The sequence below is a fragment of the Rhyacophila brunnea genome, unplaced genomic scaffold (genome assembly GCF_057557595.1).
Source record: "Rhyacophila brunnea isolate RB1 unplaced genomic scaffold, BYU_Rbru_1.0 scaffold_17, whole genome shotgun sequence".
In the NCBI taxonomy this organism is placed as follows: Eukaryota; Metazoa; Arthropoda; class Insecta; order Trichoptera; family Rhyacophilidae; genus Rhyacophila; species Rhyacophila brunnea.
The window spans coordinates 16800858-16859750 of record NW_028232827.1 but is presented as its reverse complement, the minus strand read 5'-3'; the positions used below and the strand labels follow the sequence as shown (position 1 = coordinate 16859750).

The 58893-nt window shown below is 32.9% G+C and overlaps 1 protein-coding gene across 1 annotated transcript; it reads left to right on the top strand.

Annotated features, from left to right (window-relative positions):
• Positions 1 to 8562: 8562 nt before the first annotated feature.
• hry (bHLH transcriptional repressor hairy) lies at positions 8563 to 52814 on the top strand. Its single transcript, XM_085944234.1, has 3 exons — positions 8563 to 9120; positions 36391 to 36486; positions 47696 to 52814. Exons 1-3 carry the CDS (start codon positions 9046 to 9048, stop codon positions 48245 to 48247), a joined length of 723 nt encoding a protein of 240 aa, XP_085800360.1. The 5' UTR covers positions 8563 to 9045; the 3' UTR covers positions 48248 to 52814.
• Positions 52815 to 58893: the final 6079 nt, after the last annotated feature.

Genomic DNA, 58893 nt, shown 5'->3' with positions numbered 1-58893 from the left:
CCTACCTATCTATTGATAGATAGGTACTTGGGTTAAGGAATACCGGTAATTTAATAAGAAATACCGCAATATCGGTATTGATATTTTCATTCGGTATTGCAATCCCTACTTAAATGGTAATATTAATTTTTCTTACTATTATTTCTTGGAAAGACATGACAGTTGAAAGAAACTAACAAAAACTAAACCGGGGTCCTTGGAATTGGTTTTGTATAAAGTGTTGGAAAAGTTACTGCAATTAAAAATGTTTAACTATGTACCTACCTACCTATATACGTAAGTTTGATAAATGTAAGGTGCATTTATTAGCTAATTTTAATATTGTTAAACGGTAAGATTGTAAAAATAATATTGTATTGTCAAATAGGAATTGAAAAACACTTTTTTTTCATCACAGCATTCCAAAATCGTATGTAAGTAGGTGCCCATGTTGAAAATAGTGTTTAGTAAGTATATTGTATCAACCTTCATTCATTTTGGAAATAAACAATATGTTTTACGTTTATTTCTGATACACCTGTAGTTTATATTTTCCCCCTCCCAATTCTGTTACTTATATTAATTGCATATCTAATAATATATTAGTTTCGATGAGATGTCGGTAAATTGAAATATATTTTCTAATCATTTTTAGAATATAGTTGCAACGTCTCATTCAATTTTGTTTGGAGTTAAGACAATATGATATACCTTTTTCAACAAGATATGACGGCAGTGGCGAAGGGTGGAGATATACTGTTAAGATCCGACATAAATAGTGCACACTAATCTTTGTCAGTCAAGCGTATTAGTTTTCATTGAAATAAGACTACTATGTACAGATGGTGTTGGTTAGTTTAAAAATTCAATTAAACCCTGCGAAACCAAGCCATAATAGATAATAGTAAAAAAATTCTCGTCTATCCAAAATTATGCAATTAAATTATAACTTTCGATATTTTATAGGTAGAATAATATTTTTTTATCTATTATAGTTTGGTTTAGGTAGTGCTTAATGAATTAAATAAAAATGAATCATCAATATGTGTAATATGGAGGGTGAAGGGTGGAGATAGGCTGTTAAGATCCGACATAAATAGTGCACACTAAACTTTGTGAGTCAAACGTATTTATTTTCATTGAACTAGGATTACAATGTGTAGGTAGTGTTTGTTGGTTATTTATATTTAGTTAAACTCTTCCTAATCCAAGCCATTGTATACAATGGTCAAATTCGTTTATCTATAAAATATCTAAAATTATGCCATTAAACCATAAAACCATTAAACATAATATTAGATAATAGAAGACTATTTTCAATCGATTATGGTTTGATTATGCAGGGCTTATTGAGGTAAAATAAACTAACTAACACCTTCTGTTATAATACGTATTTTTATGATGTATGTCTGAAAAGTGTGCACTATTTATGCCGAATCTTAACAGCCTATCCCCACCCCTCGCCACTGGATGACACTGTACAATATTAATTGTATCATATGCTTGAAATATAATTATCAAATGACAACTTTTATAATAATATTATGAATGTTTGATCGAACCAACATAATATACCTACTTAAACATAGACACCTAGAGGCATGTGGAATTAAACACAAAATTAAGGTGAAGTCTTTACTGAGCCTTTTTTAAAGAGGCACCTAGCGGAAAAATACGAAGCTTGCAATTTGAGACATTTTTTTGATAATTTACAATTTCAACTGTATCAAATTTTATTTATGTATGGTGCCAATGTTGAAGCTTGATTTGATATAAATAAAAAGGATTTCAAGTTATACACATTTATATTTTTTATAAAAATCGATGTTTTTTAAAATAGATATAAAAAATATTAAAACTATGAATTAGTCAAAAATCTTTTAGGTGATGCTTAGAAAACTTAATAAACTAAATTTTAATAATAAATATATGTGATAATAGGGTGCGGTCCGATTCAACAAATTCACATTTTATTACATTTTTTACAGTTGTAAGTTTATCTTTGACTTAAAATAAAAAATATTTTTCTTTTTAATGTTTTCAGATACTTACATATTTATTAAATTAATACAGTTGAAATTGTAAATTATCAAAGAAAATCTCAAATTGCAAGCTTCGTATTTTTCTGCTAGATGCCTTTTTAAAACTGGCTCAGTAAAGGCTTCACCTTAAGGGAGGGCTGAAGAGGTCGACATTCAAATATAATTTAGTATAAAAAGGACCTCGGCGTCGTAAGTACGTTAATTTAAATCGATCTTTTCGCAAAAATCACTAATCATCGGAGATTTTATTTCAAGAAACATTATTATTATTATTGATATTGTCTGCCGCTGAACATTATTATTATTTTATAAACACCTGAAAGATGTATGCCGATCAGAAAACCGGGTTGTCTAAATAATATTATGAATTCATATTTCTAAAATGTTAATTTCATCATAGTTTTTAATCAAACCTGTGCAAGTACGTACTGATAACTTGGGTCGATTTTGTAGCAAACATACTATTGATATATATACGGGTATATTATTACTATAACCCAATTCAAATTGAACATAGGTTGATACTCAAATACTATTATACGAGGGTGGGTCAATAATTCCTTAGAAAAAAGCATTAAAACAGTTTTTATTTTTGTATTTTTTTTTTATTTCTCAACATAATCTCCTTGGAGCTCAATACACTTGGTTAGACGTTTCTCAATTTTTTTTAAACCGTCAGAAAAATAAGTTTTCGGAAGGTCCTCAAAATAAGCATTTGTCCGATCGATGACTTCTTCATTTGAAAAAAAACGTTGTCCACTTAGCCATTTTTTTAAGTTTGGGAAAAGGAAAAAGTCACTGGGGGCTAAATCTGGCGAATACGGTGGGTGGTCGACCAATTCGAACTTCAATTCTTCAATTTTAGCCATTGATCGTAAACATGTGTGAACACGGGCATTGTCCTGATGAAAGAGGATTTTTTTCCTGTTTAAATGAGGCCGTTTTTCTTCAATTTTGTTTTTTAGCTGGTCCAATAAACATGCATAATAATCCCCTGTTATTGTTTTTCCTTTTTCCAAATAGTCAACGAAAATAATTCCACGTGCATCCCAAAATACAGTAGCCATAACCTTACCAGCTGATTTTACGGTTTTCGCCTTCTTTGGACATGGTTCGCCTTTCGCAATCCACTGCTTTGACTGTTCTTTCGTCTCGGGAGTATAGTGGTGTATCCATGTTTCATTTACAGTCACAAAGCGACGAAAAAATTCATCCGGATTGCGTTGCATGAGCGACAACAGGGCTTTAGAGGCCACCACCCTATTGCGTTTATTGTTGACTGTGAGCAAACGCGGCACCCATCTTGCAGAAATTTTTTTCATGCCCAATTTGTCATGTAAAATAGAAATGACGCTACCTTTTGAGATCCCTGTAACCTCAATTATCTCACTCAACTTTAATCTTCGATCACTTAACACCATATCGTGGATTTTATTGATCATTTCTGGTGTAGTCACCTCTACAGGACGTCCTGAGCGTGGTTCATCCTTTGTTGATGTACGACCACGTTTAAATTCATTTAACCAGTTATAAATAGTTGCAAGTGAAGGAGCAGATATGCCGTGAACTAAATCCAACTCATTTTTTATTTCCTTTGCTGTTAACCCTTTTATATTAAAATGTTTAATAACAGCTCTAAACTCAATTTTCTCCATTTTTGTAAACAAGCAAATTTTTTTTTTAAATGTACGAGAAACACACAACAACCCGACCAATCTGATTGAAACTTCGCAGCATACTGAATCGGTAGTGCCGCTGCATGAAAACAAACCGCTTACAGTACTAGTCGCGCCACCTGTCGGCTTTTCTAAGGACTTATTGACCCACCCTCGTAGTATGTTTATGATTTTGAGAAAATAATACGATGGTATAATTAATCCATACCTATCAATTATTTGAAAACATTACATTCGCACTTTGCAAGATAACATCAAAATGTGTATATACTTATCTAAATGACGAATGACATTCACGAGTGAGCACGGCTGAAAGCTTGGAAATGTGTTTTTTTTCTATTTCAAAATCTTTTAATTGTGTATTATTTTATTACAGATTCAAGGCCAACTTCATATAACTAATAAAAAATACTGTTTGTTTCTACGAATAAAAAAAGACAGGAAGGAAGATGTGTACAAATCACGGAAATCAGAAAGACCAGCAAATATGGCCGACAATGCGTGATACACAAACATAAAATACACAAAATTACAAACACATTCAAATTTTGCCGCACACGTACAGACCACGTGATATTTGTTTACGCAAAATCGTCGCTTTTCAAAATGGCGAATTTGATTGCCAGATTTTACTGCGATGAATCAGTATGTTCCTTCTTGTCTTTTTTATTCGTAGGTTTGTTTACTATGTACACCCAGAAATTTCCATTTATAAAATCGGAAACGATTTTTACAGAAGAGTTTTGGAATATAATGCAACCAAAACTGGAAAAAATTCTATCATGGGTGTTGACTTCCTGAATTAGTTAACCCCAGGTCCATGCCACTACGTGAACCACAGTGGATATTAAGCCATTTCCACACTGGCAACAAGTTGCTGGCAACCTCATTAAATTTTACGATACTTACCATGATTGCTTAAGAAATTTTACGATTATCATCATAATTATCGTAAAATCTAACGAGGTTGCCAGCAACTTAACTTGTTGCCAGTGTGGACCCGGCATTAGATGCACAAAACTTAAATAATATACCTATATTATAAATAACAATTTAAAATTATAAATATTTATGATTTATGTCTTCGACAGCCCTGATGAAATATGAGTCGGATCGAGTCATAGAGCAAATTTATTGACACAAACGACTTTGACACGACCTTTTTATATTAACTAGTAGACCAGATATTATGGACCACATGTTAAAAAATCATATTTTCAATTCTCTAGGCCAATTCTGTAATGGCTTACCCTATGTACTAGATGTGGTATATGGTATAATACTACGGATTTCGAGTGTATTTAAAGACGTGTTACAGAATAATAGTTTATTTTCAATAGTTAAGTTTGTATAATAATAATACCTAATTTGCATTACCTACTTATAGTTTTTCACGTAAATGTAACGAACATTCAATATTTGAGAGCAGTCGGTGCGCCGTATTTTACTTGGGTTTTATAGCCTGATCGTCATAAAGTACCCTTCTTCAAAACCTTGGTACATGGCGAGTGCGTTTATCTAATCATCATGACATGTCTATCTTATTAATCTGTCCTGTGGCACAGTGAGAAAAGTTGCCAACTTACTAAAATGTGGCACATTTATATAAGCAGTGACGTCCCTAGACAAAATGCCGCCCCATTTTTTTATCATCCTTTCATTACTCCAATATCTAAGAAATGTGTTGTATGAAGCATGGCCCCCTCATACTGAAGCGGGCCCCATGTTAGGATCTTTGGCGCCCCCCCTACCTATCGCTAAGGATAAAAGCAATATGACGCTCTACAGTAATGTTTTCCAAATGGTGTACGCGTTAAAATTGATGTGTATATTTAGTGTTTTTTTTGTATATTTTAATACATACACTTGAATTATGGAGTTTTTGAGTATCGCTACACAATTATAAATTGTATTGTGTAACCACATAATTTTAAATAATATCATTATTGAAGGAAAATAGCGCCGCAGGCAAATTTTTTGCTATTAGAGCAAATTTGTGATATGTGTTTATCTCACTTATTGAGCCCGGGCCCCAGGCTAGAGCCCTGTCAGGCCTCTCCCTTGTGGGGGGCATGGTATGGATACATTACTAATAAAATATACACCTACCACTAAGCTGAGACATACAAAATTAAATTTAGATATCAATAAATAAATAAGCGAATAAATATAATATTAGTTAGACACTTACCCAAATCACCAGAGTCTGAGATGCCATTTGGTTGATATGTCTGACACATTTGGTTTGTATCATTTAGTAATACCTACGCAGATGTATTATTTTCACACCATTTTTTCTATGATATTATTGTACCCTACACATGTAAACAAAATAATTTTCCTCATTATTTTTTTAATATAAACCTAAATTTAATCATAAATACACTATTAATTAATAGTCTCAGCATTCAACCGTTGATGATTGAAATAAACTACAAATCCAGACTATTATCAGCAAAAAATATGTTTACAAAAAAAAGACTTAAAAGAAGGTATTGCACAGTATTGTATTCACAGCAAGATAAATATGATATAATCTAGGTAGATACCTACTAGTGTACATTTGTATTACAATTAGCTGGTACTTAACGTAAATACCTATTATATGCACAAATACTAATTGATTATGTCAAATGTCAATAAGGATTAATAATCATTATGAATAGGTATCTATTTGCAATAGGTACATCCGGCAACTTTTAAATCTCGCGAGTGATTGGCAAAAATATTTGAATAAATTAAAAAAATACGGTATGTACCTACCTACCTATAAATCTCTACCATACATTCTCCTTGTTTCGTTACCAACGTTGATATAATATTATTATTTTATTTTAATAACTATGGCGCGACATAATTATTGGCTTTTGCGCAGTATACCTACCACTGTTATGAAAGGAACTTTTTAATCTGAGTAAATGACATTTATATTATTATGACTGATTTATTAAACGTTTGTGGTGTTTTACATTTATAAAAATATTCATAATGTGTGTAGGCGCCAAGTTTATTAGCATTTGTATACGAAACCGAGCAGTCAAAAATAAAATTTAAAAATCAATAGCGGAGCGTGGTGACATCATACTAAAATCACTGCGAGTACCTACTGGGTAATAATAAAAAAACAGCATCCGGAACAAAACATCCCAACGCTCTGGTTATAATATAACTAAGTTTAGGTAGCTATTTCTATATAATACCAAATGATTCTCCTCGATTTGCCGCCCTTCGAGTATCTGCCGCCCCCAAGCGACGCTCAATCTGCCTACCCCCATGGGACGTCACTGTATATAAGTTCATAAATAATTGTATAATGTTTTGATTTACGAATAACGTATAGCTGACAGCGTAAATAATGACATCAGTTTTATATTATTATATAGTTTTTAACCTATATAGCTAAATGGTGGAATATAAGAAATATCTGTGGATTATTGAAAATTTTGAGTAGGTGTATAATTAATTATCAGATGAATAACAGCTAAACAAATAGATACTATCCTGCTATCCAGCTATTCCCAAAACGGATGAATCGGCCACTTGGATTGACGAATTGGTTAAATTTAAATTTGCGTGTCGGCAGGGAGCCAAGGACATGACTGAAACATGCTGGAAGATACTTTCAGCAATGTATATCGAGTTGCCACTAGTTGCGGCCTTAGGTAAATTACCGCCTAAGCAACCTGAAAAGCCGCCGCCCACTATAATTTTTCAGTCTCAAATTGTATTACAATTAAATAACTGTCATAATATTTACACAAAAATAGTCTGAAAACATTGTAAGTACCTAATATTCATATCGGCCAAATACTAAATACATGTTGTATCCAAAGGATGTAAGCTGCAAACGCCATAACTAAAACGTTTTTATGCTTCCTGTAAAATTTTATTAGTGTTGATTAGGTACGTCCTTTTTGCAGACTATCTTGCCGCAATCTAGATTCTAGAATATCCCGCTCGTAAGCAGCACATGAACTGCCTATTCCCACGGGACGCTACTGATGATTATGATAAAAAGTGCCTCTGTATGAGTCTTAAAATTCAATATTGGCCAATTTTATTAATCACGAGCGAGTACCCGGTATGCGTTGCAATGCCACCCAAAGAAAGAAAGTGTTTGTGTTTTAATTCTGTTTATTGAAGTGCTCATGGATACACAATATTTTTTGTTTTTCCATCTGGTGCGCACACGAACAAATCAGAAGATTTTCCAACGCGTGAGTAGGCCACATACAGCTGTCCATGTGAGAAACATGGATTTTCTAAATTTGGTATAGGAACGCATACGAGTAGAAAAATATAGAATAAAATAAGAAGAATATGGTTGTACTAATTCAGAAACCTTCGCACGTGTGCGCACAGCAACTGACGAAAGTTTCATCGCAATCGGATGAATGGTATAGGAACCATACGAATAAAAGAAGATAGAATGAAGAAGAAGGAGATGGTTTTTCAAATTCAGAAACCTTCGCGGGTGTGCACACAATTAACTCACCAAAGTTTCATCGCAATCGGATGGTATAGGAACGCACACGGGACAGACAAACATTATTTTTTATATATATACATTAGCCGAGAGAAATACATCTGAGTTTATAATGTTAAAAATATTTTTTATAAATTTTAATTTTTAATATAAATTTAATAAAATATTTATACCAAATGCGCATCTCATCAGGCCACGCGCTCTAGCGGATGCTTCTCGTCATTAAGCGATAAAAAGAGAGGGAGATATACCGGAAGCAACTCGTTGGAGCGAGACACCATGACCACGAGCGTGCAATATCTCACGAGTAGCCGACACGCGCTCAAAGCAGGGATGCTCGTGCGATTTTGATTTTCTAGCCAGACGCTTGGCACACGTTGAGCGTGTAGGGCGTGTTTTGTCGTGGGGTAGCCGCATATAATCAAAGATTTATTTATACATTGTTTAATAAATTGGATGCGTGAAATTGACGTGAAAACAATAATATTTTTTATACCTAATTTAAAAAAAAATATTGGACTATAATTAAATTGTAAAAGTGGTGTATTATTCAATAAACATAATTAACACTGGAAAGAAAATTTTCCAACTCAGACAATAAATAAAAGTTTTCCGGATTATTGTGAATTTCAGAAATATCAATAAGAATAAAATAAGTTTATCGCTTACAACTATATTAATTGATAACACTTAGTAATACGATTATTTTTAATGTGCTTTAAAAAATAACTGTGTTTTTTAGTGAAAATATTTTATTCCGATTTTCATGAAAAGTGGACACGATACAACGACGTCAGATTTTGACCGAAACTGTTTCGGAGTGTATTTTTTGGACTTGTGAGTTATTTTTTAAACCGTCAATATGGTGACCGGAGTTGGAGCCACAGGTGGACAGGCTCTGGATGCCCAGAGAGCCGCTGCCAATGATGCAAGACGAGTGAGTATTCATTTTACCATCAATATTCTTTGAAAAGATTTACAGAACCGAACCTACACATCCATTAAGATTAAGTATTTGTTTCATATACATATTGTGTTATAAACTTTATAAAATAATATTTGGTGTTATCTTCCGTAGTTTTATGAAAAATAAGCAAGTAAGTTAGTATATGTATATAATATTTTTAAGTACCTACCTATCTTTTACCTAGTTATTTTATTATAGGTATATTGTGTATATTTTGCCAACATAAATTTATGTATCTTGATCTGCAGGAATGATTATTACTATTAGTGTAAACGAAAATATGACTTAAATATGTACCTACCTACATGATTTAATAATACATAATAGGTACATAAATAATTTTCTGATTTACAACTGTTTTAATTAAATGATTCACAAAGTATCTAAATCAATTAAAAAATAAATTGTCAATTTAAATTAAACTATTGTTAAAATGTGCGTTCGTTGAAGAATTATTATTAATTTATGTTTGTTGCATAATATTGTAGTTTCAGAAATTCTCTTGAATGCACCCCTTCAAAAGTGTAAAGTGCTTTAAAAGTAAATAAAACGATTATTCTTGAAAATAGAAATGAACTTAAAATTCTTTATATTTATATCGAATCGGACTTCGGTGTCGTCACACCAGTCTGATAAGGATGACAATTAATAGTAGTAGGCCCCTGTTTATTCATAATTATCAGAATGATATGTAGGTATCTAAGTATTTTTTTATAATTACGTTTTTCATCCTACATAGGTACATTACATCTTAAAGAGTGCCTAGCTAGATACCTAGTAGATAATAAATATTCGAACGCCATTATTATCTATATTATGCCTGGTGACTTCCCGTGGGGGTAGGCAAATCTTGCATTGCATAGGGGCGGCGATCTTTTAAGAGCAGTAATGTTTTTTTGCATAAAACCATAAGTCTCATCTCAGCTTAAAAAATAATCGAAACAAAAAGTCCTGACAGCATAATTATTGTGGTGTGTAATAGGTAAATATTATTGTAATGGCGGATTATTGTACAGATTTTTTTCCCTCAAGGGTGCCTCCAAACTTGTCAGCGCCACAGTCCTCCACGTACATAAAACTACTACATTAGGTTTCGGGAAAAAGCTCTTATTATTAATAAATTATCTGTATGATAATTTAAAGTATAAACTATTTAAAGGTTTATTGGTGTATTTGTCTGTTTAAGATAGCCGAAAATAAATAATAAGTAAGTACCTACATAATTTAATTTAAAGCTAAAAATGAAAGGGGATGACATTCTAATTTTGCCTAGGGACATAATTATTAGTCTCTCGATTCATAAATAATTTTCATCTAAAATCTACTTAATTAAACAATATCGACATAGGTATAATATAGTAAAAGCCGCTTCGTCTGATAATAATTTTATTGCAAGGATGTGATTGGGTTGGGTATAATGAATATGTAAGCTCAGATTAAATTGAATATAAATGCGAGTAGGTACATAGAAATATAATATTATAATAATAATTCTTACCTACGTTCACAATAAAATCGCCAATCATCTCAATAAAAAAAAGTCGATTGCCTACGTCGCGGCATTCATTGCCTTTCCGAGATTACTGAGTTCTTCTTTATGATATTATTTTCTTACCTGCAAGCAATTTACCTGTTGTCATCCTTTCGCCGGAGACAGGTCGCTAAGTGGATACTTCCAAATTGGCGTTTAATGAAATGTTGCTCGAATTCATTAACGTAAGATCCAGATTGAGCGACTTTCATTCTTATAGACTGTGCACATAGTGTAGCTAAATACATAGGTACAGAGAAATAAAATCAATATTATATAATTATGTACCTAGCCCAATCATTCCAAACCAGGGTTCAGCGACATTTCGTAAAGCTTGCAACTTGTAGGTACAAGTTGAAACCTTTTAGTTGGTAATAGTAATAATACAGTATCAGTAGGTAATTAAAGCACAGAATTCTGGTAAAACTCATCCATACCTACTATCCCTCGCGGGTAGATAGGTCATGCGTTAGTTTTGCTTAGGGGCGGTACTTTTGAAAGCAGATATTCGATTGCGGCGCTATAAATCTATTTCAGAATTGCATTTGCATGCCTCCGCATAAGGTTTTGAACCGTGTGAAATACTGAACTTATCATTTTTGTTCATAGAAATGTGTGTTTTCATGCAGGTAGGTACTTGGATCATAAGTTTAGTTTAGTAGGTATTATAGCACACGTTACAAAACCACACAGGGTTTTCATTTATGGGTGGCATCTAAGATAACCACCATATTATAACAGTTGATTTTTTTTTTTTGAACGGGCATTTTGGAGGCTTTGTCAGATAGCTTTTTATTATTTTATCATGATAGGTTTGTATAGAGGTGGTGGAACAGTCTTGTAAGTCTGGTAGGAAGGATGTTTCCTTAATGTAGAGTGTTGGTGGTTGCTAAAATATATTATACAATGTATGTATATACATTATGCTATACATATATTTTGCTATGTATTATACAAAAATAATAATAATTAATTTTATATAAACTAGAAAATAAGTAGATAATACAAACATATATAGATATATATATACATATCATATATATACCCATAGGTTATAATATACATATCATATAAATATACCCATAGGTTATATTATATATTCATTAGATATAGTCAATTAACTGTCATTTACTTTTGTTTGTAAGAAATAAAAAGGCTTTTTATATTTATAACAGTTGATTGATAAGACGAAAATGTAAAAACCAGCCGTCATGGACCAAGATTTTGAAGCCAGCTTCGGTTTATTACATTATGATTGTCAGGTCGTAAAACTCAAGCAACACGCCGAGAGACCCCATATTTTACCAATACCTATTGAATGCGTGTTTCGTTTAAGTGACAAACTTTAATACATAGGTATTATGATACAGAATATGTTTATCTCATCTTTTTTCCTCACTCAATAATATTGTAACTTCAGAAGTTAGCCAATTCCTTTATTTTTGTGTTTCTTTGTTTTTTACTATTGCGTTGTATGAAATTCGAATATCGTTGCCGTATGAGTTCTACAAGATCCTGTAACCGATCCTATTTCTTTTACGTTTTTAAGACTACTTGTTTCATGTTTATATTATCCTACATCCTTTGTGAGTCATCAGATTTGCTTTTCTTTAAAGAGAAACTTACATTATATAATATTATGTTAAATTATGAACATTACAATAAATCAATTTCCATTGAATTCCACTGGGCGATTATTCCCCATTGTTTTGTCAACTAAGCAAAAAATAAGCTACCTGTGATATGACTGATATGAATCACACGCGCCTCTTGATTGCAATATAATATACACAATTTCTTACACGTGGAATTACCTTTTCATAAAAAAATAACTGCGGCACTCAAGCAAGGTAATAAATAATAATATTATAATTAAAATCGAAGGTATCTGAGAAATCACTTGATTTTCCAGGTAAGTAACGTGATTTTATCAAGATTATTAAAAGTAGATATTTACGTTTCTTATCGTTATACTTACCTATATTTCTTTATCAAGGTGTGGAGTAGGTGCACGAAATGATTTGAAAATGATTAACTGATAAAAGTCTGAAATGCGTATGTTATAATATTGTTGTGATGTATGTGTGCAGATGATTGTGTATCGAAGCTAATTTTATTTATTTATTTAGAAAAAGAGTATTATGGCATTACGGCGATTGGCCAATGCGCCATAATACATAATAAATACAAAATTATAAAAATATCCTAATTACAAATAACAACTAATAGGTATAACAAGAAAGTAGAAAAGACAGCATGTGTTTATGTATTAAAGAAACATGATAACCTATATACAATTATAAATTTAACCTATTTAACAGGTCCTCAAACATTATTATAGTTAATAAAAAAAATAATGTATTGTTTAAGTTTAAATAAACTTATTTCGCGCGAATTCAACAAAACAAAACCATTATACCATCAGTTATTAATGGAGTGATTTTAGCATTTATGTAAAAGGAAACGAATATTATATTATTATTCTGCTTCGAAAAAATAACCAAATAATAAGCTGTAGCGATTTTCATTGACGCAGATGGCGCAATTGATTCGTAAAATAAAATAAAAAGGGGCCTCGAAACAGTTCAAACTAATTACATATAAAATTATAACAAAATATTAAAATATGCATACCGAAAGCATAACAAAATACCTGCAAATATCTACAGAGGCCCATAACCAACCACCTAACGAAATACTTAAATACTAAAATTATAATATGATTATGTGTCATCATTGTTATATTAAATAATAATTGTCTTTAGTTAAAGGCTGTAATTAATTGTATGAAAGAGATATCTACATTGATAATTATACTGGATTTTTTATAGTTTACCAATAACTTAAAAATTAAGATGACGATTATCATTAAATGGTTCAAATAAGTTTAGTATTAATTCCATCAAGTATGTACATACCTAATGATAATTCAATACATTATTTTCGTCGTGATTTTGCAGTCAGTGCTCGATATTGAAAACTTTCCGAATCGGAGCGTTGGTTAATAATTTTCCAAAGTATAATGTATACCTATTTATTTTATGCGGAAAAATGTATTGTTTTCTTTCAACTACTGACATGCATATCTATCAGCTTAGGGCAGGTCTAGATTGCCGGCACCGCAGATGAAAATACCCCTCTTCCACACAATCTACAATCACAAGTTTTATTTTCCACCCCTTACGCCGTTCAAAATCAATGTTCAACTTACTAAACTAAGACATCACTAGTGTCATATTTCATTTCATTTACCATGTTTACTTGGTATTTTTGTTTACAAATAGTTTTGAAAAATGTAGTAAAGTAGACCCAAAATTAATTAGTTTCACAGTACATGAACAAGAAAGCCATTTAAAAAAAAAACACGAGCCGGAGCGGTGTTCTATAGATTGTCACGAATCGGCGTGTTGCTCCGGTCCACTTCGAGGGCTGTTTATAGCTGAAAATAAATATTTTACCTACCTACATACAGATAAATACTGTGATACTAGATTTGTGCGAAAGACAACTTTGTTTATTAATTTATCTTTTAGATTGATTCGGACAATTCAGTGTCTACGACCAACGTTACAAATAACATTTTAATTTGAATTTTACATGTGAACTGGAATAATATGAAGTTTTTTGGTATTCCGTAATGGATAATACCTAGTTATCGCTTTAAGTAGGTGTCCAATTAAGAAATGGAAAACTACTAGGTAATAAATACTTAATATCTATGGAAAATTCAGAGAGTTTAATAATGACAGCCAACCACAAACAAGTTGACAATTTTGTTAGACGCCAATAAAATATTGATTTAAAAATATTATCAGCTGCTGGAAAAATACGAGAGTCTAACAATACATATACCTAACAATACTAAATGACAGTTAGTAGTACGGAATTGATGATAATGAATGATTAATGAATACCTACACGAATATGACGTTCATGATTTTAATTGATACACTTGTTTATAGTGTTAAAATGAGAGATAATATATGTGGTAATGAAAAAATGATCTGACTTCACAATTACCAACCAATTCACAACCATACCCGCCCCGCATTGCAAATTATTACAAAACGCCACCCAGCAAAAAAATACATGACAATTTTTGATTCATCATTGTAATGGTTGGTACATAGTTGAATTAATATTCCTAGTGACGTCCCGTGGGGGTAGGCAGATTGAGCGTCGCTTGGGGGCGGCAGTTACTCGAAGGGCGGCAAATCGAGGAAAATCATCTGGAATATAGGTATATAAATAGCTACCTAAACTTAGTAATAACGAAAATATCTTTCGATTGTAAGATTGAACTCACTGGTTTTGTCGGGTTCGCGATATCTAGTTTACTTTCATTGCCCTTCGACGTCCTTGGTGACCAGAAACGACACGTGCAGATTTACGAATAATTAGTCTGATATTTTGTTAGTAATGTAACAATACAACACATTTATTAGATATTGGACTCATGAAAGGATGATAAAAATAATGTATAAAAAAAATGAGGCGGCATTTTGGCGTGGCCTAGGGGCGGAATTTTATCTGGGGACGTCACTGAATATTACTATCCAAATCTTATTTTACAACGTTTTTCTTAGCTCGTATTCTTATTTGTCCGATAAAAATCTTGCAATCGATTTTAACTAACTTCCCGACTAGCTAGACATTTGAAACTTTTAGAATATATCAGAACACGATGCCAATGCATTTTTTAAATCCTTTTTTAAATACATCATTAATTAGAATTGATTTCATTTTCAGTTAATCCTGTTTTGTATGAAGAGTTATTTCGGAAGAAATCCGTAAAAAGTAAAACTATTATTGGTTGCTATGTGGGTCCTAGCAACTAAATTATTAATAATATATAATAATAATATCGACATTTCAGTATTATTATCTTGTAATTATTTATTTATAACTTCCTACATAAATTATCAGCTACACAATTTAATGCCTTCATCCAGTGTATTCTATTCTATAATCTAAGATTCTATTATATTTTTATTAAAAGTAATGTCGTCAAAAATCGTATAAATCAGTTGGTCCATGTAGGTACGTACATATTTATTTGAACTATTATATTAATTGCAATAGACATTTACATAATATTATAGCTTTAACTTTCCCTTTACAATGCTAATGAATTCCGTACGTTCCGGTGAAATTATTTTGCTATTGCTTATACCTACTATGTTTGCTAAATATTTGATGAATCTGGGAGTCATAATATTGCACGCATTGATATAATCCGTCCCCGATAATCATTGCATCTGTCAACCGCCATAAAGCATGTATTATATTATTATTTATCAATGTAGATAAATAATAATTGTTTTGACATTGTCGAAATAAAGATGCCCACTTGTGTAGTAAAGAAATCTAAATAATAAAAAAAAAATACAATTTGTTCTTAAACCTGGCAAGAGTACCACTTGTGAGTGATTTGTGAAAGAAAAATCGTACGTAACTCTGTCGTAGCCGTTTTTCCAAATGCAGCTACTCAGCTGTCTGCGCGGCGCGTGCCACGGCCCCATCCTCCGCTCCCCTCGATCGCTTTGCCGCCCACGAACGGCACCCACGGGCGTCGCGGCGCTCGCCAAGGCGGCAGACGGATGTTCTCAATAGTGATGCAACTACGTTTATTAATCAATCGGTTCGCGAACATGAAATTAATTGAAATATAAATACTATATTATGTAACAATATCAGAATTTAATGTCCTAATCATAGCTATAGTCTAATCTGAATCCATTCTACCTATATCTAATATTTTATTAGCAATATATTTTAGTCTTTATTACACAAAATATAATTTGTCTAATTTAAATAGCGTAAATAAAACAAGAAGTTAGCATCTGATAGAGTGGAATGTCGAAAAAGAATCAATAGCGTAAAGTCATCGCCCCCCACACCTTGAAGCGGGCCCCCAGGCTAGAATCTTCGGCGGGCCCCCCTATCTACCGCTAAGGTTAAAATCAGTGTGACGATATACAGTTGTGTAATACACATAGTGTAATTTAGGGTATTTTATAGCGATTTTTTGTATTTTAATGCACCTACTTAAATTGTGGAGTAGTCGAATATCGATAAACGATAATCAATGTTAGTATACTCGTGAAATAGCGCCGAAGGCGACATTTTTTATTATTAGTGCATTTTTGTGATGTGTGGTCGGTCCGCCACGCCGGGCCCCCAGGCTAGAGCCCTGTCAGCCCCCCCTTTGTGGGGGCCATGCGTAAAGTAACCGATTAAGTATACTATATTTTTATACTATGTACATATAACTTTTCAATATTGTTATTTATTATCTTATAAAGGAACGGTTCTCGGTTTTGGGTATCCTCCAGGGAAGACTACAGAAGAAGAGTGTTGGCGCGCTGGAGCGACCAAATGAAGGAGCTTACAAGCGACAGCCTTCAATTTGCTTTGAGAGAAACAGACGAGCAAGAGTGGTGGAGAGTCTAGGTCGCTCAGAAAATGAATAAATTTTAGGGTGGTCACGATCTTCAGCCATGAAGGAACGACCAAGTATTTAACGCTATGGTCGATCCGCCGCTGACTGAAGGCCGCCCCCAGCCGTTTCTACCCTTTTCGGTCTATAATAGTTCTACGCTACTATATACATTATACAATATTGATATCCATCAAATTTCGTCCGTCCATTGGACTTTAGGGCGTCCCTATGGTTGAGTACCCCCTTCGGTAGCACTGTATAACTTTATTTGTTCAGCGTCATATCAGCACTAATTTTTTGCCAAAACCACATCGTACTTACAACTCCGAAGAGTTGTATAATCAATAATGTATAGGTACACCTTTTTCAAGCGGGAAGTAAATTTTAATTAATCACTAGGTCACGTTGATAATGTTTCTACCATCGCTGACAGTAATGAGACCCACTGACCATGACTATTGAGTTTAGTGAAACCTACCGATTACACCCCTGTTTAATATTTCTTACGAGTTTTCCAGAATTTGTACCCGTAATCATTTTGAGGCATTTTAAATATTCCACCGCTCACGGTCGGGTCTAGCGTTTGATACGTACGAACCAGTTGAAGTGAGAAAGTTCCATCACTAGCCCACCGTTCCACTCGTATCCGGAAATTTGTACGTAAACAGTTCAACGTAGAACACTTATTCGTGTGCCGCAGTACGTGAAATATGAGTTCGTGCAACATTTAATCAAATGACGAGTTCTTCGTTGAACATTTCACCGTGGAATACATTTCACCGTGGAATGCGTATTCTACAACATGTGGCGCTGGTTTGCAGTTCCAATTAGATTCAATACGAATTTTATGAGATGTCTTTATTGGTTTTAAATAATTTAATGTTGAAACTACATACATATAATTACAATATGAAACTATTTCTAATTTAGTTACCTACTTATTTTCTTCCGTCTTTTCCATATACTCCGATGGTTTAAGTGTTATAATTTTACATGATTATTATACGTTACCAAAATAGCATTATTTTCTTCAAAATTGTAAGTAAATAATATTATATTTCTTTACCTTCGTAAAAGAAGTGGTTATGTCGATATGTCATTTTTTCCAGTACAAACGATTCTTTAATGCCTTTCAAAGTCATTAATTGATAATATAAATAATAATATGCACGATAGATTTTTATGTTGTTTTTAATACAAGTAAATAATTTGGAAAAGACCAAAAAATAAAGAAATTTTTGAACATTTTTAGGAACTTTTCAACACTTAACTTAGTATTGGCAAATTTTGATATTGGCACTTATTTTACCAAGATCCAGATTTATAATTCCTTGTGTAATATAGATATTATCGTGTAAGTATTAATAATTGATGATTTTTATAAGTACTTAATATTATGAAGTGCACTTAATGGTAACTATAAAAACAGCTATTTATTGGTTGGAATTAGGAAAACATTTTATTAGGTAGTTAATTAAAATAAAACACAAAAATAAGTAGTTAGTGTTTATTCCACAATTCACACATGGATATTATAGGTTAACCTATAATCCTGAGATATTGGTATCATTTCAGTACCGTTTATTATATATTGTACTTATAAGTAATAAGTAAAACTAATAATACACCCATGGTGGCTGAGTTGGTAAAGTGGTCGTCTATCAAGAAGTGGGATCGATCAATCCAGCGTAAAGACCCAATGTGTCGTGCAATGGCGCAACCAGGGGGGGGGGACAAGGGGCCCTGGCACCCCCCAAAAATGAAAATTATCAGAATGATTTTAAACATTTAAATTGAAAGCCAATAAACTATACCTTTGGGCTTAGACAAATAAAGACACAAAAAATGATTTGTAATAATTCTCCAGCACCCTTTTTAGAAAAATTTCGTAGATTTTAATTTTTAACACAAAAATTTCGAAACACTAATGTCAGGTTTTTTTAGAAACACAATCCCTAATGAAAATGTCAAAAATTCTCGATGTCCACCCGAATTCCGGAGTAGTGTCGGTCATGGCTGGGGAGGGCTGACAGAGCTCTAGCCTGGGGGCCCGGGCTGTGGGGGGCCCGGCGTGTCGGGTTGACCAGATAAGTGAGATAAACACACATCATAAATTAGCTTTAATAGTAAAAAAAGTATACTTCATGGTCATGAACATTTTCAATTACTTATATAATTGTGCAATATAGTTTTTGATTATAATGTGTCGATACTCGACAGCTCCATTATTAAAGTAGATGTATTAAAAATCGCCAATAATTCACTGTATAAATACCCTTAATTTGAACTAAAACACAATTTGAAGAACGTTAATGTAGTGTTTCACACTGCCTTTAATCTAATATCATAGCCTGAGGGCCCGTTTCAGGATGTGGGGACCATGGTGTAGGTACACCGAGCGCAATAGACAAAAGACCGATAAACGAGAAATTAGGCTGTGAAGAAGAAATAGATCCTATGGGACCAATTTACATTTTCCTCCTTGCCCCCCCCCAATATTAAATCCTGGGTGCGCCACTGGTGTCGTGTCAAGTGATTATTTCTAGTGTGTCAATCAATATATAGAATGTTACATTCTCAAATCTAGGGTCTTATTGGTTGAAAAAAAATGGTTTATTATAATTTTTATAATACCTATGTATTTATTTAATAATACATTCAGTTTACTGTGGGAAACATGTCCTAAATATAATTAAAAAACCAATAACGAAATGTAGTAAGTGTTTTGAAATGATGCATTACCTAATTACAAATCCGTTTTATTTTGGTGGAATCTAGTAAGTGACACTGACTAAAGTCTAAACTAAACAATACATTCATTCAAGACAAATGTGTCCAGATGGTAGATTTTTTTTGTATTATGGTCAATTTATTGGGTTGGCCCTTTCTCGAGAGTTCCCTTGTTCATTATTGTGTGCACAAAAAAGACCGTTTTAGAAATTAATATTATTAAAAAAAAAACATTATTACGTACGATATGGTTGTAATTATAATATACTTATCTACCTATTTTCTGCTGTGTCCCTTGTATTATAATGGTTTTATTACGTACTTTTAAGTAAGTATTATATTTTTACATGAATATTTAAAATTTCATTATATATTGTAAATAAATAATATTATATTATGTTACTATGTTTATTGGTATTATGTATTGATAATGGGAGCTATTTATAAGTAATAACCATATACATAGTATATTTGTCTATGGTAATACCTACGTAATGCACATTAATGGTATTAACTATCAAGTTTAGTATTGATGAGAAAATATTAAGTATATCATTAATTTAAATACCTATAACACAACAATACTATTTAGGTAAGTACCTAATGTTTATTTCGCAATTTAGACAGGTATATAAATATATATGTACAGATAAGTTAACTGAAATTATCTACAAATATACCTAATGCTAATTTAAATCTATTTCCGTTTTATCTATGAACGTACATTTTATATTATTTTTATAATAACTTAACTTGTGTACTCCATCATAATGCAGGAAATTAAGAAGGCATCAGAAGTGTAGATAGATAAAGATTGTCATGGCTACGGAACCAACGTGTGTTTCAAAACATACATTCTTGAAATTGACTACAATGTTCTTATAGCTATTTACCACGTGATAAAGAATATGTTATTTACATTACGTAAGTATCATAATATGTTTTAATTTGTTAACTGTCAATTCATGGTGGAACTGCATTTTTGTTATATTATTTCTGTCGCTTTGGAATTTGTTTGATGAATATTGTTTTAAAAAAATGTACTCAGTTGAAAATGTCCCTCTGAGGCGGACGAAACAGGTCATAATTAAAAGTGGAATAACTACTACAAAAAATGCGTTTTATTAAATTAAAACAACAATATCATAATATGCATTAAAGTTTCTAACATAAATGAAACGCGCATTCAATATTGGCAATATTCGAAGACACTAAACGGGCTTAGTATTTCTTGATCTTTATAATATATAAAGTAAGTACTTAAGTATCTTAATATATATATATGTATTATACAAAAAATATAAAAATAATAATACTTAATTAATATTATATAAACTAGATAATAAGTAGATAATACAATCATAGATATAATCATAGGTTATACATTAGATATAGTCAATTCACTGTCATTTACTTTTTTTGTTTGTAAGAAATAAAAAGGTTTTTATATTTATACATATATGTATAAAGTACGCGTACCTATCAACATATCCTAAATATTATTAAAAAATCTTGAAATAAATCAATTACAAATCCGTTGTATTTTGCAGTTTATTGTGTAGGTAGGTCCTTTAACTTTCACGTGCTTCTAGTGCACAAAAAACATTTGGCCACTGTAACATACCTAATATCCGGAGTTCTGATCAAATCTAAAAATTAATAAGTAATAATAAAAAGTCAACATTATTACGTACCTACCTTACTATAACAAAAATAACCTATAATGAAACGGAGTGTATTATACGAGTGTAGAATAGGTAATTAATATTTTTTATGCAATCCGGAACATAAATTGGCTCCATAGAATGGAGATTATATTAACAGACTTTTTACGAATAACGGTTGTTACTTGTTAGCCAATCTTGGTCTCTCGTTGGATTAACACACATTTAAAAAACAACATGTATTTTTTATTAAGTCACAGGATTGAACCCACTTTCTATATGGAACCGCTCTGCCAAGTCGGATACCATGGCTGTATTATCAGGATATGCAAAAGTTAAAGTACCTACGTAGTAGTACCTATGTTTAAAGTTGCAAAGATCAATCATATCCAAAATGAATTCAATAAATGCAGTCATCTATATAAGTAGGTATATTTATTTTTAAATTAAAGTATGCAGCTATTAACACGTTCGTATTTTCAATAATATCCATTTACAAAAAGTTTCAAATCAACATTGTCCATAATATTATTTTAAATAATAATAAGAACACACATTTTCTATAATACTATAATAAATTTTCAACATAACTACCATTAAAATAAAACGCAATAAGCCACAATAGACACATTTAAAAAACAACGTGTATTTTTGTATATCCGCGGGATCGAACTAACCCACTCTTCATAAACGACCGCTCCCCCAACTCGGGCACATCTATTTAAAAGTAAAGTAGGTACTACGTACTTATCTATAAAAATCAATAATATCCTAAATGAATTAAACAACAGCATTTACATATACCTATGTACCTATATACATTTATTTTTTAAATTAAAAAAGGTAGGTATTGCCATCTTTTTATTTTCAATAATGCATACTTACAAAAGGTTTCAAATCAACTAGTTCATTGTCCACACCAAAACAACAAAATATTGCTATTTCTGTAAGTTGCAATATTAATGTCTAAATAAAACACTTAAAAATACGTAATAAAACCATCGTAATACAAGAAACACACATTAGAAAATAGGTAGGTAAGTAGATTATAAATACAATCACATCGTATAGGTATATTATTTATGTAGTTTCAACATTAAATTATTTAAAACCAATACTTAAAGACATCTCATAAAATTCGTATTGAATCTAATTGGAAGAGCAAACTAGCGCCACATGTTGTAGAATACGTATTCCACGGTGAAATGTATTCCACGGTGAAATGTTCAACGAAGAACTCGTCATTTGATTAAATGTTGCACGAACTCATGTTTCACGTACTGCGGCACACGAATAAGTGTTCCACGAAGAACTGCATACGTACAAATTTCATGTAACCCGTTCCACTGGCGCTTGCCCAAAGGAACTGTGCCAAGTGGTCAAAGCGACCGCACAAGATATCCGCTATTATTATTGTGACGATTCGACGCCCTCGGAATTTCGAGTCACACGACTAACTTGTAATAAAATAATTTGGCCTGTCACACTATTACTCTATCACAATGTTTACTACATACTACGACTACACTATAAATTCAAATAATGTTAAATTTACTATAAAATGTTAAATCTATGCAAACTACTGTACTCGAGGTAAGTACTTTCATTATATTTGTGTTTTGGAATTTATTAAGTTCAATCAGTAACTATTTAGAAGACAGACCACGTAATTACGTGACTTAGGTATGGCTACGCGCCGTTGCCATGTTTGTAGTGCAAGAATTTTTGGCTAGGTATCTTAAAGACTGTACACACACAAGTTGGCAACACGAATCGCTTATTATTTTGCACTATGTTGGTACATTGTTTAAATATTCATTATGTATATACATATTATTTATTTTATACTATCGCGACTATCGCATTATAATACCATAATGATAGCAACATGAAAAGAAACGAAAGATTAAAATACATTAACATAAATGTACCTACATCGCCTTTTTATAATGGCACCCTGGACGCATTTCAAGTCCCGTTGTCGCTCGTAAACCGATTCGCCACACATTTTGAATTTAAGGCTATACCTCAGTTGAGGCACGGTGTAAAAGATCGTGGCTAGACAATGCGCGGATTGCGGGTCGCGGGTGCAAATGGCGCATGCCAAAAGAAATATAGTTTGTCATATAAATCCAACACGCGTCCATTTAATGTTCTGTTTATTGTTCTATTAGTAACAATAATAATATATTCATTGACATGTTTTCTTTTTCAAGTAAATGGGTAACGTTTTTAGTCATCTATACACGATTTAAGAATTAATACCTCCGTCGCTATCACGAAACAAATTGACGTATTCCCAGCTCGACGTCCTCTCTCCGAATGCCAGCGAGTCCAAAATTTCGTCGCGCCTATAGTTGAAAATTATTTGCTGTTTCACTGATGTATCGTCTTAAGTTAGTGTATCCCCCATATATACAAATACATATAACATTCAGTTCAGTACCGACCTCCTTTCTTAACTTAACTATCACTGACACTGTGTAAATAAGATATTAATCATACATAACAATTCGTCCGAGACCATAAGGGGGTGTTTGTTATACTACCTAATTAAAAAGTATATGTAAATATATATAGATATATAATACTCCTAAGGTTGCAGACACACAGTATACTGTGAGAAATAGAGCTCCCTCATTGGTTAGAAAAGCCTTGATGACAGAACTCACATTATTCATTGAAAAATGTGAGTTATGAATGACATCAACAGTCAAATTTGTCAATGATTTTCACATGGCTTAAACTTTAAAGTGATTTGATAGGCAACTATTTTTCTTTATATAGATTAATGTCTTTATAATCACTTGGTATATTTAAATAAAAAATGTGAGTTATAGACTCTAGGCGACTCATATTATAGATTACTTACTTTATACCTATTTGACGTGGCAAAGCCAACTTAAGAGTCTATTCAATTTTTAAAAAATCCATCGTAGATAATATTAGATATTGTATCTCGCTTGTAGGTATTTTACATCCTTATCAACTAACTAATATGTCAATATTGGTGAAATAACCGATAACACTAGTAAACAGGTAAATGCTTCATCGAAAACAAATCATTAGGTTTATTAGGTGTAGCCACACCACGTAATATGCATAATATATTAAATAAACTATAACATGTATAAATTCAGAATTTCTAGACATTTTCTTGTATTGATACTCTTTGACTTTTCCGATTTTTTTCGGTAAAAATTCCCTCCCGGACAAGTATCATTAAATTTTATCCCGATAATTGCAAGCGATTCTTTTTGTCCGGCACTCCGATACGACACGGTACACAGCTACATTTTAAGTACCTACCTACCAAATATCGATTAGTGGCGCGCGGCCGTAGATTCTGTGGATGCGGAGCATGCCCAGAAATACACGATCGCATAGTACAATGATACTCAACCTTTTTTTTCTTCGGGGCAAATACACATATTTGTAAAGTAACGCGGGCCACAACACTACTGGTGTGAAAAATTATGCGTGTTTATTTTAATTAATCGTGTGCAATAGCAACACTCTTATACCAGATCTGATGTGGACCATAATGACAATCCTCTTCGGGTGTCACTATCTGTGCGTCAAAGTCGAAACGAATCTCAAGATATACGAAATTCCTGTTAATAAATGTGTTTCGGGCCGCAGGTTGAGTAACGTTGGCATAGTAGGTAGGTATGCAAAATTCATACACCAATGTATTACTTACTTAATTAATATTATTTTTTACTGTGTAATCGGATGATATATGTAGGTATTTTTATTTAACTATATTTTTTCTAACGGAATCTTATGCATAAATAAGTGTTATAAAATTATGTACCTAAGTAGGTACCTATATTTTATTATATAATACGATCATTTAAATGATGTAACTGAATATACCTAGTTTTATTCAACAAATGTGACCCACGAAGTTCAAGAGTGCTAATAATATGTTGTAAATTGTGGAATTATAATATGGATTATTCCAATAGCATGGCTCCGAAAAAGTCAAAGAAAAGTTGAAACAATTATTTTACTGTCATCTAAATATATAACAAAAATTATGATATATTTTACCTCTTAAATAATACAGCACCCTTGTGGATGTATTTATGTAGCACAGAGGCATAATTATGTATGAAAGAATATTATAATAATAAATAATAATATAAAGTTTATATTGTAATTGAATAAAATAAAAAATGTTTTTTTCTGACTATCGCCGCCCTCTGAATCATGTCGCCCGGGTGTTTCGTACCCCTAATAGCATGGCGTCTTTCCTGGCGTTATGCGTATTAAAAATCGTCCCTATCTATCTTTCACGTACATTTATTATTACTTAATGTGTGTCCTCCCCCGATACCGTCCTTTACACTGCATGCAGCGCTGTTAGTACCTATGACAACATCGCTAATTAAAATTCGCGGACTTGAGTCACGCCCGCCGCCAGCCCAGACGGTGGATCATCATCATTGAGATCACAATCGCAGCGAGATTATGAAAGAAAGGTCTCGGTTTTGACCGTCTGTCTTTTGGGCGGACGCCAGGCGACACTTCCGCCCACCAAAAACACCGGACACTCGACCGCAAAAATAGTCGACTTTATAATGTTATAAATAAATGAAAAGGCCGCCCAAATGGTGTTTTTTTTCGCAATGCGGTCACAAGACCACACTGATTTACAGCGACATGGCTTTCTTTACATTGAGCCTATCCTAGAATCGCGTTTCAGCATTTCAGCTATTTACATTTCTGCATACAAACGATATGGTTGCGATTACATAATACAGACTGATCAGGGTTTAATAGTTAATAGTATTTTGTAGAAATTATTTTTCTATAATTGATAGTATAATCATAAAAGGTTTAGGACTTTGACCGCCAAACGAGCTGATGTATATTGAAAAAAAATGTTGCACGTTGAAGCCACGACCCACGATTTCAAACGGTTGTCAGGGTTGGAATTTCTATAAAACTATAAAGTTTTTGATAGGCGCAAGTACACGGATGAAGTATGGGTTTGTGTCAATATGTAGGTAGGTATGTATTCATGGCAAGCTTTGCAGCTTTTTTTGATCTTTTCGCGTAATATAGAATTCCGATATCTCCCCTGTTGTCAGATTTTGATTATCAGTTTGGGATGTGCTAATTCAGCTAATTAGGGTAGCTCTTGATTTCGAAGTGCACTTTTATTGTATCCTACTGAGAAATGATATTTGAAAATTGACTCATAGTTTTAGTGATGGTCGAGTGGCTTATAATTAGGGAGCGGATTTATATGCAACAAAAAACATGATTATATGCATGCACGTATATGCACTAAAAATCAATAAAATATGCACTAAAACCGAAGAAATATGCAGTTAAAATTGTAATTTTTGTGGGAAAAATTGTGAATACCCACTTAACCCAATATTACTGACAAAAAAACGAATAACTAGTTAAAAAAAAATTCAACATAATACGATAGCAGAACAAAAAAACACAACAATAAACAAAGTTAATCTATTAAAATTTTCAAAATAGTTTTACAAGTACAAATAATTGAATAATATATGCAATGTAAACCAAACATAACTTAAAAAACAAAAAGGACACAACTATTCCTGTTCCTGTAACTGTTTTTTGGCCGAAAAAAAATTACAATATTTTTTTCAATATGCTCTAACATTAAATTTTTCAGCATAGGTAGGTGTCTGTCAGTATTTTGTTTATATGCGGAAATCGACCTCTCAACGTCCACAAACGTGATTGGGAAAACTTTTCTGATAAATCCACAGCTCGGAGATGGCATTAAAATGCAAGTGCATCTAAACTATCAATCTTTCAAACTTAGTTATATTTGGATAAAATAATTAAAAAAAAAACTAAAATTATAAATTCAAAAGCTCTAAAATATGAATTTATTTATGAAATATGCACTAATGTCTCAAATATGCTCTAACGTCTCAAATATGCATTTATATGCACAATCAAATTTTATTTTTAGATTCTGTGTCTTTTAAAGCAGATTTCTGTGCAACTCTCATAGCTGTGCATACACCCTAACAAAACATGCACTAGCATATAAATCCGGGCCCTACTTATAATATCGTGGGTCCTGGGTTCGAATCGGGGGTCACATATATTTTCAATATGTGTTTTGACCTAATAGATTAAGTAATTGGCTAACATTAATTTCTCGTAAAAAACAACAATCTATTAATACAGCCTTCAATAGGGAGGCCTAAATGATCTTCTTAGGATCGAACATGGTGATGTAATGTGTATATTTCGACCATGTCCGATCCTAATAAGATCATATGGGCCTCCGCAGAGTGGAGGTTTGTATTAATACATTTTGTTTTTACGAGAAATGGATGTCAGCCACTTGCTCAACCTATTAGGCCCATGCCCTGACTCGAACACAAATTGAAAAATAATATAACGTGTATTTGCCAGACCCGGGATTCGAGCATGGGACCCATGACACTATAAATATGCCGGCGCTTAAACCATCGTGGGTGTAATGCCGGGTCCACACTGGCAACATGTCGCGCGACAACCTCGTTAAATTTTACGATAATTATCATAATTGCTTAATACTTTGGACGCTGAAGACGCACCTGGCGCGTAATGACCAGGCGGCCGATCGATGTAATTAACGTGCATTTTAAAGGTGGTAATTAAAAAATCATTATCTAGTCAGCAGCGAATGATAATTATGATAATTATCATACTTATCGTAAAATTTAACGAGGTTGTCGCGCGACATATTGCCAGTGTGGACCCGGCATTAGGGTTTTCAGCGCTCGTGGAAATGAAACAAAACAACGAGATCGGTTACTGATGACGAGTTACGTCTTTGATTATCTAATTTAGAGCCGCGTTTTGAATAGTTGTTTATTTGTATATTGTAAACTAAAATATAGGTAGGTATCTAAACCACAGCAAGCCTACCGGTGCTTTAGTTTGGTACTTCTCCAGACAGTTTTCGTTAATATTATGTTACACGCGTTTTTAGAGTCACGTGGATAAAGAAAAATATGTCACTCTTATTTTTAACTTGAAAATGAAATAATAATCGAGAATCAGTAAACTGGGCGTAAAAATGCGAGGGAAGCAATTGGTTAGTTCAATTCCTAAGTGTCGCTTCGATTTTTTTGTCTTTCGTTAAAAGTCATTGATTTAAATAAAATTTTTGATATGAAGGTACGTAGGTAGGTATTCGTCGAAATAATAAAACACATGTTTCAATAAAAGTAATGTATTAGGATGTTTAAAAACGGCAAGCCATCACTAACTTATTTAGCACTACACCACTGAAGTCCACTATTCGCAATGTCAAAAGTGCAATGAAAAACACGAATGCCGATTGTGGCGTTTTTGTATCTCGGAAGTAATTAAATTTTACTGTACACGCGCCAGGCTCGACCTCGTGTTAATTATGCACGCTAACTCAATGCATTATTATTTTTATTAACATTGCTGCCGACTACCTTGTTACTGCGTTTCGGTTGCATTTGTGTGTAAGCACGTGTCGTTTATAATGTTGGTACTTACGTATGCAAATTCAAATACATAACGGAATGTGATTCTGAAATGGAAAATATCTTAAATCGGCATCAAATTATTCAAATCATCAGTCGATGCACAGGGCACATATACAAAAAAATAGTACATATTATTATAGTGGTGGTTGGGGTTCCCATTAAAAATAAAATATCAGTAAACAATGATACATTGATAATATTAAGGCAATAATACTTCAGCTGGGGCACGGTCTAAATCAAAAACGATCGTGACTACGCGACGCAAAGATTGTGCAAATGACGCGTGCAGAACAAAACATAATATGTCAAAAAAAGTCAACATGCGTCCATTTAATGTTATGTTTATTGTTCTATTACTACTAATAATAATATATTCATTGACATGTTTTCTTTTTCAAGTAAATGGATAACGTATTTTAGTCATCTTTACACGATTTGAGAATTAATTCCCCCGTCGCCATCACAAAACAAATTGACGTGTTCACAGCTCGATTTTCGCTCTCCGATTGCAAGCCAGTCCGAAATTTCGTCGCACTCATAGTTGAAAATTATTTGCCGTTTCACTGAAGTACTGTCTTATAGATTTATGGTCTACATTCGTGCATTTTTTGTTCGCTGGAGGGAAGGGAGGTATGGCTTAAACCAGTTTCAGGATGGGCGTTTTTCGTGATGAAAATGCTAGCGCACGTAGTTCTATCAATATTGGATTTCTGTCCAACATCACATCACGTCAGTTTTGCCACTTGCCAACCGGATGATTCCGCGAAAATTTGTATAAGTACTATCGAATTAAACTAACATAATATGATTTATTTACATAAAAATATGGATACAAAACGAAAAATGTTCTGTGTATCTAGTACTTTAGAAATACTATATTGTTTATATCTTTGTATTATTATCACCATATAAGATAATTATATAAGCGAAGAACTAGGGACTGAAAAGAGTGAATTGAGCTAAGTGCGACCTTCATCCAGATATAAAAAAGATAGCAACACTGCTTCCCGTGAACAGTTTAAAACTATTTGACGTAGATACCTACAAGATGTGTAGACAGTTGAAGGTGTGCGTTTCATTTAATTAATTGTATTTAAAACTACTAAATGATGAAGCAGAATGATTATAACTTCAAGGGAATGCGAAGATGAAAGCGAAAAAGTGTAGACATAGCTTAATATGTATTATATATATAATAATATTATATATATATAAATGGGGTGGGATTATAAACCAACACTTATATAATATTAAGTGTCGCAGACGATAGGGCAAAGATCGTTTTGATGGTATCCGACCTCCGATTTGTGATAAACTCTGAATTGAATATACGAAATGCCACAACCTTGTATCACAATATTATTTAGTCGACACTGATGCAATATGCAAGGAAAATTTCTCATCTATAACGATGACCTATTTATAAACTATATTATTTTTATTGTAAGATATTTAAAATGTAATAGGTAACTCTGATTAAGTCACTTATTTTCATATCGAATTCTCGGCTAGCTTACTCCAGCTTTTCTAATTTATTAGTATCTACCACTTAAAACCGTTTAAATACAATTAGATTTGATAAATTCACAAATCACAGATACCTACTTAGGTACTTGACAAAATATATAGTCTCTTCTGAGTGTTTATTTATACAGATGCTTGTCTAATCTCCATTTATGCTTGACTCTAAATACTTATGTAGTGCAACATTGAGGGATGATCTGTAGTTGTTTATTCAATTTAGGGGTCAAGTTTACGTTTTAGAGATTTGGAGTCAAGATTAGTTAATTAATACAGATATTATGTAGGTAACTGTTTTGATTGATGTTTATTGATCAACTTATGTGCTGCGAGTAAAATTACTATCGACTGCGAGCGATAATTACAGTTTTTGTTGATATGATAAGATGATACTGCCATCTATATTCTATAGTTTGAAGGTTATCTTTGTTTTTATTTATTATCAGAAACGTGTTCGAGGTATTATTATAATACGCGATGCTAAAAGGAACATAATTAAGTATGCCTCTATAAAATGTTGCACCACAAGGCGATGTAATTTTCGCGTGATTGCAATGCTGGAATTATTACATCAGCCGAATAATTATCACCAAAAAGGTCATGGAATCTCCCAATCTTCAAAAAATGAATAGATACACATAGGTACATGTTCATATAATTATTATAAAGTGAATAAGGAATGATAATACTTACTTCCTTACCTTCTTGAAATACTATTGTAGATTCAAAATAATATTATTAGATATTATAATCGCGTTTCTCAGTTGGCATAGTTAACCCAACTATTGGCTTTATTACTAATCCCATAGACTAATCCAATAGATAATTCGGTATTCTATTGTTTTGTCATTGGTCGTTGTAATATTTTGACATTTAGGCATTCTTTTATCTTATCACTACTGGTATCGATTTTTTTTAAATTAAATAATTATAGATCTACCATCATAAATTGGCGTTTCAGCGAGGGCGCTAGTATGAAAATTGAGAATTTTACCATAACTAACAAAAAATAGTAATTTATAATTTATTATTGGTAGTAGATTTCTGTACAAATATTATGCAATCCATAATTCGAGAAACATGTTGTAAAATTAAATGGCATTTATAACAAATTTATCCTCGATAAACAATTTTAGTTTCAAATTCGACCGGCTGCCAACTTACGATGGTAGATCTTTACCTGGCCACTGTGTGACAAATAACAATCGCAATTAAAAATGATATTAAGTAGTATTTATTATAAATTGTATCGAAATATCATTTGGTATTCACCACATATACATAGGTCACAATATACCTAATACCAAGAAGAGATGAATCTTTGGATGAAAGATCGTTCCAATTTGTATTTAATTCTTTTATTAAATAACCATACTTCTATAAAACGACATTCTCAGTGATATTTAGATTTTTACCTTTACACATTTCTGACACTTCATAAGAACATGGCAGCGAATAACTAAGAACCCGAAGAAGTGGAAGGAGCCAAGGGTGGCCTTCATTCAGCAATCCGTCGGCCTTGGCGGATGGTAATGATGATAGGACGTGTTATTGATATTTTGATCATAGTAAATTAAAGTATATTCGTATTACTTTCCGTTCGCGTGTTAAGAATACTATTGTAAGCTTGCCCTTCGTTCTGACAACTGCTCTCGGTTTATGCACTGATACTGATTCAATATTGGTGTATTTGAAGATTGCAACACACACTATTGCACGTCTATAATGTGTGTTTCGTTTTCGTCGGACACACGCGCATTCAAAGCCCTGCTTCAACATTGGGGTATAGGCTATCTGAATTATATTTATTAATCTGTTCTGTATATATTTTCATGAATTTTTAATATGTCATACGATTCAAAACCACATGCGGTTTCAGTATATGTATGGGATAGTCTCTTATATGCTTCAATGGTACATAGTTGCGTTATCAAACCACGGTGAAGAAATATTGAAACAAGTGAAGGAGCTCCAAAAGCCCACGCCTTAATGCTGTTTTTTTTTTAATCTAAGGTTTTTCTCGTAGGCTTTAATAATATATTAATCTAATTGCCTACCCTAAGTAATTACTTAAATATTATAATGATATTAAAAGTTACGTATTCTGGTCACATTTACCAGCTCTGGTGACAGTCGTCAAAAGCAATGATAAAACTGTGACAGTTTTGAGATTGGTAGCGTGGGGGCATTGCATTAGTCACTCGGCGAGTAGGCGACCTCTCGAGATGCACTCTGAAATGCATAGGATGTCCTCTGACGATCTCGGGCGGATGCAAGTCTTACAAATTACAAAGCGCGTGGGTGGAACATCCATATACCTTTGCCTGTCAATCCTTAATCCAAAACCCACTCCATTATAGGTATTAATCGATTTTCAAATCTTAATGTAAACAAATGACGTAGGCCGAGACTAAATTCGTTATTTTATAGACGCAATAATGTGGGCATACATACATATTTACATTTAAAAAAATCTGTAAATCTTTCTCGAGAGAGTCACGAAATCGATTAAAGAATATTTACAATATTCTTCATGGTTTTCTTATTATTTTATTAATGTTATTATAATTGAATGCAAATCGTTTTAACTGCGTTCCTGCGTGTCGATTTTTGTCGATCAATTGTCTGTTGAAGTCAATTGATAGTTGTAATCACATTTCAACAAAATTTATAAACTTATAAGTTGAAATGAATCAATGAATAAAGGAAATATGTTAACTTCTGAGCGAGGTTGATAAATATGGAATACACTTAACACTTGTTAAAGAATTAAAGATGTTATTTTCAATTGTTGCGTCTGTTTTCTGACTAAAAAAACTAACAAAATATTAATCTGATTACACCTTGGTTACGACTATCGATTCCACTAAAACTGGTATGTGGGAAAATTCCTGTTAATTCGTTTTTCAACATTCAACAGAGGAAAGTTGAACAACAAAAATCGACATCTGCATTGAGATTTTAGACGTAGAGGCTTGTTGAATTTTGGTATAGGTACAGACTAGAGGCTTCGGTTGTTGGCACCAGTAGAAAGATATAATCAGGGAACTCAGAAATCATGGGAACTGAATTACCTAACGGGTGTGGAGAAATAGGCAACCGATCTTGAGTGTGGAAGAATATGGAATAAACTAAAACACGTGTTAAGAATACGCTTGTATCTCTTGTTTTATGTACTGACGCTTATTCAATATTGGTGTATTTGAAATTGCAACACACTATTGCACGTTTATAATGTGTGGTTCATTTTCGTAGGACATTCACACATTCAAAACCCTGCGTCAAAATGTAGTGTATTAGGCTATAGCCTATCGGAATTATATTTATTAATCTGTTCTTTGGGTATAATAAAATACAAATGCGATGTATGTTCGATGTCATTTTGCAGAAATTGAAGACGCGATTTTATTCTCCTACCGTTCTGTCCCTTTTGAACTAGAGAACTAAACTCGAGAAAGGTTATCTCCGTTATTGTTATTGATAGATTGATAGTTTTAATCGGTAAGACTATATTATTTTATTTCGGTAGATTGATAAAAATTTGTTCTTTATCTTGGATTCAAAAATGTAGAAATAATAATAATCGTCGCATATTGCCAATAGCAACTGGGAGCCAATAAGACGCTTAATGATTCGTTGCTTTTATTTAATGATTACATAGGTATAGGTACCTACTTACGATAATTTAAAGATAACTAGTTGTTTATTTTGATACAATTCGCGTGCTTTATTAACAGCTGAGATAAGAACTAATTAAATCCGCGATCTGTGGACTTTGCCAGGTTAAGTACCTACTTTTTTTAGTGCAAAAACGAGCCTATATTTTGCATTCTGCTTTAAATATAAATCCACAATAATGCTACGAAGAGTGGCGCTAATCGAATTTTCCAACAACCGGTTCATAGTTTAAAACCGACACGACAATTTCATTTTTTTCAACTCTATTCCAATTATGATAACTTCGATAACTTGTGTATCAATATGCCTGGAAGGCGGTTATCCAAATTGCAATAACACCTGCTGCGCGTGCGCAATGCCTTTTTATTATCTCCCTTTGACTTTACATAAGGGATAATCTAATTAAAATATGTCGTCAAACTAGTATAATATTGTGTATACTTTAATACATCGTAATTGTATTATAATATCACTTTCATGCCCCCACAAGGAGGGGGGGGGGCTGACAGGGCTCTCTAGCCTGGGGGCCCGGCGTGACGAGTCGACCAGATAAGTGAGATAAACATAGATCACAAATTTGCTCTAATAGTAAAAAAAAGTCGCTTGCGTATTTTACTAAATTGATATTAATTATTAAAAATATTTGGTTGTACAATGCAATCAACTGTATTTTAATGGATGTACATATTAAAAATACAGAAAATCGCTAAAAATACACCTTAATTTTACCACGTACATCATTTGGAAAACGCTACTGCAGCGCGTCACACTGCCTTTACCCTTAGCGATAGTTTGGGGGGCCCGCCAAACATCTCAGCCTGGGGCCCGCTTCAGGATGTGGGGGCCATGATCACGTTTATAAAGTATACACATAATACCAAATTAATTCGCTTTATTAAACCACTTCATTACATTAACAATAAGGTATTATCTCATATTTATATCTGTACTGTGTTGCTATCTAAATCAACGGTAGTCAAATGGGAGATAAGAAGTATGTAATAAATATGTAAGACGCAAATTAATACTACAGACAGGTAGGATAGACACATACTATTAAGGGTGCTTGATTGAATTTGATCTTTATCTAATTGTTAGTTGTGTCATTTTGAAAATACTGAAATGACATGGGTGAGTCGCGAGCAACGCTTGATATAAGAAAATGTAGAACTTTCGGATACTTACTTCACCCTGTCACGGTATTGGGCTTAAATATAAGACCACGCCACTTCCCTTGATCCATTGCCACGTCTCGGGCCTACCGCCATGTGTGACATATAACGCGTGGATCGCTTTTGTTGCACCGCTGCATGTCGAGGGAGCGTTGGCTATAATTGCTGTGAGACATGGCATCTCACCGAGTTTCAAAGTATCGACTTTTGAGCTTTGAGAATCGATCTCTCGGTAGAATCTTAAGGGTTACATTGGTACGACCGCATTATAAACACTATGTTGTTTGGAACGGCTACTCGCTATTTTTTAACACAGGCGGGTGGTGTCTGACCTTTTTTCTTCTACCTCCCTGGAATCGAAGAGCTTAATTATGTTGCTTTCGCAAGCAGAAACCGCATTTTGTTAAAAATGCGTGAATTTCAAATAAAATCAAACTGAACCTGCTTTTGTTAATCGCTTAATAGTACAGTAATACACAGATTCATAGGTATTATCGATATATTATTAGGTACGATGGTAACAATGTATACTTAGCTACTTCTTATTTTGCGAGTGGTTTAATCTCCTAATGATAATATGTTTATTTTCCGATTATAGTAAGTATGTTATTCATATGGCAATATGTAATTAGATATGGTAAAAAGTCCCTTTAACCAAGGCTGCATTAAACTAAATAATTCTAAACGTTTTACAGTAGGTAAACCTAAATTACGTTTTATTACCACATGACGGGTATTTTTTGTTTAAAAAAAAACTGTTATTTATTAGTTAATCGTTGTAGAGTTATATTTTTATGACTTACCAATTATTATTGTTATTTTCAGTTATATGGCATAAGTATATTATGTAATTCATTATCTTGACATTTGGTTATACTGACTTAATGGTGGATTTTTAAATTAAAGATGAAACTTGGATAATTTCGCGGTCGATTTTGAGCTTGATTTTTTACATTTTCTTTGTAATAAAAAGAGTTTTCTTTTTTTTCAGAGTAATAAACCTATCATGGAGAAGAGAAGGCGAGCTAGAATTAACAACTGTCTGAATGAACTGAAGACCCTCATATTAGATGCCATGAAAAAAGACGTGAGTTTGTTTGAATTAAAATTTTAATACATACATACACACATTAAATAAGTTATAATATACCTACTTAATTTATAATGTATATATTTCTTCATATACTTCTAGTGTCTACGAAGTATTTACTTACGTAAATTAACGTTTAAAAATATATTTAATAATTTGTGTATTTGGTACGTACCATGGCCCCCATAAGGGGGGGGGGGCTGACAGGGCTCTAGATATTAATAATTAAAAATATTTAGTTCTAGGCATGATACAATTTTTAACTGTGTGCCGATACTCGACAACTCCATAGGTAATTCAACTGTATGTAGGTATCTATCTACATTTTAAAAATACAAAAAAACGCTAAAAATACACCTTAATTTTACCGCGTACAGTTATACCATTTGGAAAACGAAACTGCAGCGCGTCCCTTACCCTTAGCGATAGGTAGGGGGCCCCGCCAAACATCATAGCCTAGGGGCCCACTTCAGGATGCCCCATGGTACGTGCAGATGTTTAGTCTGCTAATTGGGCTATACAAGTTCTACTATCCATTATTTTGTTGGTTAGTGTCTCATCGTCTCCCATTTTGTATTTTGTAATGAGGTTAGATTACATCTATGGTAATGAGCTGTCAAAACAACAGTGGACCCTGTGTTATGAAGTTCATTGACATTTCAGTAAATCCACTGATAATGATATAAAAATATTAGATTAAAGGTCACATTTGCCTGATTTTTAATAAGATACCTGTGAGATTATAACAATAACATGATTTGAAGGATACTAATCTAATTTTCAACAACTAAGATTGTTGATAGGTATTGAAGTAGTATACATTTTTGTCAATTGGCGAAATTTTGAAAATATCATCTGGCAACATTGGAAAACACACTTTACTGTAGACTACGATTTGATAAAAGGTAATGTCGTGGTAATGCTTTTTATAAAAGACCTTTACTGAAAGATAATTTTATAAAATATAGACTAGGTATTTTAAAAGATTTAATATAAATCTAATACCGGCCTTGCATTTATTTTGCAGTGTGGGTACTTCGGCTGCATGACAATGTCCTACTCGATCCTACAGAAACACACAAAATTACTAAACGATACAGCACATAAACACGAAAGTCTTGATGGGCAACTGTAGTACCTATTTGCTTTTTTTTAAATTCATTCAGCCCTGCTTCACGAAACCATAATCGATAAAGATATTCTTCTACCTATAAAATATCTAAAATTATGTATTGCTTAATGGCATAATTTTAGATATTTTATTTTATAGATAAAGGAATATTTTTTTACTGTTATCTACTATGGCTTGGATTAGAGTGATTAGACATTTAATTGAATTTTAAAAACATCTAACAAACAGTGACTAAAAACGATTGAAAATGTTTATAAATTGCCACAAAATTAGATATGGAATATGATAAAAATATTATAATCGTTTAATAAAAGGCTTGTTATAAAAGTTAAATACTTTTAATAAATTCACGTAAATTGTAATGATTATTTTTCTTTATAACATCATAATATTAAATACTGCAGGTAGACCAGTGGTTTCCAGACTTTATGTTACTACGCCTCCCTTAAAAATAGTCTTTTAAATAGTCAACAATGTACCTACTAATACAAAAGAGAAAAAAAATATATAAAAATAAACAAGGTTTTACTACTTATATTTAAGTATATCAAGTAGGTATATCTATCATATAGGTATCACGTCAAATTGCAACGCACAACCACATTTAAAATATTTAATAGCCCTGAAACAAAGCAGCCCCGCAGGCGAATTTTTTTTACTATTAATGAAATAATATGAAAAGTGCATTAGCAAACTAACCAAAAACTCAGTAAATAGATTTTTGTTTGCTTCAATATACCTATCTGGCGCAGAAATCATTTAAAAGTGGAAACACGGCGAACTTATTTTTTCCATAGCTCCAATTTTTTATGAATGCCTTCACATTGCTTTTTTAATCAGTGAATGCATTAGTGGTCCTTGCATTGATTTATTCACTCAATTTTTTTAAAATTTCAACCAAATAGACAAGTTTAATAACAAAATTATCGTTCCTAAACAAATTTGCCTCCCAGTTTGGAAATCGCTGAGGGTAGACTATGATATTCTAAAAATAAACAAAAAAAAAATCTTGATAAATGACCAGTGGACCAAAAACCTGGTTCAAAAGACATCGCAACAGGTACACAAAACCACTTCTGACAAGAACGAAGAGAAAAAAAGGCCAAAATAAATTATTTAAAAACGCCCAAGCATTTTTACGGCCATTAAATATATTCTAACAAAGAGAAATAATAATTTTCGTAAAAATGCAGAGTAATGCACTTTTCGGGAATTGGGGGGCGTTACAGTCTCGAGGGTGCTTTTTGTGTCTTTCTTGACTCCTGCGTTCTGTGGACCGTGGTAACTTTATCTTCTTGTAATCTGAAGATGTCTGCTCTTTGGGATCGCCTGTCGTTCATCATATTACGGAAGGTATTGCCAACGCATGATCGGTATAATATTATATTCATTTGTGAATAAGCAGATACAATTGGCGATTAGCGGTTATCGCTATTCACGGAATTAACACTTTAACGCAATAGAAAACATACAGTCACATAATTATTGTTCATGTGAATTTATCTACAATTTTTACTGTCTTTTTTTTTACTAAGAAATGACTTTACCGCAAATAATGAAAACACCGCTTTTTACCGCTTTCATATTATGAGAAATTTACTAAGCGTTCTTAGGAAAAAAATGGAAGCAAGCGGCAAACAAATTTTGAAAATAGCCGATATACTGGACTATTTGTTAGGTTAGGTTATCATTCTTGATTTCATGAATATTGCTGAAACCGGCTATGAAAATTGCCGGTGTTCCCGCCTGGCTTCCAGTAAACAGTCTTGTACCAAAAAATTTCATCACCTTCACAAAACGATCAATTGTGATGGATGAATTAAAAATTAAATATTATTATGATCGCAATAGCGATATACCGATATGAAGTTGATACTGATTCAATTTGTAAAGAAAAGTATTCATCTATGACCATGAGGCATTTAAATGGGTGTATACAATAATATGTAATAATAATGTTTTTTTTTATTCTTATATTGTTATCGTACATTAAAACACAATAATTTCAAACAATCCAAATACAGGTTGTAAGCCCATTAGCAAATTAAAATTGGTTTGAAAACTTGTTTTCATTTAATTTTTACTGCTTTGTTAAAGTGTGATACCTACCTGTTGACTACTCCTTCCCCTTAGGTGGACCTGCCAAATCTGACCATGCGATGTGTTTTTCTGCGCCATTCTCACCATAATCGTGAGACCAACTAATTTTGACACATTCTCCCTCATTGCGGTCGGCATGCGTCTTTCGCGGTCGCACTCGGAAACAGGCAATTAACGCGTTGCAAGGTAAATCGATCGTGAATACAGCGGGGTTGATCAAGTACTGATAAATGTTTGACGTTGCATTATAAATTTTTGAAATAATTAAGTATGATTGACAACAAACGGAATAGTTGGGTTACGTATGTATCAATTACACAATAGGTAATTAATTTAATAATGAGTGTGACCAGTTTCGTCCGCTTCAATACGACATTCTTAATTTGTCCTATTAAAGTATCTAGATAAATTCGGGCCTAATCATTATACAATTATGTGGAATAAGTACTGTGTTACCTAATACGATGTCTTTCCACCAAGAATTACCAGTTATAATTGAAATCGTTAAAGTGGTACCGATGTGATATACCTACTTAGCTTAATTACTTTAATTAAACGTTTAAACGGAGATGGGCAGAACGTATAGTTCTAAGATAATACAGTTGCTGGACAAATCTAGTAATACAGTAGTACCCAACGGGTAGAAAATTTCCGAAATTTGGATTGATCTAGAGGTTGTTCGATCGTCGAAACAGTTAAATTTCGCGATAGTACATACATAGTGTACGCCACACATTGGATCGAGTGAAATGGGTCAGTTTTGAGAGGCCTATTTAGCATTGGATTGATGTAGGCGTAGATCCTAGTCTCCAGTTAATAAATTGTGTAATAGGTACCTACATTTAAATGACTTTTTCAACAATATAATCGTGTATGATATGGGTAACATTTATAGAAGACATCTAGCCATAAAAAAATTAAACCAATCGTTCGATGGATACAGTGCCCGTCCGCGATGACGTAAAACTAAAAATATTGAATTCACGAGATACATAAGTACATTAATAATATTGTCTAATTATATGTAATAGTTATAATATAAATACGTCGCAATTCATACAATAAAAAAGTTAAACTTCATGTCGCAGTGTTTTAATGCACCAGTTCTTATCCAATAATATATTATCCGGAATTAAATAACCAGACATTAACACGCGTAGCAAAAATACAACCCCATTAAAAAACCGAGTTGTAAGATTTAGATCGAAGCCCAATATATAAGTTAAAAGTTTAAATCAATCGCCGACAAAGAAGATTTTTGCTGAATCGTTTCAGTACGAGAGATCTGCAGCGCTGATATTGTCCTATAAATTAAGTACAACGCGATAATGATTATTTTTATTTATTTACTTTTAATTATTGCATAGGCATTCCCGGGCTCGTTTGCGTATAGTCTGTTTAAAAAATCGTGAATACATTTTTACTGTCCTTTGCACTACTTACCGTGTAACTTCACCTGTATTTGTCGTATCCGGACAATACCTATAAGGCGAGGACAGATTCAGAAAATCATAAAAAAAAAAACTATTAGTAGATACTATTACTAACTCCATCACCAGATTAGGTTACAAATAAATGAGATCTTTTTCGTTTGTAACGCTGATAAAGTATGCCTAAACCAAACATCAGTAGAAATATATGTTTAATCATCAGAAGCTTAAAAATGTTTACTGAATATTTTGTCATATTAAGAAAAGGCATAATAAAATTTAGTAGGTAATTAATTGTATTATAATATGATATTACATTTTGAGACTATACTTGGAAGAGGGCGACATTTCCATTTCGCTTAGTGGTGGCATTTTACTTAACGACTTTACTTTGCATTAAGGCTATACCTCAGCAGAGGCATGGTCTAAAAAGATCGTGACTATGCGATGCGCGGCACGCGGGTCGCGAGTGCAAATGACGGAAGCCGAACGAAATATAATTTGTCATAAAAGTTCAACATGCGTCATTTTTATGTTATGTTTATTATTATATTCGTAATAATAATAGTATATTCATTGACATGTTTCCTTTTTTAAGTACCTACATAAGTTTTTTAGTCATCTTTACACGATTTAAGAATATTTTCATCCGACGCCATGACAAAACGAATCGACGTGCAGACGCCTCGATTATCGCTCTCCGAATGACAACGCGGCCGTAACTTCGTTCTACATACAGTTGAAAATTATTTGCCGTTTCACTTATGTACGCTCTTAAGGGGGGACATGCTCGTCGAAGGTCAAAATTGAGTTTTTATGGTATATTCAAACCATGATCCTGGACACTCCTTAAACGTTGTAGATGATCTATTTATATAATTTTGAAGCCTTATTATCCTTTATAGTTATTTTAAACATTTGATGACTGCATGAAGTATTTTTGTTACATAAAATAATATTCTTTTAAACCTCTCGCTCTAATGTTTTAGAATATAGTCATATTTCGGTACATAACTGTGCAGTGGTGGTAAGATTTTTTACATTTATTAATTTATAAACGCATTTATAAAACCATTAGCATAATTTATTACGAGATAATTTTTGTAAAATATTCACGATAAAAAATTATAATGATAATCTCTGTGATCCCAAATTTGACAAGAATTAGGCATTTTATTATTCAAAAAATCGGCAAGATTAACACATTTCAAGATGATTCTAAAGATATTTATTATAAGCTATGTCTTTGACCATTCAAGTGTGATAAACATCTTATGAATAATGATTGCTTTATAATAATTATTGACCTAAGAATAAGGTAGTGTTTTTTTGAAATACGCCATTTCTTTTGTCATTCCCCAGTGGTTAAGCTACAACATACGGCCGTAGCCATAAATTGACAAACTATAATTAAAGTAGGGAGTAAAATTATATTGACGCGCGTGTTTGAACATGTACCGTTTAAAAAAAAATAAAAAAAAATTCGGTTAGGTACATGTTCAAACACGCGCGTTAACATAATTTTACTCCCTACTTTAATTATAGTTTGTCATTTTATGGCTACGGCCGTATGTTGTAGCTTAACCACTAGGGAATGACAAAAGAAATGGCGTATTTCAAAAAAACACTACCTTATTCTTAGGTCAATAATTATTATAAAGCAATCATTATTCATAAGATTTTTATCACACTTGAATGGTCAAAAACATAGCTTATAATAAGTATCTTTAGAATCATCTTCAAATGTGTTAATCTTGCCGATTTTTTGAATAATAAAATGCCTAATTCTTGTCAAATTTGGGATCACAGAGATTATCAAAATAATTTTTTATCGTGAATATTTTACAAAAATTATCTCGTAATAAATTATACTAATGGTTTTATAAATGCGTTTAAAAATTAATAAATGTAAAAAATCTTAACACCACTGCACAGTTCTGTACCGAAATATGACTATATTCTAAAACATTAGAGCGAGAGGTTTAAAAGAATACTATTTTATGTAACAAAAATACTTCATGCAGTCATCAAATGTTTAAAATAACTATAAAGGATAATAAGGCTTCAAAATTATATAAATAGATTATCTACAACGTTTAAGGAGTGTCCAGGATCATGGTTTGAAAATACAATAAAAACTCAATTTTGACCTTCGACGAGCATGTCCCCCCTTAAGCGAAGGGGTTAATGATAATATGCAAACAACGGTTTCGTCATATATTTTTACTGACTAGTTATCCTGTCAAAAATAGTTGTAACTTCGTCACTGAATTAATCTAGCTGACGCATTTTTGAAACGCCGAAGATGATATTCCAAATACACTGATTATAAATGATTTTTTTTTCCGCCATAACATACGGCGTTCTGACTTAGCAATTACTGTTATAGAACAGCTATTCTTAATAATCTTAACCTGTCCTACCTCCTCTGATAACTATATTAGAAATCGGGATTATTAGTTGTTTCGTCTTCTAAGATGCAGAAGTAGCCTGACATTGGTAATGCCAGTTGGGCGGGCAATAACTGTGTTCAACCAAATCGCTTATATTATATTGATATATTCCACCTACGTAAGGATAAGTTTGTCTACTTAGCTAATTCGGCGTATTTCCATGTAGGAATGTAGGTACTTCATAATTTTGTATTTACTCTTTGTAGTAATATTTCTTATATTTTTTTGTTTTTCAATGTAATGTTGCGAATATATTGAGTTTTCAATTTTTAAAGTTCACTTTAATATGTACGAGTAAATATATAAAATTGATTTGAACTGAATTAAATTTGAATTTAATATCCGGCAGTGAAAATGATATAACAATCTAAGATGAACAATACTATAATCTACTGTTTCTTTATTGTCACCGTGTTGTATTCCGAAGAGCATCGTATGCCGGTTGGTATCTGCGGTCAATATTTTTGGCGAAAATGCATGATGTAAATAATTAGCGGACCGTCCTTTGTCGGTCGAGTAACCACAGTGCACCTCCGGATCGGATTTCATGCGTCGCATCGTCAGACTTGATGGACAGACCGACAGAACGGATGTGATGATGTGAAGATGTCAGATTTGGGAGAGAGAAAGGACAATACGTATTATCACTCCACTTTTGGGAGGTCTGGTAAGAGATTGGCGTGTCGAAATATAATATTTATAGACGTTAGTCGTTAATTAGATTATTATTATAGACGTTAATTATTACTCTGCCATAAAAACAATAACATAATAATTATCGTAAATTAGGAGCTTTATTATTGTGCTATATTTGTATACCTTCAAAGGAGGGAGGGAGCTTTTTTAACCGGTTCTTTGCCTTCAGCGAGTTATCTCGCCCGAGTTTTAATTCAAATTACTAGCCACTGTCGATTGATTTGCATAATGATAATCTAAAAAAATAAACACACAGTGCTTTGAATAATTATGAAATACTAAGCCACAAATTATCGGTGTTATAGCGATTGTAGTAATAGCTTCGATCTACATCAATATTTTATCGTTATAAATTGTCAGATACTGCCATATGTAGTATTAGCCGTGAGGCATATAAAAGCTAAAGAGAGGTACATTATGTACTTTTAATATAATATGTACGTAGAATATATCCGTGTTCCCACTATTATGGTCTTCATTTTGGGGAGACATACTTTACATAACACGGATAATGATTGGTAAAGATCACAGTGTAACTTATATATAAGTATAAAAATATGACAAGTACATAGTTTTTACTCAAAGTTTATCGTACATTGAGAATTTATTTCTCAAAAAGTCCTCACGTAAATTATCGCCTGTCCTCAGATGCTTCGTATAATTAGATTAGTTTCGCCTGGGCGCATTGTCCATTTTTTCATCCCATTATAATATTGTAAAATAAAGTGAACATCGATGTCTTCCGGTCCGCCCACGCGTGGCGGGCGCGTACGGTGAGCACTTCGGCGCCACACTTTCGGCGTCGCCTAATTTCGTACTTTGCGATCCACGCCCACTCGAATTTTCGCAAAAGCTCAAAGCTCCGACAAAGTGTGGCGAATAAATCACGAGTCAATAATACTATTGCGGGGAGTCTGCGGAACAGATACTTCGATGAATGATATACTATCTTTAAATATAGTGTATTGGCTTGATTTTTCTTCTTCAGACGAACGCCTCAAACCAATATGTATTATATTATAATGAAATAAGTACATACATATAACTAAATATTATTATAAAATAATATTAAAACAATTATCTATGTTGACGTATAGAGGGTACTTGTATTTTATAATCCGATTTCGTCTGCTCCATCAGCAGTGTTGTTCTTACTAGTTTGTCGACAAAAGCGATACGTCATACTGACATTTGACATACTAAATTAATACTTATGTTTACGACAAAAACCTAAATAAAATACAACTCGTCAATATTTTATGACTTGATGTCGGTTACTTGCTGTATCAAGTCATATTTCTTTATGTATTTCATTAAACTGTACCGGCGCCAACACGGCAATCGTCCAAATGTCCTGGCGTCTAGTTGGCAACGCGAAATTGTCGCATTCACGTTTATATGCGTGTGCATTTTAACCATCCGGTCTATCGTTTCCCTCTCTCGTCTTCAGGAGTGCCTGGGAGAGTTATGCCAATGCATATTATGTGCTATAGTATTAGTAGGTATTCTAAAACCTTATAACTCGTACGTATTTCAGGCTTTTGGAAAATGTAAAATTATATAAATAAGGTTAATTAGATTAGGTAAATTAGGTAGTGGAAACAATATCTAAATTAATTACGGTTTGAAAAATGATACAAATAATATTCGAAGCGTCGTCTTTTTTAAAAGTAAAAAACAAATAACAATAAACATAGATTCGATCCGGTTCATTCTTCTCGTCGCCCGGTCGACTGGCTTTTTAATGACTTGCGAAAATGTCACTTTAATTAACATTTTTCGTTTTTTCGACTGAGTGATTCCTTCGAAACGAGCCGGTGCCGTTTGAAGTAGACTGAATCTTTGGTGTGCTGAATTTTATTTAAGTAGAAATAAAATACACCAATCTACTCTTATTTGTTTTGCGTCACTGATAAAATACAAGATAAGCGGTAAAAATTATAAAGCAATAAATCGTTTTTACCGGCTCAATATTTGTTTTATTCACGCTGAAAATCACGAAGTGGTCTGATATAACTTGACATTTACCTACGGAAGGGGTCGGCACAATGGCCAACTAAGTATAAAAGAGTTTTTTTAACGTTCCGTCTTCAAATAGAGCAATCTACACAGGAAATCATAGCCACTCTGGTGACCACACGAAATTAAACAAAATAACACAATAATATCTTACTTACATAATTTGCGATCCCGATTTTTCGAACAATCTAGCAAGAGTCTAACCACTCTAACCCCACTCCTATTTCATTCACTGCCATTACTACTTAAAGATGCACTTAACTAAGGCCAATACAATGTTCACACATTAACATGATGAGCTACACAAAGTCCAGTTTATTGTCCTAAACGACCTAAACTTAACCTAAAGTTTCAAATTGTACTGGAATGTTTGTTGTGCCTATGCGTAAATTTGATCGTATTTTGGGTGCCTTTTTGTGTAACTCTAATGGGAAAACTGGTTGATTTTGAAGACTAAGTATACTTACTACCAGTATAAAAAAATACTTAGTATAGGAACTTGTTCCAAAATACTTATAGTATTTGGAATACTATATAGAGCGTTTGGCGTGCGTACGCGACAAAAGTTTCATACTCAACTGAAACTAAAACCAACTCCATATTAGTTTTTTTAAATACATATCGGCTCAGGGAACTCAGACTGTGTATCGGCTTCAATAGAATCGCTAAAAATATGCTGAGCTCCGCTTCTCTAAAAGTTCCATTTATTATAAAATTTTGAACACATTTTAAATTTATGAGATGTTTTTCTGTTAGGTTACAATATTCTTGTTAACGAAAATGAATAACAGTGATTTTTTTTAAAATTTTGAATATGTTTTGAGCGGTCATCTCACCACTGTGCTGCGTCACAAAATTTATGACCTATTATTCATACATTCGAACGCAATAGATTAATAAATTAAAATATACCTATATTCAAGTGATATGCGCATTTAATGTCAATAGTGTTGAAAGTCTACCAACTGGCGAGTGCACAGAACAGCGACTCGCGATGATATCATCACAAGTTTTTTGGAATAAGTTTATTGGGCTACACATACTGAGTATGGGTAGTTTCATCCGAAACTTGAGTACACAAACTGGTGACAGTATTTCCAACTAACCTCTAACGCACTCCCTAAATCTACGGCATCCTAATCGAAACATGATTTTGTATTAGGGATCATTCATAAAAAAATTGCGTTTTATTAAATTAAATTAAATCAATAATACAAAAATTAATCATTAATGCATAGTCTTTTTTCCGTAAACCTTAATTTATACAAAAGAGTTTTCTTCAACATTTTTACTTTACTCTCAGAATTACAATCAATAAATTAATAGGTAACTATTCAATGTTGTAATACTTACGTTTTATTTTCTTTTTGTTGTAGCCGGCGCGCCATTCCAAACTGGAGAAAGCTGACATCCTAGAAATGACTGTCCGCCACCTAGAAGCCCTCCAGCGCCAACGAGCCGCGTCAGACCCCTCAGTACTCAACAAATTCAGAGCCGGCTTCAGCGAATGCGCCGGCGAAGTGGGCCGCTTCCCTGGCCTGGACCCCGCTGTCCGCCGCCGCTTACTCCAGCACCTGTCATCATGCCTCACCACCCCTGCCAGACAAACACAACAAGTAGCAGTGACGCAGCAAGCTAATATCTTCCTGACGACTGGAGCAGGACTTCAATTACTCCCCACGCGCCTTCCTAACGGAGATATTGCGTTAGTTTTGCCATCTCAAGCGCAGTCAGGTTCACCTTTACCTACGCTTATACCTATTCCTGCCAGAACGGCTTCTGCTGCATCAGCTTCATCGATGGCTTCGTCTTCAAGTTGTTCCGACCTCCCGCCGTCTAGTCCTGCCGAAGCACCTCTTGCTCTTGTTACCAGAAGAAAATCTTGCGAACAACCCCCCGAAGATGATAAGCCGTGGAGACCATGGTGACCAGTACGTCAGCCTTTGAAGTGCAGTGATTTTAATGAGCCCTCGCTCCCGAAAGGAGTGGAAGGATATTATTGTGATGATAATCGAGGTTACTAGAGAGCTAATTTTATGACGCTACATTTTTATGTAATACTTCAACATTGTGAAGCTTTGGAGTACCTATACTATAATTTGAACGGATGACTGGATATCAAGCGCTTAACAGTCAAGATTCTGTTTAAATGAAAGCTATTTTTCATAGAAATTAAGTTCATCCCTATTGTAAATTGGAATATATCTATTTACTGGCATCATCTTTTATCCATAGGTAATCGGTTTCTAAAATATAAAATATACTTGCCTAAACTGAAACTTTAAGATTTAAAAACACTGGACAACTTTATGGTACCTATATTAATTAAAAAAAAACAGATACACTCGATTTTATTACATACCTATCGTTTAAAATATCCAATAAATATACTACTGATTTTATTTTAAACTAAATAATATTGAAACCGGTTTTAGGGGGATGGCACTTGTGCTATTAATATTCGAAGCTACCGTTCGCTTTTTATTATTATAATAAAATGAATGATTCTTGCCGCTGTAAAAGCTTTTATTGCATCAAATAAAGTTGTTAAACTAACTATTACCCATAATATAATTGTGTTAATTAATGAAAACTGTATTAATATACTTAATTACACATATTAACTAGGACAACGGCCGGTACATAAATTAGATTTAATTATTTTGATAAAACGTGATTTTAAAGCAATGCGCTTTTTTAGTTCCTGATAATTTTATACCTATTAATTTTAATGTTATATTAAGACATGTGTGAATATTATACATATATATATATATATATAAAGAGCAACATGCAGGCCAGTCCAAACTGCCTTAAAATGGTACCTTAATATTAAGTAAATTTATTGATTAATTAATTATTATTGTTTATTAATGCACAATATACCACAACGAAATCCATTGCACGAATGAAATTGACTTATTTTAGTTTTTAATATACATAACTAAAATTATGAATACTTATACCTACTATTGAGAAAGCAAGTGGGAGCACAGCTTGTTATTGTAATGGAAGGCCTTTGCCCAGATGGCGCGATTTGACAAGCGTGTAAAAACTAGCGCGCATTCCAGGTACGTGTGACCTCATTGAGGCGTCCACATGCAATCACCGCGTGTCACTTCTCGCGCGCGGTCGAGTTACAGGAGACCTCATCGAGCTGTCCATTTCACTTTGGCTATTTACTTGAGTAAGTATGTGCAATTTCATGAGTTCTTTCTCGTAATAAATTGTTGACGTGTCACCGGGTATTTTCCCTCATATTGCGTGCTCGTTACAGAAGTCATTCTCAAGACAACGTTGACAACAGGCAACGAGCCCGAAATGTCGAGAAAGGGAGAAACAACACGAGGTGACGTAAAAATATATTGCGATAACGTCGATAACACACAACCGTGAAGTGTCAAACATTATAATATTCTGAGTTCTTTATTTAAAATTATAATTATCATATTAAATGTAAGTATATTTTTTTACTCATTCAGATAGGCAGCGTTCCTTTTCCGATAGATAATTCCCACTGTGCCAATTCGATGAGAAATGCGAATAAACTACTATAATATAAACATAAACAATCAACCGTAAATTTCAAGCCACACGCAGGTGACTTTACTGATTGATAGATCATTGATTACAGTCGACAAACTTAGACGTCCGCACTTTAGTTGACCTCAAATAACTTCTGTAGGGGAACTTCTAACTAAATCTCGAGTGTACCTATTGAAATGGTTGAGCAGTATTATTACCTTTTTCTCACCTGTCAACGAACCATAACCCAATTTTCCATTACGATAGTTTCCTATTCAGTCATTTACCATGCCCTAAAATATTGCTGATTCATTATGCGTAATTAACGGTAGCAATCGAGTCTAAAGACTGGCTATTCTATTGCAGAGGTAGTAAATCAAAATTGCTAAACCATTATTATACCCACATTAAAATCTGTGATATTTGGTGAATTTATACTAAGGAGGGGTCTTCCATTTATGACGTAGGGGGACTAGATTTATTATAATGTGATTATTTTTGACGAAGGGGTTACCCTCTCGAATTGTAGAAAATGTGTTGTTTGACCGTGTCCGATCCTAATATGATCATAACAGAGTGGAGGTTTGTATTTACTATTTTTTTATGAGACATGGATGTTAACTACTTGCTCAACTTATTAGGTAGGTACATACTCCTGACTCCAAACACAGATTGAAAAACAATATTTCAATTTACTAGACGCAAGATTCGAACCTGAGACCCACGAGTGTGACCCACCTCAGAAAATGTGAGGTATCAAAAACAACAACATATTTCCCCCCCCCTCCATTACATACTGAAATCAATTTCAACAAATTTGGGGAGTTTAAAAGTGTGACGTAGTTTAGACAGGGGGGTAAAAGATTTTTTGTCAATCTGTAATGTGACAATCTGTGGTGGAGGTCAAACTACCGAACATCGTGTGACAACGTTTATGGACAACCCCTTGGGTGTTTTAATTAATTCTATTTGATCATTTTAGATATTACGGTATATGAGTTAATTGAAAATAAGGGACGTAATCGTTAAAAGTGATGTATGTATATAAAAATGAAGTATATTCATTATTTTTTTTGGTTTTGTGACGTTCACTTTAAACACCCCTCCCCCCTTAGGGCGCGACGTCGTATATAGGCAACCTTCAATGCAAAATATCGTATAAAATTAATGAAACTTAAAAATTAAATAAAAGTTCCCTGAAATAGTTTAGTTTCCGTTGGTTGTCGATCGAAACGTAGTGCTGCCAGGTAGCGAGGTGGTCGGCATACATGGATATTGGATATTACTTCTACGAAATAATCCGGCAGCTTCCAATTTGTACCTTTCAAACACTCATTCCCAGGATATCACAACACCACGTTTATGATACGAATATAAATTTCGAACCCATGTCAAATTCTCTGAATTTCAATTACTTACATCATTCAGTTTTGATAACCGACAGATTATGGCGAGGTTGTGAATGTTGTGATATAAACTAGATAAGGTTTCAATCATGATACAACATAATATACTCACTAAATATACAACACTACTGATTTCTATCCTTAGTAGACGTCATGATGACATTGCTCAGCGACGAAGTCTATCTGTTACAGTTGGATTGAATCTGTTACAGTTGGAAAAGAACAATTATAATGCAAACATGCCATTTAAAAGGTTTCATATACTTACTACAGAAGAAAAATACAGGATGCAATTCACATCCCCTGGGAATATCCTAAAATGTATACGGATATGAAAGAGTTGCTCGAGTTGGTTCAAAAATCTGTTGGGCTAATCGGACCGTCCGACCTGGTCGGTCAATTTTGTTGCATTTAGAAAATTTACGGCGTCATACTGCCAACTTTTGCCTCTACGTGCTTCTCTCTCTCATGCGTACTCTTAACTTAACGTCATGTAAATTTGAGTGCATATTGCACAATGCGTGTGAATGAGTGCATATATGCAGTCATAAATAATGATGCTTTACAAGCGATCGTAGGATCCCGTGCACGCCCGATGAAGACCGAGTACAGCAACATTTTTTAATTTTGGTTAAGTGGGCCGTTCTTCTATCCAGTTCTTTAATTGTTGAAGATATTCGTAGTTGCAATGTCTTGTGCATTAATAAATAAAATAATACAAATTGAAAATATTACAAAAAGTTATTATAGAGCGTAGGTGAAAGATAATATGAGTATTTTTTTCAAAAACCGATAAGTTTATCTATAACTTTCAAAATCAGCCAGCCAAAATCAAACTTTTTTTTTAAAATTTAATGATTTAAGAAATTGCTTTAAAAAGATACAAATAAATGTCGACTTTTTACTAATTTTATTTTGCAATATAGCGTTAATAAAACCAGCTTATTGTTCATATTTCCAATATAATTCGATGGAAAAAAGAAATTAATTTTAAAGCCAACCAGTTACGACACACAAAAAAATCGTTTACCCTAAATTAATTATAAATTGGGTAGCTGCAGAGTATATCGGTTTTTGAAAGTAGAAGCCTCATAATAATAAATAATATGACGATGACTGAATCACATCGAATTGTCATTGATGCCTTAATACAACAAAATACAACTGTCTTCCAATAAGAGTAAAATGACAATTTGCATCATAATTATTATTGATAGCAAAAATATTTTTAGATTCATTACTTACTATTATAAAAAAAAATGAATTTTATTTATTTATATACTGCATACATGTTAATATGATATTAAGAGTTACACAGTGCCTCAAATGTACCTATTAATAGCAGTACCTACCATGATCATATTACATTTTGATAAAATTCTTTTTACTCTAGAATAAAAACAATTTTGATAATACAAAATCTTTATATTATATGAAAACCAGATAATTATTGTACCTACCTAACACAGTGCCTCAAAATAATTAAAATAATTTAATACTGTATGAATGTGATGAAAAATATAATTATGTAATTGTATTGAGAGCCATTTTATAAGAGATACTTTATGACATTGTAATATATATACATATATAATAATTATATTTTTAGAATAATCATGCTATGCTGTAGTATAAAAAAATCAACTATGTTTTGCCATTGTACAGTAGATAAATAGATATTAATATGATTTTGTGTACATTATATTTTTACCATGATCGATATTGTTTGTCAATATGCGATGAAATAAAATAATGATTTATTGCTCAAAATATTTTTTTATTACATAAACCACCCTATAATAATTTCAACCCTTCAAATCTATGGTCATGTCATAATAAAATATAATGCAAACTCAGGTTTATTCCAAGTATTAGGGATATTGAACATGGAATAGGGAGCGTTTTTTAAACCTTGGATGCCGATTCGATTACCGTAATTGGTTTTCCCTACTAAAACTAACGCCATATGCATAGATATAGTAAAGAAACCAATCTTGGTGATTCTATACAAAATTGCTACTAAATAAAATAATTTAAGCCAAGGAGGATACTAAGAATCGATAATTGTGAACACATTGCACTACCCGCTACTTTTATTTTTTTCAAATGGGACGAACCGTTCTACGACCATGCCGATGGGATGGTACCAATGACATTAATATGGACGAAGCATCTGGAAAAAAAAATGACGCTCACTTTTTTTGTCGGGTCTGCCGAATGGCATAATCTGTTCTAACGCCATTACAATAAAGGTGATATTGCTATAAATTCCCGAAACTTTTTGTCGGGTCTGCCGAATGGTTCGGTTCGAACAGGTTCGCTCAAACGAACATTGATACTAGAAACACTGTTCTAACGCCGTTACAATAAAGGTGATAATGCTATAAATTCCCGATGCGTGATATCGCATAATGGGTATTGCGTGACGTCTACCTATGCACGTGCGAATGTCACTATGGGCGAATTTACTTGCTAGCTACTGTACTGAGTGCGTCGTCCATTAATAATGTCATTGGATGGTACACTTTGCATTTTCAATCGATCCGTGATTCGGTCTTGGTTTTATTGAAGAACTCAGAACAATAATTTGTGGTGGGTTATAGGAAAAAAAATACCACTAATATCGCCTGGCAACATCGACATTATATATCTTTGTGACCCCTAGAACCTATTACAATTGTCAGAATACGTTCCGCATATTATGTATACGAAAAGTCTATGGGAACCTGGACTATTAAGCGAAATCCCTGGATTGTAGAAAAGTGGTAGAAGAATTCAAGACTCAAATAATAGAATCTTAGCATCATTCAAGAAATAAACGGGGAATTCTGATGATTATATGAATATTTAATGAATTAATTTTATATTATGCATGCCTACGTGAAAGGAAAAATGTCTCGATATTATGTATATTTTTAGGTATATTGCAGGCATGTGCCGATTTACAAAGTACCTACCTACATATATTAAGATAAATTAATAACACACTCTTCTTATCTACTATGCAGGTACTCAGATAATTGATTATTCGCTGATAATTAAATAGATATTTTCCCCACCTGTTTGCACGTACACACCTCGTCAAAACGGCCGAGTGAGTCAGCCCAGTTGTTATCACGTGCCAGTACACTGTCCGGTGTCAATAAAGATTATTCTTTATTGGCATAGTAAACGTCAATAACTTCGCGTTTGTGTATCTAACAATGTACGAGAGGAGGTATATGTGTGGTGTTATAATAAATTTATCTTTAAATTAATTCAGATTTTTTAAAAAATATTTTGTCATTTTAGTACCTATATATTAATTTCAGTTACTAGTATTGCTAGTCGATACACATCTATAGTCGTTTGAAACACACAGTGCCCATCCGCAAAAACGTAAAAACTACCAATACTAAATATTTACAGGATAGCACACAATATAATATAATAGTGGGCTGAAAATGATGGTCAATTATCTTTCCTTGGTGCCGTTTTCTAGGTTGGCAATTGTATTTCAACAGTGACATCCACAACATTTTTCTTCTAACTATCTTATAACCAAGAGTTGACTGTAGTTAGTTTTAAGAATTATACAATAATATAACAGACTAACTGCTGAGTCAAAATGTTCTATCAGTGAACCGTTTCCGAGGAGGACACACGGCAAATCTGCCACTACTTTTCAAGAGAAAGAGAAAATCTATCGTCACTCGCCGCTCACACGAGATCGCAGGCAAGGAGCAGTTCGATCCGGCCTCTCGCCGGAGCGTCAGACTATCATTAAAGGTTATCTAGTTCAATTAACCCGCTTGAATATTATAAACTGTGGAACTGTCTCCCGCATCCAACTTTGATGACACCAGTATGTTAGAGCATGATAGTTTATTCCGCTATTGTGATGGTTTGGCTTCGATTCTCTTCTAGACGTCAAAATATTAAAGGAGTTGGTTCTTCTCATCTTTTGAAGTCAATTTAGATGGTAGAATCAGAGACCAACGCCAGATAATGATGGAAGGTACATTAATTATTACCTGCTATCAAATCACCTTACAGCAGGGGTAGTCAACCTTTTTATAACTACCGCCCACTTTGTATCTCTGTTAGTAGTAAAATTTTCTAATCGCCCACCGGTTTCACAGTAATGGTGATTTATAAAGTAGGTAAGTAACTTTACTTTATAAAATTTATAAAGCAGAGTAACAACAAGTTAAATCATATAATAATAATTATTACTTTATGTCAGACTTTCGCATAGTTTGGCAGAGAAATCTTTATAAAACAACTTACTGTAGTTGAAACTATCTTTTCTATTTATACTTTGCATACATAGAAGCATGAAGCTGTCACGGGCTTAGAGTAACGGACAACAAAACATAATAAGTACTTGAATATAGATTACATTTTTCTGATAGAATCGTAGAATGCCGGAGCATCTACTCTACTTAATAGATAATTTAATTCAGTGACAAAGTTAAGTAGTAGTAAAGTTATGAAGTAGTGTAGTGAGTCGTTAAATTAATAATCGTATTTAAGGGTATATAGAAGGGGGGGGGGGATGGGCTAAATCGTATTGGGCGCCCGAAAAAACTGACCAAAACGTATTTTTAAAAAATGGTACTCTTTATTTTTTCAGAATTTGTCGATTTATTTTTAGGGCTCCGGGGCTCCTTTCAATTTGGGAACCCTGGGCTATATACCTATAGCCCATTTAGCCATGTTGTGAACCTGGCCCTGGTTGAATTACATCTTACATAGTTCAAATTTTAATCACATAATTGGTTACGTGTGATAATTCTAGAAACATCAATGGTGTGCATCCCTAATTTAGAGTACAATAAATTTGTGATGGGAGCAAACAGATAAATTACAATGTTGAATGCATAAAGAATATTCTAGATATAGGTATCTACTTATTGCATAATGCAAAATAGATAAGATGCAATAAAGAATATTCTAGATATAGGTATCTACTTATTGCATAATGCAAAATAGATAAGATGCAATAAAGAATATTCTAGATATAGGTATCTACTTATTGCATAATGCAAAATAGATAAGATGCAATAAAGAATATTCTAGATATAGGTATCTACTTATTGCATAATGCAAAATAGATAAGATGCAATAAAGAATATTCTAGATATAGGTATCTACTTATTGCATAATGCAAAATAGATAAGATGCAATAAAGAATATTCTAGATATAGGTATCTACTTATTGCATAATGCAAAATAGATAAGATGCAATAAAGAATATTCTAGATATAGGTATCTACTTATTGCATAATGCAAAATAGATAAGATGCAATAAAGAATATTCTAGATATAGGTATCTACTTATTGCATAATGCAAAATAGATAAGATGCAATAAAGAATATTCTAGATATAGGTATCTACTTATTGCATAATGCAAAATAGATAAGATGCAATAAAGAATATTCTAGAGAACATATTAATAGTTAAAACGTTAGTGTAGTAGATAAGTAAATTAAGGGAATATCATCCATGTTATTGAAATTATTACAAATAAACACGTTTTAATATGGTAACATTGATATAACTAGATATTTAAATAATTTACTAATATATTATAATCAACAAGCTGAATTAAAATTCAAGTTCCTAACAGTAACTGGCTGCATTTTCAGTGCGTTATACCTATGGGTTGTAAAATACAGAAGCATGGGTGTGGTACAGATAGGCATACGTGAAAGACCGTGGGAATTTCTAGTTCCGCAGATTGCCACTAAGACGTCCGCAACCATGATAAGCCTGCGGTTACTTACGTATAGGGATTGCAATACTTAATGAAAATGTCAATACCGTTTTTTAGGTATTTCTTATTGAATACCGGTATTTCTTAAACATTAAAAAACAGAGGTAGGTGCAATAAATATAGCTATTAAAATCTTTTAAAATATTATTTTATAGCAAAAACCTACATTTATTATGTTGACATTTAAAAATATGTATTCATCATAATTGTAGAACTAATGATTTTTTACAAACAATTTGAATATATTGATAATTTTAACTAAAGCCCTCAAAAGTTCATCAAGTGCAAATAAGTCCCGGCTGCAGGAAAAGCTTCTTAATATCAACGCTTGCACAGTCATCAATAATTATAGAATAATTAAACATTTTTGTCACGGATGTTTTCTATTTCTAAATAATATTATGATAATTCATCGCGACAATTACTTACCTATATAAAAGATATTTGATGAAATTTGTTTTATTATTTTTTCACTTCTGTTGGATTCACTCAATATATTTGCATTTTAGCAGCACATAGCTTATAATTCATTATCAAAAACGAAAACGAGTGTACTTTCTTAATACCGAAAATTCCGGTATTTTGGATTTTTAAAACCGGTATTTCGGTATTGATAGATACTGGAATAACGGTTTTGAAATACCGGTATTGCAATCCCTACTTAACGTAAGTTAAATCTTGAATCTCTCTTTGTCTTCACCTTGGAGTTGCCTTCATTACTACATTATACGTTTGTAGATGTAGACATTAGAATTGTGTGTTTTCAGAAGCAAAGGCTAATGTTTTTATTTGTTATATTATGGGAATAAAATTATTTATTTTGTATGTACTCAAATACAGAATAATATTATAATAAATAGATCACCACTCACAGATTGCCATTGCACGTTTATGCATAAGAGTAACATATTATAAGTGTTTTTGCTGATTTCTGTATTTTCCATAAACATACTTACCACATGTTTTTGAACCGTTATCGTATCTATGTATTATTATTACAATAAGATTGATTGATAAAATAATTGAGCTTCTTTTATTTTGTTAACTGTCAATCCATAGTGGAACTGCATTGTAGTGTTGTTTTACTTTAATAAAACGCATTTTTTTGTAGTACTTATTCCACGTTTAATCAATAAATTAGGACCGGTTTCGTCCGCCTCGGAAGAGAGTTGAAAATGTCCTTCTGAGGCGGATGAGACCGGTCCTAATTTATTGATTAAAAGTGGAATAAGTACTACAAAACAAAAATTGCGTTTTAATAAATTAAAACAACAATAGAACAATTGAGATTGTGGACTGCGGAAATCTATTGATATGACGTAAAGTTATGAATTACTTATAAGGCGCAATCCATACTGAGATTCAACCCATCAACATAACCATAAATGATAACTGTCAGCTATAGGCAAGTCCTTTCTGTGCATACAGCCGTTACAGTGATGCAACGTAACCAACTGTCAAAATAGATTTATAAACGTCATTGTACATCCTACAAAGAAGCAGAGATTTGTATTGGCGGAAATATTGGGTACATCAAATACCAGTTAGAAACACAGTGTTCCAATTTTATTGTTTGAACGATATTTCTTTACGTGACATATCATTAATTTTCATCATGATATCTGAATTAACTGCGATTTTTGCTCTTTCGTGATCTGACACTGGCAGCCTCCCCCCACGCTGTCGCTTATAGCTTGAAAGCGGACTAGCGCCTGTAAAATAGTATGTAACGACGATTTTTTGAATGGGACACAAGCAACATCCATGCTGTGTGCTTCAAAATATGTTGCATGCAATATAATACCATGTGCAGCAGTAGATTAATTAACACACTTATTATGTTTTATGAATACCAACAAAGTCACATCGAGAATTTTTTTGTGT

Coding starts and splice junctions, on each gene's coding strand:
- hry (XM_085944234.1), top strand. CDS start 9,046: ATGGTGACCGGAGTTGGAGCCACAGGTGGACAGGCTCTGGATGCCCAG. Junction 9,121..36,390: donor CTGCCAATGATGCAAGACGA/GTGAGTATTCAT, acceptor CTTTTTTTTCAG/AGTAATAAACCTATCATGGA. Junction 36,487..47,695: donor TAGATGCCATGAAAAAAGAC/GTGAGTTTGTTT, acceptor TTTTTGTTGTAG/CCGGCGCGCCATTCCAAACT.